Raw genomic sequence first — 72,089 nt, 5'->3', positions numbered from 1 at the left:
TATTTTTCTTAATTGCATTAACACTCACAGTCAAGACACTTACGATTGCATTTTCATTCGGTGTCCCGCAATGAATGTAGCAAAATTCAATGTGCACATTGAAAATGCATTCCGAGCCGATCACGTGTCCCCGCCCTCGCGCCACGTCAATCACTGCGTGAACAAGGCGGGGCTTACAGAAGGTCAGAGACTCAAGTCTCAAGAAGAGGATTCAATCAAGTGAGACAACATGGACAAGACAGTTGGTCCGTGTATGTTTTGATCATTTCTGTTTATGGCTTCAATATTTCATTCGGACTTGTGGGCGGAGCTGAAACGCTGCTTTCATCTGATTGGTCGAATCGGATCGGTTTTCATCTGACAGCCTTCAGCTCGGTCTTGTCATTCTTTCAGGCAAAAGAGTCAGTGCGAATGAAGCACTGAAATGTCTGAAACTACGCTCACTGTTAATTAGCATAATATTTGAATCAGATGTAGCTGGGCACATAATTCGTGCTGCTGAGACCTGCAAATTATTTCTAGGTTGTAGTATTGTATGAATATTGTCCCACTGATAAATACAGTGCAAATAGTTCTGTCCCTTTGGATAACAGTGAAGTGGAAATTAAAATCAATAATAGACTGAACAGTTCCATGTCTGTAACATTTACCACTCTCATCTTTTAAGTCATAAGGCACTAGGTATGTGTGTGTGTGTGTGTGTGTGTGTGTGTGTGTGTGTGTCATTAATAAATAATTGTAAAAATGAATATAGTTACATTTCTAAATAAAAATAGTAAAATTAGCTCTATGCTGCTCAGTGCTCCTGTAGCCTACCCCAGAGCGCCCTCTCGCGGCTGTAGACGGTAATGTTTTCTCTTGGTCTTGAATAAATGTGACATATAGTCCAGTGAGACTTATATTATATAAGTCAAAAATACGTCATGACGATATGTTGTTTTCCTCGTCATGACGTATTTTTGGACTGATGCAACTTATACCGAAAAATACAGTTAACATTATTATTATTATTTATTATGAGAGTAATTGACACAGACTAGAACTTTAATGTTTCACCCAATTCAGCTCATATCTTTAGACTCGTCCGACTCGTGTTGCTTGTATAACTGGCCAGACTTACCTTCCCAAAAAATCCTATTTAATTTTATTTCATAAATGTAACTATATTTATTTCCACTTTACTGTTATCCAAAGGGACAGAACTATTTGCACTGTTTTTATCAGTGGGACAATATTCATACAATACTACAACCTAGAAATAATTTGCAGGTCTCAGCAGCACGAATTATGTGCTCAGCTACATCTGATTCAAATATTATGCTAATTAACAGTGAGTGTAGTTTCAGACATTTCAGCTGAAGGCTGTCAGATGAAAACCGATCCGATTCGACCAATCAGATGAAAGCAGCGTTTCAGCTCCGCCCACAAGTGCGAATGAAATATTGAAGCCATAAATAGAAATGATCAAAACATACATGGACCAACTGTCTTGTCCATGTTGTCTCACTTGATTGAATCCTCTTCTTGAGACTTGAGTCTCTGACCTTCTGTAAGCCCCGCCTTGTTCACGCAGTGATTGACGTGGCGCGAGGGCGGGGACACGTGATCGGCTCGGAATGCATTTTCAATGTGCACATTGAATTTTGCTACATTCATTGCGGGACACCGAATGAAAATGCAATCGTAAGTGTCTTGACTGTGAGTGTTAATGCAATTAAGAAAAATAGAATTTAAATGATCATTTTGCCACAGTTTTTGCTTTAACATGTTAGACATATCTAATCATTTCTGTAATACATTTTCATTTTAATTTTGCAACTTATAAAGCGTTAAAATTAATATTCATTTTACATATTAAAACTGGTGTAGTAAATGGCAAATGAAAATTATGTAATTTAATTTTCATTTTCATTTTGCACCAAACGTTGCAGAAATGTATTGGAAAATGTAAATGTAAATACAGAAATGCATTGCCATTTTACATATTGCATTGTCATTTTGCATATTACATCCCAAATTGAATAATGCTACCTATATGCTTCCATACAGCGGACGTAGGCCGTGTTAGTGAGTTAGTAATGATTTAATGCTTGTGTGGTTTATAAAGACTTTTTACATACAATTTATAATTCAAAATGTTGTTTTTTCCTGTCAGAAAAGCACATGGATACACTTGTGAGAGAAAAACTCTTCGAGTGCAGTCTTATTGAGTCTTCTAACGGTAAGTTCATGTTTATTATACATTTTACATAATTGTTTGTCTGTTATAATCAACTAATGTTAACCCTTACTTAACTTAAACGCACATACATTTTTATTTCGTGCATAAAGCTGCACTTTATGTAACTTTATGTTCAGATTACATAATTTATGAGCGTAAACTTCATATACCCATTTTCCAGATCGTGTTTTTGACTTGTCCTTATCACTTTGGTACATCTATAAGTGTTTATATATGGACTGTTTTAAAGCTGCGGGGTAACCCCGTACCTGTGTGACTTGTCATAGAAATGTCTGTGTGCGTGCATTCAGTGTGATCTCCCTCACTGTGCCAGTGACTGTGTGTGTTTGATAAAGCCAGGATATTAACATAAAACTGTGATTTATAATGACTGGAACATCCCATTGATTAGACAGTTTGAAAGCACACCTTTCAGCCAATCACAAGAGCAAATTCTGCTTCTGTAGACCAACTCAGGTGAATTTAACAAATAATCACGATGGACTCAATTTCATGATGAACTTCACACAGTTAATTGAACTGAATCACTGTTATTAACAGTTAACAAATTAAAACACTTTGTATTTTCTTTTACTTTATTTTATAAGTTGGAACAAACATGGAATTCTTTAACTGAGCAGAGTCCACAAACCCCATCCAATTGTCATGGCGATTTAAAAATGCCAGCAGATCTCTCAGGAATTGATCATAATCAATGGACAGGTAAGGATATTCTGGACTATTTTCAAAAAGAATTGCAAATTATATATTTAATTGCATTTTTCCACATGTGGACTTATACATCGTGACATAGTCCAAACGCAATTGAAACGCATTTGAATTTCAGATGCTTTACACAAAAAGCTGTCAATTTGTGTCAAGTGTGGGACTATACTATGGGGCGTGTTTGTATTGGGAGATATTTTGTAGTTTTTGCCCCAAATCTCTCAATGTTTCCACTCTGATGCACGTCAGCAAAACAACATTGCAGTTCTACTCTGATTTACCTATTTGCATCTTAACCTATATTTTATTCATCAGGTGAAAAGCATTTTGTACAGTTGTCTTTGAGTGACATCACCTCCCAATACAAACACGCTCCATAGTATGGTCCCACCTTTGACAAAAATTGACAGCTTTCAATGTGAGAAATTGGAAATTCAGATACTAAAGTAATAGCAATTCCATTTGAGTTTTGGCAGGGAACATGTGCGACACAGTGAAAAAACAGACATGGTCATTCATAAAACCTCATGTACTTGTTCTTATGCTGCATCTATGCTAATATTTGTCTGTTTCTCTCTTGTTCCGAGGTCACCGTAGCCACCAGATCCAGTCTGTATCCAGATCAGAGGGTCACTGCAGTCGCCCGGATCCAGTACGTATCCAGACCAGATGGTGGATCAGCACCTAGAAAGGACCTCTACTGCCCTGAAAGACAGCGGAGACCAGGACAACTAGAGCCCAGATACAGATCCCCTGTAAAGACCTTGTCTCAGAGGAGCACCAGGACAAGACCACAGGAAACAGATGATTCTTCTGCACAATCTGACTTTGCTGCAGCCTGGAATTGAACTACTGGTTTTCGTCTGGTCAGAGGAGAACTGGCCCCCCCAACTGAGCCTGGTTTCTCCCAAGGTTTTTTTCTCCATTCTGTCACCGATGGAGTTTCGGTTCCTTGGTTTTCCTTAGTTGGAGACAATTAATATCAAGCGATATCATTGACTTGATTGCACAGAGAGACGATACATCACTGAATCAATGATGAACTGACTTTAATTGAAAACTGTGCTGAGTGTTGACTGTTGTCCCTTTGCATTATTACACACTATTTTCCTATTTAATACTGTAAAGCTGCTATGATGCAGTATTTGTTTAATATGACAGGCTTATTAGTCATAACACATGGAAAATACAGCTGCAAATGGACTTTGCTTTTTCATTTGAAATTTGGCAGTCACTGTGCATTCATGAAAACTGAAACAGTAATTTTTGTTCAGTGTTTTTGTTCAAGAATTGCAATTGTGTTTGAATTATGTCACAATGTGTCACATGTGGAAAACGCAATTGAACATATAATTTGCAATTCCTTTTGAAAAGTATCCTTCCGTTGACAGGCTCTAAAGCAGAGTACACTGCTCTCAGGTGTAAATCTTTGCTAAGTGTTTGACAATAGTACACCCAAAAATGAAAATTGTCATTAATTATTCACCCTGGTCTGAAAGCTCTGGCCTGAAAGCTCTCGAAATTGACTTGTGTTCTGAAGATAAACGAAGGTCTTACGGGTTTGTAACGACATGATATAAATTTATAATATACATTTTAGGACATCTTTAAATGATTTTACATTTAAATGTAAAAAATGTTAATTGTCAATGTAATTTCACTGTGTATTTAAATAGCTAAACATGTAAAAATGTAATAGTTAAACAGCTAGACACCGGTTATTCAGAAATAATTTTCTTATTTTTGCAACAGTTTTTTTTTTTTTTTTGGATTTGCTGGAAACAAAAAAAAAAGGGGAAAATTGCATGTTGTTTGTCATTGGTACAAATTTGTGAATGTCAGATTCCATTAAAATTATTTTTAACAGTCTAAATAACCTGTATTCTTCATTATTTATTAATCCATGATTGCTTTGTTAAGCAAAAGTGAAATTATGAGAATAACCCAGCAAGAATAACCCAGAACCAAAAAAATGCAAACACACAAAGGGTAAAAAAATGCAATCTTGGGTTTTCTCAATAACCCAGCATGCTGTTCTGTCTAATATTTACCCAGCGCTGGGTTGCCAATTGGGTTATTTTTAACTCAGCCATTTTTAGAGTGTATTAGCGAACGATGAAGCCTACGTTTTGTTAAGAAAGTTAACATTAACGTTACATATTTCCTAAATCATAACATAATTCTTTTCACATGTACTTTTACATGTGAAAAAAATTATGTTATGATTCAGTTAGCTTAACGTTAGTTATCTAAGATGCAGTTTTTAAAGATTAAAAGTTTTAAAATGAGTGTCTGGCAATCAGCATCACAAGTGTTGGCTAAGCAATAGGCTAGCTAGTTACGTTACTTGTTCCTAATAAATATGTAACGTCAATGTTAACTTACTTAACAAAACGTAGGCTTCATCGTTCGCCAATATATACATGGTAACTGATTTAACTATGATCAGCGCAGCATTTTATACGTGCAGAGACATTTAATGTATATTAGAAATCTCATTCTAATTCATTCCCACTCTTCTTCGGTGGTAACTTAACCCAACTCCGTGCTTCCTGTAATGAGAGCTGTCAATCAAGGTACAAGGATGTCCCTGTGTGAAAGTGACCAATCATAAGAGGGTCAGTGCCCTCCTTGGTTTCCGCCCCCAAATTGTCAAAAGTCATGTAGACTCGAGCGAGCAGAAATCAGCTGAGCGAGCAGAAATCCACCGCGCGAGCAAAACAGCACTCCGCGAGCAGAAGCCCGCTGCGCGCGAGCAGGATTCCACTGCACAAGCAGAGTTAACCTATGCGAGTATGCCAGGCGCTCGCTCGCAGCTACATGTACACCTCTCGGTTGTTGAATTTGTGCGCGAGTACTTTTATCATGCCAGCTGAAGGTTCATTTTTGCGTGTGTGAAATAACATAATGTGCTCGTGAGCATGTCTTACACGCTCATAACTTTTGACTAAAATGTAACGCCATACTGACAGTCAATGAGACAAAGCGCACGCACAGGCCACATTGTGACATCCGTGTAAACATAGATGACGTCAATGTTTGTTTGTTTTTTTATTTAAAAGAAGATAGCCTTCATTTGTATGTAGGCCAAGGCAATTTATATATTTAAAATACTTCCTTAAATATAATTAATAGTATTTTATTGCGTTTGTATTAGTTGTTTTAAGAGTAAAAAAATTATTGGTCGGTCTTAACGCAAATTTACAATCGGCAAGTCGCTCAGACTAAAAGCAAAAAAAAAAAAAAAAAAAAAAAAAAAAATTGAGTCGGTGCTAAATTGATAGGGTCGGTCAGGTTACGGCAAATGGAATATTTTTAAGGATGGCCTTACCAACTGGCTGAGGCCAGTCTAAAAAGGTGCTCAGCACAGTTGACGGGCCACTGCTGCGCATCGTCACGAAAGCTTATCTTTTTCACGTTTTTACGCCTTACCGCTTGTCGATTTAAACATTAAAGCATCCAAACACAAGACGCGGAAAAGCTGAACAGAGTAGCCGGTTACTCGCGCGGGCTGTGTTCAGTGCGGACAAGAGAGAGAGCCGCGTTATCACAGACAGCGACACTGAACCGAGCTCTCTTCTGCGAAGTTCTCCTCAAAGTCGCTCCTACACCTGAATTAACAAATACCAATCGCAGTTTGAACAAACAAAAAGATGTGAAAGAGCCCAATTCACTACTCGCGGTGTTCTGGTGGTGTTCAGTGCTCATGCAGAGAAAGGCGTCTCAAAACGCTTGAACATCGAATTTGCTTATTTTTGCTGTTGTGCCGACAAATACATACAAACCATCCACCTTGGAAATTATGCTCGAAAAAACTGTCAGTTATTCCTTAAGTGAAAGTAAACAGTTTAAAATGGGATGTGTATTATATTGGATGCATTCATATCTCTTAAAAAGACCCCACCTAATTTAGCTACTGGCTGCTGTAATGTTAATCCAAGAAAATGAAAATGAAAATCACTCACTGCTCTTGACTTGAATTACTTTGTAGTTTTAACAGTCAAACCAAAAATTATTCATACACCAGATATAATTTTTGATATATATAGCAAAACTGTAATAATGTGAGAAATGTTGAAGGTGTCTGAGTAAATGTAGGTTTGATTGTATATTTCATTTTTACATTGAAGACTATCCAGTGCTATTTTACATTTAATTATTTCGTTTCTGTACCTTGACACCTAAAAACTTGAAAAATTGGTGTGAAACAGGCGTAAGGTTGTTTGCACCTTGTGCAATGTGGAATTAGTTTACATCTTTTTCAAGCACTTTGCGATGCATTTTGGAAACAGGAGATGAGCTCCTTTTCTAATGCACCACCTAGCTTGATAAACACCTTCTCAAAGACTTACTGTTTGTCAATTTTATTTGGGTAACACACATATTCTGAATGCCGTCGGCAGAATTCGAATGAGCCATTTTAATCTAGATTCATCTAGATTAATTTCAAGATCACAGTGAGATTAATCTAGATTAAAAAAATGAATCTATGCCCACCACTTATATATATATATATATGCACGGAGAGCACACGGGAAGCACCAATCAGCAGAAAGCGGATCCGCACACTTCACCAGGCACCCTTCACTTATCAATAAACCCACCCTCCGGGGCATTTAATTCACGCACCTCTTGTCGAGTGATTCTTCACCCCGTGACAATATATACACACATATACACACAGAGACATAAATAGTGCATACAGAGTACTGTAGGTGATCATGCACTTCTGTAACAAAACTGCCTAACCTCCCTACAACACAAGTCTTTCTGGACCAGTGGCCATATTCTTGCAGAAGCCACAGAAATACCTGAAGGACAGTATAAGTGGTAAAACTGTCATTCAACAATATTGAAAACAAATAATAGTCAACTTTGTGGTAACTGTAAAGTCGATGAATGCTGATTATTGTTATGACAGTTAAGGAAAATACTTCTACTACCGACAACTTCACTCGATTCATCTTGGTTTGCAGGAGGCTCGTATAAAAACAGGCTGATTCCTGCCTGAAAATTTAGCTCCTCATCCTCGTTCTCGTCGCCGGGCTCCTCAATAAAAAATCCTTCATGGGAGGGTAACGGTGGAGAGCCCGGTGGAGAGAAATCCTCCACAACTGAATGTAAACACGCATTCAAATCTGCCTCCATTTTGTTTGCAACGCCCGACCTCCAACGATCCAATCAATAGACCATTTACGCAAAAACCGGAAACACGTCAATGAAGTATAAACACAGTTCCGGTGTGATTTTTGTTGGCAGAGAAATCGAAATGTCGGCTAGAGTGTTTTCGACGAGCCTGAGTTGTCTTCCGAAGTTCACCAGCGCCAAGTTCTTCCACGAAGAGTTTATCCACAATTACCAAGGTACAGCTTTAGCTAGCTTTAGCCATAGCACCGGTTATAACTCTGTTAACTTTAACTGTACATCTTAGGTGTTGCGAATTTGTAATATAAGGTATAACATATCGCAGTGAATATGTTGTGTGTATGTTTAAGTGAGAAGGCACGAGATTAACATAACAACCAGTAATTTGGTGAAGCTGTAAGGTTACTAGGTAAATGTGAAATGTTACTGTAATTGTCTTGTAAAGTTGTGTATTTCTATGTGAGATAACAAGTAATGTTTTCTTGTTCTATGCGGTTATAGTATCAAATATACTCCAGGGACAGGTAGTAGTGAGAGGTAAATGCTTCAGGTCAATGAGAAAGAGCGAGGAGCCTCACAAACTGGAGGTTTGACTATAGACAGACAGAATGCCGGTTGGCAAAAGTTGCCCGTTCTTGCGTGTTCACTCTTCTTGCTGCGGTTGCGGCATTTTCTTCACTTACTATTATTTTACTGAAAGTAGGGTGACCAGACGTCCTCTTTTTCCCGGACATGTCCTCTTTTTTGATACATATATAATAAAATAACATTGAACATACATGAAATGTAATCATATTTGCATTATGTACGCAGCTCTCCCATTGCACACCCATTACTCTCAATGAAATATCTCACAAACTCACTTCACTCCTCTTTTTTACCAACTCAAATCTGGTCACCCTACTGAAAGTTATAGTTTCATGTTATTATGAACATTGATGTAGCAACACAAGTATGACTTAATTGTAACCTATTTAATTTATTGTGTCTAGATATCACTGAATGTAGAGAGTGCCAACCTGAAAGCTTTCTCCTGCAGTTGTGCGGCTGGTAAAGGATTCTGCAATCACATAGTTGCCATCCTGTACCAGACCGCACATTATTCACAGCTGGGTCTGCAGGCTGTTCCACCCCCACTGGCCTGCACAAGTGGCTTGCAAAGATGGCACAGACCAAGAACAGAGGTGGGTTTGTGATAAACATGTCATTATGATTTAAGAACCGATGCGTATCTATAACAACTGTACCCCCATTAGTGACTACAGACTGTAATTGCTTTTTGTCTTTTACTTTTAAGGGAATCCATCCAGAACCAGTTAGTGAGCTGGTGGTGCAAAAGCCCAAAACAGTTGGCAAGGACGGTCTGAGGTCCACACTGTACAAGGCATATACAGGTGATTAATTTAACTTTTTGTTGCTTTGTAAGAGCAAGTTAAGTTTTTTTTAATGTTATGACTAACCAAATTATGGTTACCTCAGATATAATGAATACAATTTAAATGTAGTTATGCACTCATGTCTAACTTTTCTTTTGTGTGACCAATAATCTTGTGTTTCTCTTGTCTAGGACCACTGCCAGATCCATATATGATGGCATCTGGAAGCAAATTAAGCCAGGTGCAGCCCCAACCTCTCATGACTGTTGTATTGGATGGGCTTTCTGAGATGGAGTTGACGCCATCTAAATTTGGGTCTGTCCCTCGTGGATCCCCCATGTCCTATCACTGTCCACCAAAGAAGTCCAGTGACCTCCTCCTACACCACATGGCTCCAGAATTTCCATCCCTTCCTGTGATGCAGCACACTTTTCCCAGATTGCATTTTGTCCCAACCTTGCATCAGTTAATGCATCTCCAGTCTCTTGAAGTGTCACCGCAGCTGTCCTGTGAGATAGCAAAAGAAACTCAGCAGCAATCCAAATGTCCTGCGTGGACACAGCTACGGCGACCAAGGCTGACTGCTAGTCATTTTTGGGATGCTTGTTGTAGTAGGGCGTGTCGTGCAGAGCTGGAGTCTGCAGCTATTCAGATGATCAGAGGCTCCACAAAGCAAACAGCTGCAATGAAGCGTGGGCTACTAATGGAGCCTGAAGTGCTGGCAAACTATGCTGAACTGTTGCTATTTAATGTGTTACCAGCAGGATTCGTCATTCACCCTGACACACCACATCTCGGGGCCAGTCCAGACGGTCGAGTGTATGACCCTTCAGAGTCGCCTCCTTTTGGCCTGGTTGAAGTGAAGAGCAGCACAAAAACTGATCCATCTCAGGTTGCTTACCTCAAGGTGCAGGAAGGCCACCCCAGTCTGAGGCGTTCACATAAGTACTACTGGCAGGTTCAGGGCCAACTGGCAATCACAGGACTGACATGGTGTGACTTTGTTACCGATACCCTATCAACTTTAACCGTGGAAAGAATTTGGCGTGATGACTCATTCATTGCGGAAATGAAAGAGCAATTAGATATATATTATTATGGCACATACATGAATGCATACCTTGAATTACACTAATCTTGTCTTACCAATCAGTTTGTCTTAATGTTGATGATCTGTAATGTTATTTGTTTATTGTAAATATTTGATGTTATGAGTTTTTATTAATCAGTTGATGTTACGCATACCAAAAAATTAAATGATGCACAATTTTGACCAAAATTGTTTTATTTGTTCATCTATTTTTTGTGTGAAATCAAAGTCACATTTCAACAGAAAAATATTAAGAATATAACAATTATATTTAATTAGATTTTTAAGAATATGTGGGAACATTAAATTATTTACATACTATTAACGCTTTATTTACATACCAAACATTAATTCACTCTTCAAAACAAAAAGGTCCTTGATAATTTGCCAAAACACAGCAGTTAAGCCAGATCTGATTCACACTGCCAATCAGTGTGAGCGGCACGGGAGAGTCCCAGATGTGAAAGGACTTTTTCCTACCGATCACTCTTTCCACTATAATTCTGAGGCGGGCAATGGCTTGGGTTTGTTCCGTTTCCTCCTTGCTGAATTGAGCTGAACGCTTAAAAGGTGGAATGATGAGCTTAGATCCAACGTCAGCAAGGAGGTCTTGAATGAGAAACCCTTTGTCCGCAATGACATCGTCTCCTGGCTCCAGCAAGGGAAGGACTCCACTGATCCTGGTGATCTCCTTATCTGAGATGCACCCAGTGTACAGGGGTGAGATGAATGTCACCAAACCATTGGGAGCAACTCCAATTAGCCCTTTCAATGTCGTCCTGTTTTTGTAATTTGAAAATGTTTCTGATTGTAAGGTCAGGGATGAGGCTGTTTCCAGGGCAATTTCTGTGCAGTCCAGTAACACTCTGACATTGGGACAGTACCGCTGGAATTTAAGGGGCATAGTGGACTTAACCTTTTCCCTGCTTATTCAAGATTCAAGATTCAAGATTTTTATTCGTCACATACAAAATGATATATAGCATATATAACCAGCAGTGAAATGTGAGTCAGGTCCGCTCCATGGACAGTGCAATTATTAAAGAAAACAACACAGATGAAAATATAGATAAATAAAGCTATGTAAGAATGAAATAAAAGTAAACAATAAAAATATAAGAATAAAATATAAAAAAATGTATATTGTAGAATTAAATATAGAATGCAAAATAATGTGCATGAGTGTAAACTGTAGTCTTAAATATTAAGATGTACAGGGATGTACAATGTGCATATATGCATTTTACTGTAGTCTTAAATATTAAGATACCCAGGAATGTACAAGAAGCAAATGTCCAAAACAGGGCGACACTGTCAGTGTGTCTATGTGAGGTAGTGAATATAGTAAAAAGATAAAGTGAACATTAAGTGGAGGCATGAGGATGTTAAGAAGCTGGTTTAGAGTTTAAGAGCCTGATGGCCTGGGGGAAGAAACTCCTCCTGAGTCTCTCAGTTTTTGCCATCAGGCTACGGAAGCGCTTACCAGATGGCAGCAAAGTGAAAATATGATTACTGGGGTGGGTGTAGTCTTTGATGATTTTTGCAGATCTACTTCTGCAGCGTTTGAGGTAGATGTCCTGCAGAGAGGGGAGAGCAGACCCTGAAATGCGCTCAGCTAAGCGCACAACTCTCTGCAGGGCTTTGCAGTCTTGACTGGAGCTGTTCCCATACCACACTGAGATACACTGAGTCAATACGCTTTCTATAGCCCCAGAATAGAAAGTTTTCAGGATGTGTTTCAATTGTTATCCAGATGGGAAGTGAGCTCAGCATCATAAAAAGATAATTGGCCCAGGTGATGGTAACCCTGCTAACCCTGGCAATGCTCACATTAAACATGTCAGCAATGAGCTGCTCCTTCATGCCAACAGCAACCCGCATGGAGTACATCAAGAACTCATCTATTAATGGCATGATGCGTGGTGGGCTGGGATCTTTGCAGCCTTCCTCACCTGCCCTCTGTGCAGGAGACCTCCTCCCCTTCTGGCCATTTGTTTCATTTTAAATCCCTTCACCCATTCTTCCTTCTACTCAGTCTGCTCAAAAAGATTACATGAAAATGTCAATGCAAGTGAACTAACACTCATGTCTAGTATCATTGGAAATGTCTCAGTGCAACTGGTACAATGGTCTCAATCTTACAAAAGTAGATTAGAAGATAATACAGATCTGAAGAGTCAAGAGATATCTTGATTGCTGTGATGGGAGTGTCCTTTCCTAGGGTCCTCCATGTAAATTACCCGCTATTCCCATTAAGTTGTAAAACCACCCAGGCTTGGGACCTGAGGTAATGCAAATTCCAATTGTTAGTTTCTGTCTTCATCTCGGGGGGTGTTTGTCTTGGTCTGAGGTATTTAAACGATTGCAGCAAGAGGATCAGGGCGATTTCTGTAGCCAGAAAGCCCGTAGTGTGTCTCTTCACTTCATACTATGTATTTTCTAAGGTCAGGTATGCATATTTTACTTTTAGATTCATCTTTGAGAATTTGATGATTTGTATTGATATGATTTGATGTGTTTCAATTGGATATGTAATTGGCTGAATACATATTTACCTGACTGATAATAAATTGTTACATTTGATTTTATCCTGTTTTACTCTCTCTTCTCTAGTAGATTACGTTGAATCCTTGTTAGCAACATGAGCACCCGAATGAACGAGTTAATATAAAAGTAAAGAGTTAACTAGAATAATCAAATGTCAGAAGAATACTAATTAAAAAGGCATACAACCCAATTTGCATTCAACCTAAATTCGAGATCATAAAAAAATGGAGTCAGATTAAACGATAAAATGGAGTCAGATTTGAGTTTAATTTAAACTGAATAACTTTACGCGCTGAAAGACTGAACATGCAGGAAACCGTCATCCAGCACCGGATACCTTCCTTGGGCCGAGTGCCTGGACCTTACACCAGTCTTAACATATTTATGCTACATTTCAACACAACACAGTATTTTTAAGAATAAAAAGTATTTTAAGTTTTTAATTACAAATTACACTTCATTTATTTTTTGTTAAGGAAAATACAAATGACAAAATACTCAAAAGTAATTAAATACATGTAATTATTAGGGGAGAACAGGCCACAACCTAAAACAAGGCCATTTGTAACACACTTGTTTTAAATACTTCCACACATGCTAGTATGATGAAACAGTGTATTTACTAGCTGCCACATCAATACATTTTTCATTATTGTTTAAAAAAAAATGTTATTTTATATGAACACTTAATAATTGTATTTTATTGAGAAAATATTTTAAGATTTCTTGTATTATTTTTTTTTAATTAGATCGGATTACATTTTAAACTGTTATATGGTCGTGTTATAAAATTTTTGGGGAAAAAAATAAACACTCTAAACCCAAAGTAGATTTACAAAAATGGAGAAAGTCAAAAAGCGTTAGGTTGTGCCCGCTCTCCCCTATTGCCCATCACTGGCCCCTTACAGCTAGACAGCATGAGACTATGTTACAGATGTAGGCTAACGTTAGTTGAATTTCGTGAACAGCATATAATATAAACATCAGTTTGTTCAGGTATAAATGCATTTATCCAATAACGGTACACATAGTTGACTAGCGTTAACTAAACACATTATGAACAATCTTACCTGCAGTGGGTGTGTCACGTAGTCGTGATCCATCCTTGCTGCCTTAGCCACCATGTCGCTATCTTCACAGCATAGACTGACGTTTTAAGGTTCTGTCATATACTGACTCCCTTGTCAAAGGAGCATAAGTTGTTCCAAGGGAATAGGTTTGGGACGACACCACTCTTCAGGCGACGAACGACGCAGCCACCACTGTAATCATCCGGAGCGAAGTGCCGGCTGCAAACATAGGTGCTACCTGTTTTAACATTAAAACTATGCCCTTCCTCTCTTCGGATCGCCTGTATCCATTTGGGTTTCAGGTTTGGATCCACAGGAAAAGAATGAAAAGAAAGTTAGGGCTGTTTTTGGTTGGAAGACGAACAGCCTGGAACACAACAGAAACTGCGACTCTTTGACTCTGCCATTTTTCGTATCTGCCGCAGACCGATATGATAACAGGAAGTTCTAATACACTTCATTGACATATTTCCGTTCGAAAAATGCAGAAGTGTGAAAAAGGTCTATTACATAAATTTGCTATCTGGGTGAACTAACCCTTTAAAATAAAAATGATTTTAAGCGTAACTACAGTGTGTGGGGCTGTGCCACGCAGTCAGTGAGCTGCTTCCAACTAGTGCTACAGCAAAACACATTGTGAAACTCATGTGAAAAATGTTTTTTTTATGAATATTAAGACACAGGTGAGGGACAAAGCTATGTTCATAAGATAAATAATTGGCTAGCAGGCAAATATTACATTGCGTCCATGCATTTGAATTCGTGTAGTTCGAGCACATACATTTAAAGCCATATTATTTGTGTTATATTTTGCTTGTTTGTCAGACATTGAATAATATTGTGTCCAAAAATTAATAAATCGTAGGAACACATTAACAAGTTGTAGGAATAAATCATATATATGTCCTGCTTGTGTCCTACAGCCCTGTCAAAGCGTAGAGCCCGATATGAAAAAGTTATCTGGGGAAATTATAATTAAACATATCAACATTTCTATTGTTTACCATATTGAAGGACTTGATTTCTATTTTAATGTATTTTTTAAAGTTTCAATCAAATTAAAAGTGTAATTTGTACATTAGTTTTCAAAAAAGATCCAGTCACGTAACCTTCACTCACAGTAGATTGCACGTGTTTTGCACATGAGTCTCACGCAACCCAAAATTTAATTGTTTAATCGACCATCAATAGCTTTCATTTATTGAATCGACTGTTGATTAATCGTTGACATCCCTAAAAGATATTATTGAATCTCAATGCAATTAACAATATTAAAGGTCCCATGACATGGATCATTTCCTTATCTTTAAATGCTTTTTAATGGTCTCTTAGGTGTACTTATATTGTTAGTATGATTTTTACATTTAATATTTAGAAATAAAAAGCATTTTTAGATCCTGATATTAGCCCTCTGGCTTGAATGCTCTGTTTGAAGGGGCGTGTCTGCTGTGAGACTCAGAGTAAACCACAACTTTTGTGATTGGCTGACATCTTTGCATTTGAAATGCATATTACATGTGGAACCCCTCTCAAATATAATGTTATATATATATATATATATATATATATATATATATATATATATATATATATATATATATATATATATATATATATATTTTTTTTTTTTTACTATTACAGCTGTCGAGATTAACGAATCGTGGAAGTGTGGATTATAAAAAAAATGTTCGATCTTTCCCATCACATGAAAGGCTGCAGTGATGAGCATTGAGTAGACAGAGTCTGTTTATCGCGTGGATGCAGTGATCTCGTCATTATTGCAACACGGTATCTCACAAAATGCTTTCACCACAGCTAACAGCAAACACATGAATAGGCCTAAAGTAAGAGCTCCGTTGCAGCATAACAGCGTCATTCATTGTAACGGCAGTTTGGGCAAGTGTGCAGATATACTCGCGATGTGTAACAGCTCCGGAAAAAAAGTGAGCTTTCTTTGATCGCTCTTTGTAGTTAAATCACAATTTAAATAACAGATTTGTTTCATGCTACTAAGAGAAACAACGCGAAGTTGATCGTTTAGTCACTGGCTTGATTCACTGATGCATAAACAGCATTAAACGATTTAGAAAGAAAGTCTGTGTGAACTTGAATGATTAGCTACCCATCAGAATGCACTGATCACAGATCAGGCATTAATGAACACTGTTACTCACTGTTTGTGGCGGTGCTGTCGAATCCATATCATAAAAGTCTGTTTGAAACACCTGTGCTGAATTATATGTAAATATTTGGGCGGGCAAAGCAGAGAAAGGGGAGGTAACAATTCTCGTTGCAACGTCACAACGAGGAGATTCAAGATCATAGACAGTAAAAGAAATGGACACAGCGACCCCATTGGAACTCAATTGAGACAAGTGAAGCCCATTTTTAGTGCTTTTTAGCACTTCCGTTTCTGACGCGCAGACTCAAACGAAGCTTGACGACTTCAGCAACCTGTCTGCCAGATGTAAATCTTCTAAGTGGCTGTGCGTGCAAACTGCCATCGTTAATCTTGCAGAGACGGCGAGCTTGAGCGGGGAGTTCTTTGGCGTGAGTGAGCAGGAGTAAGTATTCTGATTAATTATTTTGTATAGTATTTTAAAATGTAACGCCAGTATGCCATATTAAGTTAATTGCCTGCGAGCTTCTCCTCCTGTCTGTACGGTAATGCGACAGAGAGTCGAGTGGTTATGACGCAATCGTTAGCCTATTTTTACAAAAACTGTTTATACGGGGCCATAATGTAACATAGAAGGTAATGGAGCCCTTTATACATTGTCGTGTATCTTTAGAAATAAATAATGGACAAACGGAGTCTTTAAACGCCTCAGATGTAAAGTTATTTGCTTTTAAAGTGATGCCAAAAAGAATGGGAGTCAATGGGAATGCTAACGCAAGTGAAGTTCTGCTACAAGATGGCGGCACCCGGCCGACTTCAACTTCCGGTTGACTGCCTTGCCGCATGGTTTTCCCCCACGCCGACTCCGCCCCCAACTATGACTAAATGCCGACTGTATGTATACCGAGAGTGAGGAGTTGTCGTCATAGCACAGAGCCCCTCCCTCGTTATCACAGTCTCCGCTTGGCAGGGCACCGGCGGCGAAACATGATTGTTTACATGTGTTGTTAACTCGGTAGTAGAGGAGGTTTTTGCAATTCCGTACTGTTTTACCATGCCTGGAAGTTACTGCTGCGTTAAAAACTGCTCCAGTACCTCACACCATACATATGGAAAATATAGGAACAATGGAATACAGTTTTTTTTTAAGGTTACACCAAGCGCAAAACAGCGGTATTTTGAGAAGCTCTCAGGCATCCAAAATATCAAACCATACGAGCTCCCTGCAGCGGAGTGGCACAGAGACCTGGACCATACTTCCACGCACATATATGGACATTGTGAATTATCTTGTTTTTGGTGTAAGTTACTACACAATTCAGGAGTTTAAAAGCCACAAGTCTTTGGAAAGTTACGAGGCTTTCTGCTGTGGCTGGGTCCATCTAAGCACCCAGGTGATGAAAACAGCGCTGTACTGGCCAAATTAAGTTTATTCACATGCGTTTTAGCTTGTTGTAATTACACATTGCATATAGCAGACACTTCTTGACCAAAATGAAAAAGTAACTTAAATAACTGCGACTGTTTCGTAAACACTAGATTGTAACGAGATGTTTTGATGTAGACTAAAGCTATGTGTGTTTAGTTATTATTTGATTTTAGCCCAATGACACATACTGTACCAGGTTTTTGTGTTGGGGGCTGTAAAGTGGACAAACCACTTTATCGATATTTTGGATGCCTGACAGCTTCTCCAAACACCGCTGTTTTGCGCTTGGTGTGAGCTTGTTCCTGTAAGGTCCACTTTCTTTCGCCTTATCTTTCTGCATTGCTTTACTTTCTTCATTTCTTTATCGCATTCGTAGATCCATCTCTGTTCCGCCGACATAATAAATGCGCAAAAATTAAAGAGCTCTGAAATGTTTAGTCATGCCTCTGTGAAGTTCTGAAGGCGTTGCCCCTGGCAACCAATAGCTTGTCCTGCCATCGTGGCCGACGAGAAGGGTATTCCTGCACAGGAGGCTGCAGTTTCAGGACCGCAATTCTGTGACCGCAGCTTTAGGACCCTAGTATTTTTGTGACAGCGCCACCTACTGTACTGAATCAACACTAATTAAAGATGGACGACGTGGACAGCAACCAGACGGTGAGTATTGATATTTAATTAAGTTTTATTTTCTAACTTTTAAACAGTGCAAAGTGTACATAGTGAGAACTGCTACCTATTAATTAATAATTAATTCCCACCAAATTAAGAATTGGTGAGCTAGTTTTATTAATTACTACGACGTTAATTCGTGGCCATGATTTCATAAATCCTTGTTGTGTTTTAATGACGAAGTATTATAAGTGAATCTAGCCTGCACATTAATTAAACTTACCAGATGACCAGAGCATGGTTGATGTAAGGTTTGTAAGATTTACCTGCAGCTTAATGTATTAGTGTGAATACTGGCTTAATAGTCGTTGTTTTACCATATTTATGTATAAAATATCTTTCATAATTAAACTGCACTTACTGCCTAGTGTATGTGTATGTATATATATATTCCAGTTGAATATGTTAAACAAATGTTTCTTATTTATCTCTCTCTGTCTCTCGCTCTCTCTTCCTCTAGAGTTGAAGACTACAGCCATTCTATCCATGCAGCAACTGATGGAAAAGGGGTTCACTTTGGTGCTGTTGTGATGTTGTCACAAAAATGACATATATACCGTACAGACCAAAAGTTTGGACACACTTTCTCATTCAAAGAGTTTTCTTTATTTTCATGACTATGAAAATTGTAGATTCACACTGAAGGCATCAAAACTATGAATTAACACATGTGGAATTATATGTGGAATTATATACATAACAAAAAAGTGTGAAACAACTGAAAATATGTCATATTGTAGGTTCTTCAAAGTAGCCACCTTTTGCTTTGATTACTGCTTTGCACACTCTTGGCATTCTCTTGATGAGCTTCAAGAGGTAGTCACCTGAAATGGTCTTCCAACAGTATTGAAGGAGTTCCCCAAGAGATGCTTAGCACTTGTTGGCCCTTTTGCCTTCTGTATGCGGTCCAGCTCACCTCTAAACCATCTCGATTGGGTTCAGGTCCGGTGACTGTGGAGGCCAGGTCATCTGGCGCAGCACCCCATCAATCTCCTTCTTGCTCAAATAGCCCTTGATGCCTTCAGTGTGACTCTACAATTTTCATAGTCATGAAGATAAAGAAAACTCTTTGAATGAGAAGGTGTGTCCAAACTTTTGGTCTGTACTGTATATATATATATATATAAACATTCTTGAATCATTCTTGTGTCTGGTCTATTGGCAGTAATTTAGTGACTCCATACGCTGATTCCAACTTTAACTTACCTGATAATGAGCTAATTCACCTTAAGGAGGTTAATCAATATACTGTATAATTCAAGAGACTAAGACTTTTAAGGTTCTTCATTTTTTTATAATTGTTTTAAAATTGATATCAATTTTACAAAACTGATATTTCACTTGTATTTTGTTCAAATTCATGTTTAAATTTAAAATTGTGACTCAAAGCACACTTAGTAATTAACCTCAGCTGCATCTTGAATCAAAAAGCACATTTAAAAACATGCTACTGAGATTATTATATTGACGCTATATACAAAGTAACGTGACTGCAAACTAAACCAACAGGATACTAGAACTGCGGTCCTGAAACTGCAACCATCGCTATATCGTCCAGTATGGTAGGTGGCGCTGTCACGAAAAACTAGGGTCCTAGAACTGCGGCCCAGATCCGCGGTCCTGAATCTGTTGACTCCGGTTGTGCAGGAACATACTATTGTGGCCGACCGGCTCAGACCCCTCCCAAATCAACCCAAATCGGCACGTGACTCCTTACTCTCATATTGCATATGCGGAAAACAAAGACTGGTTCAGAATCCAGTCATAAAAATGAAAATCCTAGCCTAACGCGAATGGAATATCCCACATTTTGGATGAATAAATCAAAAGTAGGTCAGTACACTTGAATCAAAACGCGACATGTAACAGTTACTAGTGTCTGACTGTAAATATTAAGCCGCAAAAAGACAATATATGAATCCTGCACGTTCTGCGTGTCTGTGGAAATCAGTCACACCCACTTCCGTCAGTCTGGCTGAGCGAAAGTGAAACTACGTTTTTTTAGGAGCCATTTTTTTGTTTATCCAAAAGGACGGTCTTGAATTGTCAATATACAATAAATAGCGTTTATCATAGCTCATCCTTAGGCACAGCAGTATTCTATATTTTAGTGCATATTGGTAAACTGCGGTGGGCCTCCATCATACAAAATACAGCACGGTAGCAGCTCTTTAGTCGACAGTTGTTTTGCCAGTCACACGAGTACGGAAGCATAGACGGTAAAAACTAATCTTTGTTCATTTTAGCTTTGGGTAAGTTAAAATCTTGTTTATTAGCATACGTGATTAAATGTTTGTGTATTGTGGGTTTGTCTTGTCTATTCATTCTTGCACTTTTTTTAGTCTACTTCATCAACATGTATTTTAATTCAAACACATTTAATTAATTCATGCAAATAAACATTTATTTTAATGGCATAGTATTTTTACTAATAGTTGTTCGTAATTTTTCTTTACACCTTCCGTCTGCTTTTTTTCACTCAGAAATTTAAAGTAAAAACTACGAACTATTGAATCTTTTTTTTTTTTTTTTTTTTTTTTGCGCTTGTGCTGTAAGGTTGTGTTTGTATTTGACGATGTTCTTTTCGTCTTTATCTTATAGGCTACTTTTAGCTGCTAACCTTTACCTCAAAATATTCACTAGGGAAATGTTTCACGCCACCACAACAAAATTATTTAAATACAAATTTAACTTTAAAATTAAATAAATATTTTACTTATTGTTACAATTTAAAATAATCATGGCAACACAGTATTTATATTTATGTCAGAGACTTTACTTCACAATACACAATTGGTCTTCCTTCCCTGCTGCAGTAATAAATAAGGGTGAGGCTGTTTTTCAGATTTAAAGAGACACTGACATCACAACTCCCGCTCACTGATCTATATTATAGATCAGTGCTCCCGCTCCATTTTTGGTCATACCAAGTCGATTGAACTAATAGAATGAACACAAAACAACTAACTAGCCTAAATATTGTTTATTATTTGGAAAATACGAACTAAAAGACAAAGCATGAATCTGAATACAGCTGACAATACTGTAACTTTAATAGTGATTAATTGTGTGATTTTAAAAGAAGGACTTCAGTTTTTCAATATTTAGGACTTTTGTCATCCTGTGTCCCTACATTTAAGATGTTGAGAAGTGCAGCCAGCGAAAAAAAAAAATGCATTCATACCAAATGCATCTGATGATCCAATTCAGCAAATTTTTAACATTTACATAGCACTATAAAAATCGCATTTATATATATATATATATATATATATATATATGAAATACATAAATCATTCAAAATAAAACATTATTATTTTTTTTACTCAGTTGGTTAAGTTTTGGGAGTCAGTGTTTTGGTGAAGCCTGAATCCTGTGCAGCTCCACTATGGATGACACGGAGACATCCAGCGATGAAGATATTCAAACAGAAATCAGGTACTCTTATTAAAGACTTGAAATGGTACATATTGATACACCAGTTAAATATCACAGTGAAGTCAGGTAGCTACTTTGCATTGTAATTGTATTAGTATAGTAGTATAATTGTTTAGTCATATACAAAACTGATTCCTAAAAATTTGGGACACTGTACAAATTGTGAATAAAACCAGAATGAAATGTGGAAGTTTCACATTTCAAGATTTTATTCAGAAAAACTGAGAAAATTTATAATTTTAAGGGGAAAATAAGTTGATTTTAAATTTAATTGCATCAACACAAAAAGTTGAGACAAGGCCATGTTTACCACTGTATGGGATCCCCTCTTCTTTTATAACAGTCTTGTCTAATATAGGCTTCTTTTCTCCTTTCTGATATTGCTCCACTATTTTTCGCCGAAGCATTGGGGGAATTGGTGATCCTCTGCCCATCTTGACTTCTGAGAGAAACTGCCACTCTGAGAGGCTCTTTTTATACCCAATCGTGTTGCCAATTGACCTGATAAGTTGTAAATTGGTCCTCCAGCTGTTCCTTATATCTACATTTAACTTTTCCAGCCTCTAATTGCAATCTCTCCCAACTTTTGGAATGTGTAGCTCTCATGAAATCCAAAATTAGCCAATATTTGGCATGACATTTCAAAATGATTTACTTTCAACATTTGATATGTTAACTATATTCTATTGTGAATAAAATATAGGTGTATGAGATTTGTAAATCATTCCATTCCTTTTTTACTCACAATTTGTACAGTGTCCCAACTTTTTTGCAATCAGGTTTGTAGTATAATATATCTCCTACTAGTAATTACATAGATTTTGCTTGAGTGTTTCCTGAACAAAAACTGGTAAAATGTTATAATGTTATGTCTTAACAGTATGGTATATACAGAATAATTAACCAAATAACAGGTATTTTATTATTCCATATTTATATAATGGAGAAGAAACTGGTGCCCTTTATAATACCCTGACTCTTTCTCTTCTAAGTTCATCAGATTCAGACATATCTGAGGTCTTCTCTGTGATGAGTTATTGGTCTCTGCCACGGTCTTTCCATCTTAAAACTAATCGCCGCAGGTACAGAGTTTTGCAAAGATATACTATTAGCAGAACTTGAGCTTTGTACAATATGTTTTGTGCATAAAATTGAAAATTCTTGCCATTTATATTAGTAAATGATTTTGTTTTGTTTTATAAAAATGTTTAAATGTTGTCTTTCGCAGAGCTTGAAAAGGAAAAAAAGAAGTTCCAATATTTTTTTGCTGTAATGCTTCTTGCTGCTGCACAATGGTCGCACATTGTTGTTCCAATGTTTCTACATTTTTTAATGTACATGTTATAATGTGTTTTTTTTATATTTACATTTATTCATTTAGCAGACAATTTTATTATTTGATGTTGTGGACCATGACATATTCATAAATTTACCTTTGAGATACAAGTTTTAACAAAAAAACGAAATAAATTATAAAATGATAAACCTCACAACTGAACCTTTAAACCCTTTTTTAAGAAAAGGAATGAATCGGAAGTATGAATTATTATATCATTAAAAATGAATTTATGTGGGTGAATTTTCGCATAGTCTGAACAAAAACTGCAGACTGGATTATTGAAAATGGTTTTGGTACGTCAGAAATATAATGGTTTCCATGGCAATATCTGTAAACAAAGCGGCTCAGCTCATAAATTACACTTAATCAGGTAATATTAAAATGTGATCAAAACTTTTTTGAAGACCACCAGTTCCCTTCAGAGGTTAATTCATATAAAAACATGAATTAGTAAGAATGAGAACAAATTTAGCCTATATTGACGAGGAAAGTCTACTGATGAGTTACCAGCATAAGCCTACATTTAATTTTAGTCATTTTAACTTAGGGCTGTCAATCCATTAAAATATATAATTTATTGCATGATTATCATGACTAAACTCCTGAATAATCACAATTTAATCACATATTTTATCTGTTCTAAATGTACCTTAAATTAATACTTTCCCCCACAGTTCCACAGACAAGGCTTAAGCTAGTTCCAGACTAAAATGCACGTTTGAGCTGTCTCAACTGAAAATATATTGCTCTGACATATCTAAAAGTATGTCAGTGTCATTGTTCTGTGTGAAGATCCTTAGATTTTTTTCTAAGGCATTTTTTGTAAAAGTTGCTTAAATATCTTAATTTAATTAAGGGTAGTCCTGGTTTGAGATAAGACCTGTTTGTGAAATCAGGCCTTCGAATTTTTAATCTAATCAAAATGGGCATGGACAAATATGGATGCTTTATGTTATATATTTTTATTAATAGTGAAACCGTAGTTAACAGAGCATGTGGAGTAGACATGTTTCATAGTTCATAGATGTTTTTCAAAGAACTTGTTCATGTATTTTAGACAAAAAACAAACAAACAAACAAAAAATGGAAATATCATGTTCTTTTTACTTCTCTTTCTTTGCACTGAGCAATTTACTTGCAGTACACAACCTGTTTGTATTTCCACAAGACAAGGCAGCTCACTTCTTCTAAACATGCAAAATGTAGATTTATTATTTATTGTTGCATTTGTTTGCCCCTCTGGGCCACAATCTGTATTTTGTTGAAGCTAAATTCTAAAAACCATTTTCATTGTTATATTTGACTGGTTGTTATCACACAATAGGATGAATATGAAATAGTGACTGAAACATGACCCATTAAGACTAACAAACTATCCCTTCTGAGATGTTAATTTGCACAAAAATCAGTGTCGTCATCTGATAAAACCAAAGAGTATAGATATAAGATAAAGAAAATAGCTGTGCTGTTATTTTGTATATGCTTGCATGTAAAATTAGAGAAGCAACATATCTGTGTTTTAACTGAAAGCGTAAAGGGGGTCACACACCGGAAGAGAAGCGCAGCGCCGCGTCACGCCACGTCTTTAAAATTCGAACACATTATTCTCTATGAGTGTACACACACCAGCGGCGCCATTCGGCGTCTGTCCGCGGCGCCCAGCTACGACTCAGAACGCTGTTTAAATTTCTGCAGCGCCACAGAGCGCCATCTGCATAGTTTTATATATAAAAAAACAGATGTTATAAACTGAAACTGAAACTAAAATACAGTACATTTGTTTCATTGAAATATAACATTACAAAGTGTTTGGTTACGTTTTCACTCAGGCTGGCTAACTAACATTAGCGAAACAATATTGTAACAGAGTTGCCTAGACAACAGATACAACAAAACAATAACAGACTTATGACACAGATTCTTTTCATTAATTAACATTCAAAACTCAGCTTTTATCAATTAAAACCATATATTTAAAATAATAATAATAATAGATGAAGTTAAAACTCACCCATCTTGCTGCAAAATTGAGCTCGCGCATATAGAATGTGCGCGTCCGATGTGCGATACCTCGAGTTGTCCTACATATGGCGCAACGCGGCACTTCTCGTCCAGTGTGCGACCGCCTTAACTCTTTTCACCCGTTCGCTGATCAGAACAGACGCAGAGAGAGAAGAGAAAAAGAGAAAAAAAAAAAAAAAAGAGAAAGAAAGGAAAAGAGAGACCTCACGCTCGTGCGTCAATTAGCTTCAGATGCATTATATTTTCAATTGCTACAAGCAGGATACACAAGAAACATGTTCAACTCGGAGATGGAGATGGTTGTCATGGTAATAAACACCGTAAACAGCAACTGTTCGCGTGTCTGCGCTTAATGCGCATCTTGTATATAAAAAGCATTTTAGGGGGCCCAAGTCAGTCACCTACCTTGCCTATTTGCTAAGACTGGCCCTGGGGGGAAAGGCAATAAATTGACTGAAAAGCAATGTAAAGGGGGCGGGGAGCAGCAGCTCATTTGCATTTAAAAGGACAGGCATGAAAACAGTGTGTTTCTGCTTCCACTAAAAATAGACATTTTCAACAACAACAACAAAAAAAAAAACTTCACAGACACATTCTGGGGACACCTTTTAGTACATCTTCTAAAAATATTTATGTCGCTGGTTATTGTATATTATGTAATTATTTTAATTTAATGTAATTTACTAGGTGCACTAAATGTTCTCTCTCTCTCTCTCTCTCTCTTACAGTTCACAGCATCAGAAAAAATTTGAGCCCAGCTGTGCCTCTTTAAAAAGCGACTGGTCTATAGATCCACCACCACTTTTCAGTGATGGAAACAAATCAGATTCACCAGAGCCTAGCTCTGTGTCTATGAAGAGTAACTGGTCTATGGATCCACCACCACTTTTCAGTGATGGAAACAAATCAGATTCACCAGAGCCCAGCTCTGTGTCTATGAAGAGTAACTGGTCTATGGATCCACCACCACTTTTCAGTGATAAAAATAGATCTTTACACAGGTGCAGTATTTCTATAGTGCAAACATTTAGGAAAAGCTGGAATCTTTTACTGATGCCCAAGAAGGCAAACATAAATTATTAACAGCTGGGGGTGTACACTTTAAGAAAACTTTTTCTTATTTTGTTTAAATGGGCAACATGCACCACAAAATGCATACTATTTATTCTCTTGTATGAGGCATGGCATGAGAAAGTTTCTCACCCTATATTTCATTAACAATCATATCATTCATTTAAAGGGGTGGTTTAAAAAAAAAAACAGGAAGAAGCTCATTGTAGTCCTTCCCAACCATTTTTTGTAGTCCTTAAAGGGATACTCAACCCTAAAATTGTTGTCATTAATCACTTACCCCCATGTTGTTCCAAACCCTTAAAAGCTTTGTTCGTCTTCGGAACACAATTTAAGATATAAAATAACAACAATTCCTTTGTCAACAGTCTCCTTTGTGTCTCTCCATATCACCGAATGATGCGTATACTTCTGTGTCAGCCGCACATCAAGGATGTGCTGTTTTCTTTCAAATTAATATATAAATACACATAGAAACAGCGTGCTTTTGTGGCGCGGAGGACAAAGAAGAGCATATGCAGCATACCGTGATATGGAGAGACACAAAGGAGACTGTTGATAAAGGAATTGTTAAATAAAGTATTCTTGTCGCTTCATAACATTGAACCACTGATGGTAGATGGACTATTCTGACGATGCTTTTCATACTTTTCTGGACCTTGACAGTGTTATTTCTTTGGCAGTCAATGGGACAGTCAAAAGCCTACCGGTTTTCATCCAAAATGTCTTAAATTGTGTTCCGAAGACGAACAAAGCTTTTATGAGTTTGGAACAACATAGAGGTAAGTGATTAATGACAAATTTTATATTTTTGGGTGGAGTATCCCTTTAAACATTGATTTCTTTAAAATAAAAGATCTCACTTTGCATTGACGTTCAAGCATCGCAACATTGCAGACATTGTTTTTGCTCTAACAGCGACATTACACACTAAATAAAGTAAAAAAAAAAAAAATAGCACACCTTTAAGGTATGTTTTGAGTATTTTTGCGACATAACTTGTTTTTAATTATTTGTGATCTTTCAGTAAACCTGACCTAAAACTAACACGGCCATCCATGATGCAGGACATTCTGGCTGCAATGCAAATCACGTACTTCCCTAATATATAGTAGTCAACAAACAGTATGTTTAAAGAGTTGCATGTCACAATATTCATAAAACTGGAAAAAAGTACCCAGATGACTTGCAGTATATATCAGCTGTGGCCAACGTCAGTCCTGGAGAGTTCAGCTCCAATCCTAATCAAACACACCTGATCAAGCTAACATATTTTCAAAATGTTAGTTTTGAAATGATAGGTGGTAGGTATGATAAACTTTACACCTGCTTACAAGTTACCACATGTAAAACATTCAAACATTTTGTGTTCTTTTAGGCCATATAGGTCATGTTTACACTATTGCCAACATTTTTTAATGAGTAAGGCCCATTGTAAGGCCCGACTCTGAATATCATATCTAATCTGTCTTCTAGAAGAGCGTGACATCACGGGTGGGGTGACGTAAGCTACCAGGAAGCTATAAAGCCACGAGTCGCACAGCTAGCATCAGCTTCGAGTACCAGCAAGCGCCAGCAGGGGTGCCGGGGGTATGGCCTCAAGACGCATCGTCTCGTTCCCTCGAGGAACTAGGGTTACATACGTAACCTGGAGACGTTCCTCTTCAGGAACTCGAGCTGCGTCGAAGCGATACAGGGAGCGATGTACCCACGCTGCCAGACTACCAAATCCTTGCCTAGTGTGTATCTGAAGAGCACAGCTTTGGACGAGAGAACTGAAGCGCCTGGAGTGACTGGCATATCTCAGCCATAGAACTTTGCAAAAGTGAAAGGTGTGGACTACCCCACAGCACTGCAGATGTCCCGCATGGACACACTTGCTAGAAAGGCCTTGGAGGCCGGCATACCCTGTGTAGAGTGAGCCTTGGCTCCCAACAGCGGGGGACGACCAGAGGACTCATAGGTGGCGTTGATAGTCTCAACTATTCAACGACTAATAGTTTGCTTAGAAGCAGGAAAGCTTCTGAGAGGGCCTGTAAATCTCCTACTCTCCTTAGAGAGGTAATGGCCAACAGAAAGGCGGTTAAAGGGTCAGATGTCTGTCTGGGATATCTTGAATCGGCTTGAATGGAGATTTGCAAAGAGCCTCTAACAACACAACCAAGTCCCACAGGGGAATACGGGACTGTACTGGAGGTCTCAGCCTCAGCACTACACAGAGGAAATGTGTAACTAAGGGGTGTCTTCCCAAAGACTGACCATTGAGAAGGGCATGGTAAGGCCACGTAAACCTTCAGTGTGGAGTCGGTCAACCCTGCAGAGAGCCTGGCTTGTAGAAACTCCAGAACTGTACCAACTTGGCAGTTAGCTGGCTCAAGCTGGTGGTCTCTGCACCATGAGGTGAAGAGTTTCCACCTCATGGCGTACAGTTTCCTCGTTGAGGGAGCTCTGACTTGGAGAATGGTCTCAACAACCTCGGGTGAGAGACCGAATGCTATGAGTTGTGCCCCCTCAGAGGCCACACCCACAGTTTCCATAACTCCGGGCGAGGGGTAATTATCGTTCCCTAAGCCTGAGAGAGTAGGTCTGTCCTGATTGGTATCTCCCATGGAGAGCCATTGAGGAGCGAGACCAGATCTGTGAACCATACTCGGCCTGGCCAGAATGGGGCTACTAGCAACAGACGGACCCCGTCCCGGCGTACTCTCGCCAGAACTCCCGGGAGCAGAGCAATAGGGGGAAAGGCGTACAGACGAAGCCTCGGCCAGGTCTGTACCATAGCATCCAGTCCCAGAGCATCTGGATGAACTAGAGAGAACCAAATGGGACATTGTGATGTCTCGAGTCGCAAAGAGATCTGCTTTGCCAAAAATTCTCCATATCTTTTTCACCACCTCGGGTTGAAGTTTCCATTCCCCGGGTCTCGGCCCCTTCCTCGATAGTATCAATTCCAATACATGCCATTTATACCACCCTTTATTAGTGACATGACATTCAGCTAAGTATGGTGAACCATACTCAGAATTCATGCTCCGCTTTTAACCCATCCAGAGTGCACACACACAGCAGTGAACACACACACACCGTGAATGCACACCCGGAGCAGTGGGCAGCCATTTATGCTGCGCCGCCCGGGGAGCAGTTGGGGGTTCGGTGCCTTGCTCAAGGGCACCTAAGTCATGGCCTTGTTGCTATAATTCATTTCTAACTTCTCATAGTCAGATAAATACTGAATTTAATTCGTCAGAATTAATGCAGTTAACCAATCAGACGAGGAAAGACGGTCTGAATTGGTAAGATTCACATCAAACTGAAAATGATGTAATACACACGCTGCCTCGGCAGCACGTGAGCAGCTTAGTCACACAAACAGATATAAGTAGCTGCAGCTGCGAGTTCAAAGAGGGGGAAGGAACCGTTGCGCGTGCTTCTGAACCTCGAGAATGAACTCTAGATCTAGGGAACATCGGTGGAGATAGGCAGAGCCGTCTTCGACCCATCCCCAGATATGCGAGAAGCCCAGTCAGCCCCCTTATTTTTCCTGAGAGCTGACTGCGCGAGCTGCGCTCCTCATTAATGCTGCTCGTTATAAAGTTAGGCATAATATGCTTGTGAAACTGATGCTTGTGCAACTGTTGTCTGTGCAACTGATGTTTATGCAACTTATGTTTGTGCAACTGCGAGCTCATCGACGCCTCCGTTTCAGTCTCCTCAGAGAAAGAAAGGCGGTAAGTCACGGCCGTCACCGGGGACAGAAGGACCGCAACACTCTGGCTTCCGAACCCGGAGATCGGGCAGATCTGGCGGGTGAGGTAGGAGATAGGGTTGCACCCGTCTCCATACCCTCCAGCAGATTTATCTGCAAACCCAGCGAATGCCGCTCTGCCTTGGCGAAAGTGGGACCGACACCGTGAGGACCGCTGGCGAAGAGTCCCTCTCGAGAAGAGTCCTCTGGGATCGAAGCGTCCACACTGGCTTGTACCAGTGCAGGCAGAGTGCCTCAATCCCAGGCAGACTGTGCACAGACCGTGTATCCCCACTCGTGATGTAGCGAGGACCACACAATCTGAAACACGATCTGGATTCGCCTTTCAGATGTCTCGTCTTAGCTTTGCTCTTTGACTATTGCTTACTCTTTGAGGAGCTAATAGTGACAAACAACAATAAATAGGACTGACAAGGCAGAATGACATGCACACACAAAGCGCTTGCTGAAATACGCGAAGCTGATGCCGGCCGTGACGTCACGCTCTTCTATAAGACTGATTAGATGTGATATTCAGAGTCGCTCATGCTAAACGCGTTCCCCGTAGTGCTTTGACGCAGCTCGAGTTCCTGAAGAGGAACACATGGTTAACAATAATAAAAACTATTCTTGCTGTTCCAAAGAGTTGGTGCATGAAAATAACAGTTAGAGCTGGTGGTAGAGAATAGACCATGTGCTGTTCGGAGTCCCCTGAGTATTTCTCTTGATCTGCTGTTCACAGAAGAAGAAGATTTAATGAAGGGAAGATTTTACAAAATCCAGTACCCAGACATTTGTCTGAGAAGAGTGTCTGTTCATTGGAACCCTTAAAATGCTGGAGGTATGTCAACTCTGGCAACTTGCACAGTTTGTATAGTTAGGCATTATTACTGCATTCTTCTCCCATCAATAGACACTTAACGTTGTAGTGAGTTTTTCTTGTTTAAATATGGTGTGCTGATTTAAATACCGTTTTTGCTATAAATGTTCTCTATAGTATGAATGTTCTACATGAAGGAAAGTTACTGTTTTAATTAATTATTGCAAATTAGCACTTCTTTCTGGCAATTCCTGCAGTTTGAGAAATTATGGTGGGTGTATGTGTGTGTGAGAAACAAGTAGAGATATTTTGCTGCTGTAAAATCTTTGGAATGACTGAAATGTGATAATGTGTTATTTTAATTCTACAGTCAATTTCAGCTCAATACATTTAGATTAAATCTGAAGAATAAGTTTGAGTGTCTGTATGAGGAGACAGCGACGCAGAGAAACCCAACACTACTGAATGAGATCTACACAGAGCTCTACATCACAGAGAGCGACAGTGGAGAGATCAGTAATGAACACGAGGTGAGACAGATTGAGACACAATCCAGGAGAGCAGTGACAGAGGACACACAGATCAAATGTAGGGACATCTTTAGACCTTTACCTGGACAAGACAAACCCATCAGAACTGTGCTGACAAAGGGTGTTGCTGGCATTGGAAAAACAGTCTCTGTGCAGAAGTTCATCCTGGACTGGGCTGAAGGGAAAGAGAATCAGGACGTCCAGCTCATATTTCCTCTTCCTTTCAGAGAGCTCAATCTGATGAAAGACAAAACACTCAGTCTTTCAGATCTTCTTCACGTCTTTTTCCCTAAAACAAAAGAAATGGAAATATCCAGTGACAAATATAAAGTGTTGTTCATCTTTGATGGTCTGGACGAGTGTCGTCTGTCTCTGGATTTTCAGAGTGATGTGAGGTTGTGTGATGTAAGTGAATCAGTCTCAGTGGATGTGCTGCTGACGAACCTCATTGTGGGGAATCTGCTTCCCTCTGCTCTCATCTGGATCACCTCCAGACCAGCAGCAGCTGATCTCGTCCCCTCTGAGTGTGTCCATCGAGTGACAGAGGTACGAGGCTTCAATGATCCACAGAAGGAGGAATACTTCAGGAAGAGAGTCAGTGATCAGAGTCTGGCCGAGAGGATCATCTCACACCTGAAGTCATCAAGGAGCCTCTTCATCATGTGCCACATCCCAGTGTTCTGCTGGATCTCAGCCGCTGTTCTGGAGAAGATGTTGAGTCAAAAAGGGAGTGGAGAGATTCCCAAGACTCTCACTCAGATGTACACACACTTCCTGCTCCTTCAGACCAACATCAAACATGAGAAGGACTATGAGAAGAAGGTGACAGATGAAGACATGATCCTCAAACTGGGGAAACTTGCATACAAACAGCTGGAAAAGGGCAACCTGATCTTCTACGAGGAAGACCTGAGAGAGTGTGGCATTGATGAGACCGAAGCATCAGTGTACTCGGGATTGTGCACTCAGATCTTCAGAGAGGAGTTTGGCTTGTATCAGGGGAAAGTCTTCTGCTTTGTTCATCTGAGCGTTCAGGAACATCTAGCGGCTCTATATGTGCACCTCTCCTGTACAAACCACAATATAAGTGTGTTTGACCAAATCACCAAACAAATTAATGAAGACATCATCATGAAATCTCATCTGGAACATGATCTGGGAAGACAGGATGCCTTGCTTATAAAACCTTTTCATCAACTTCATTTTGGCCTTTCCATGGATATATTTGAACTACATCAGAGAGCTGTGGATGAGGCTCTACAGAGTAAAAATGGACATCTGGATCTTTTCCTGCGGTTTCTTCTGGGTCTGTCATTGGAGTCTAATCAGATTCTCCTACAAGTACTAATGAATCAGACAATAAGCAGGTCTGAAAGCAATGAGAGAACAATTGAGTACATCAAGATGAAGTTTAGGACCATTAACTCTCCAGAGAGATCAATCAATCTGTTCCACTGTCTGAATGAACTGGGAGATCATTCACTAGTGGAGGAAATACAACAGTATCTGAAATCTGGAAAAATAAATGAAGCCAAACTCTCTTCATCTCAGTGGTCAGCTGTAGTTTTTGTCTTGTTGACATCAGAGAAAAATCTGGATGAGTTTAGGCTGAATGAATTTGTTGGAGCAGAAAATAGAGCTGATCATGTTCTTCAGAAGTTGTTGCCTGTGATTAAAGAATCCAGAAGAGCTGAGTAAGTATCACTAAGAACAATCACTAGACTCTTAAATATTAGTAAGTAAGATACTAAAAATACTTTTTATTTATTTTAATATCTAGTAAAACTCTTCAGAGTGGTGTAGCATTTCTTCCCGTTGTTTTTCCCCCACTTGAATCTTATTTGTATTTGCATAAATAAATATGTGAAGACATGGAGGGAAATACATAATATAGACTAATGAAAATTCACACATTTAATCGTTTCTGTTAAATCCATAGTTCCATGATGTTTTCATACTAAAACTTTAACCATATATATCTTAAGACTTAAGACTATATCTTAAGGGGTACTTTTTAAGATTACAGCCCCTCTGACTAAATACTCTAGACTTCTAGTACGCAAAATTGAATTGGACACTGCAACGGTTGTGATATTACAACTTAAAACTTAAATGTAACTCATAATAAATCCAAAATGTAAATGTGGTGCGGGACAGCACTTAATGCGCGGGTAGAGACCTGTGTGTGCGGGATGAGGGAGAATAATTAGGGTGTGCCCCCAAAGCCTGGTTCATTTGATTAGTGTGACTAGTCCATTTAGCAGTCCCTGGTTCGGTTGGAAGAGGTGTGCAAGAGCGCAGTCAAGTTATATATAGATCAGTAAGTGTGAATGTCATGATTACAAGCTCATTGCATTCTTTTCTGTTAAAAATAACAGTGGACAGTGGTTTGTGTTTGCTGATGCTTAGCCTAAGTAATTAAATCTGGAGAATCCCCTCCTGTGACCCATGATCTGTCTGTATGTGTATTCATAGCCAGTGAGCAACAGACTTTCATAATAATAACATAATAATTGTTCTCTACAGGTTGAGTAAGTGTGGTGTCACAGATAAAGGTTGTGATGCTCTGACTTCAGCTCTGAGATCAAACTCCTCATACCTGAAAGAACTGAATCTGTCTGGGAATAAACTAGGAGATTCTGGTGTGATGCATCTCTCTTTTGGACTGGAGAAACCTCTCTGTAAACTGGAGATACTCAGGTGAGAATCACACATGGTCTGGTACTCAGATAAATGGTCTCTTCCTTTTTAAGGTTTAAGGAGGTAATGTAGAAGAGAAAGATGGGGTGGGATCAGAAAGCACCAGGAGCTGCCCATGATACAACCACAGGTCGCTGTGTGCTTAATTGATACCCAAAAGGCTATAACAAATTATCTCTTAGTGAAACAGAAGCAGATTATTATATTTATCAATTAAAAATCTTCAATCTGAAGTCAATGCTGTAAACTGAACACTGGGATAGTATACTGCATCACCACAGCCCTGTGGTAAGCAGTTTTGAGAATGAATGGATGGATGGATGGACTTCTGTGTTCTGATCTGAGAGAGTGAAGTGTGTCATTGTTCTCTACAGGTTGTGTAACTGTGGTATCACAGATGAAGGTTGTGATTATCTGACTTCAGCTCTGAGATCAAACCCCTCACACCTGAGGGAACTGGATCTTTCCAGGAATCATTTAAAAGATTTTGGAGTTAAGTGTATCTGTTCTGAACTCAAGAATCCTGACTGTAAATTGGAGATACTGGGGTAAGATAATCTGATTGTCTAAGGCAGAGAATATGGGATCATAGTTAATCTGATTGAATTTTATATCATTTTGTTGTGAACTATCACAGCATTGATTATCACCACAGTGTTACATGTTTACAAAAAAATACATTGTACACGTATTACACATCTGGTTGCCACCACTGGTTTTCTGTAAATATCTAAAATTAAAGAATAATTTTTTTTTATATTAAATAATAACCAAATATTATAGTAAATGTTGCTGAAAGATCAATCCAACTTTATTTCTATAGCCCTTTACAGCAGCCACAAGGCGTCCAAAGTGCTTCACATCAGATACAAATAACACATCATTCAAAACACAATATTCTAATAAAAGTAAAGGAAAACAGAATTATAAAACATAAAACAATAAATACTTAAAATCATCAATGGACAACGGAAAATTTTTACAATGTTACACCGCTACTGCATATCAAATGACAATTTAAACAAATACGTTTTAAGTTTGGCTTTAAAAAATACAACGTCTGTTTCAGTACGCATGTCGGGGGAGCTTGTTCCAAAGCTTAGGGCCAGCAACAGCAAAGGCCCTATCACCCCACTGTTTATGTTTCGACTTAGGGACCTATAAAGTGCGTTGATCAGAAGACCGCAACCGCCGATTTAGTCCACCCAGAGTTAAAAGCTAAGACAGGTACTCAGGTGCTAGCCCATTCAGAGCTTTAAAAACAAATAATAAAATCTTAAAATCAATCCTAAAACGCACTGGAAGCCAGTGGAGAATAGCTAGAACCGGAGTAATGTGTGCTCTTTTAGATGTATTGGTTAAAAAGCGAGCAGGAGCATTTTGTACAAGTTGCAGACGGGAAAGAGATGTTTGACTCAGACCGACATAAAGAGCAACTAATAAAGGCATGTAAAGCTCTTTCCAAATTGTGCCTTGGAAGCCTGGAAGAAAGCCTGGAAGAAACTAATTTTTACCACATTGTTAATCTGTCTCTAAAATTTCATGCCGCAATCGAATTTCACGCCCAAATTCCAAATTTGAATTTACTGACTTGCATCTTGTATTGAAGACAATGCATTCAGTTTTATCTTCGTTCAAAGTAAGGAAATTGCAAAAAGCCACAGCTTAATTTGATTAATGCAATTTTGCAAGCTGTTTAATGCGACATTGCCATTTGATTTTAAAGGCAGGTAAATCATCTGCATAACAATGAAATTACAGATTATGCTTGTTTATTATAGCCCCTAGTGGCAACATATATAAAGAAAACAAGGTGGGGCACAGAATTGAACCTTGGGGCATTCCACAATAGAGGGGAGAAGCCGATGATGAGCAATCTCCCATTGTAACAGCGAAACTCCTAGTTGTTAAATATGACCTGAACCATTTAAGTGTGGAGCCTTGAATGCCTACACAGTGCTCAAGATGTGCAAGAAGAATTGAATGGTCCACTGTAGCAAATGCTGCCGTTAAATCCAGTAAATCTACAATTGGTAGGTTTCATGTGGTGTACAACCTGAGAGAACAACGACAAAGAGAGTATAAATTCCCCAAAGACAGCTGAGTAAAAAGGATCAGCAGGTACAAACTCACTAAGATCAACACTGAAGCTACTGTAGAGATGAAGTATATTTGTAATTTGCTGTCATTGCATTATATTAATTATAAAATGTGAGACATTTAACAAGCAAACATTGGCCAATAAAATAATATTTAATGAAAACATTTGAGTAAGTCATATAAGATCAACAACAGCAAATATAATAAAGTATTCTGAACAGAATACCAAATAAAAGTAAGACAACATATTATAAGCAGGTGTTGTGTTGTGCCCCATTAACCAAATGTTAAAAATCTGATCATTTAAATATCTTTGTTCATTTTGGTAGGAGAATATATATATATATATATATATATATATATATATATATATATATATATATATATATATATGTGGTGGGCCATTATCGGCATTAACGTGCTGCGTTAACGCGAGACTCTTATCGGGCGATAAAAAAATATCGCTGTTAATCTATTCTCAAAGTTGGGTTGAGAGCTGGGTCTATACTAATCAAGCTATGATGACTTTCACCTTGATATTTTATATAACTGACTCGCTGAGGACAGCCTAAAAAGATGCTCAGTACAGTTGACAGGCCACTGCTGCGCATCGTCACGAAAGCTTATCTTTTTCACGTGTTTTTAAGCCTTACCGCGTGTTGATTTAAACATTAAAGCATCCAAACACAAGACGCGGAAAAGCTGAACAGAGAAGCTGGTTACTCGCGTGCCGTGTTTGGTGTGCACGAGAGAGAGAGCCGCGCACCACGGACAGCGACACTGAACCGAGCTCTCTTCTGCGAAGTTCTCCTCGAAGTCCCTCCTGCACCCGAACGAACAAATACAAATCGCAGTTTGAACAAACAAAAAGATGTGAAAGAGCACAATTCAGAACTCGCGGTGTTCTGGTGTTCAGGGCTCACGCAGAGAAAGGCGTCTCGAGATGTTAAAAATAAGCGAGATGTTAAAAATAAGCGTTTTCAAGTGTTTTGATCAAAATCGCCTAATTTAGCTACTGGCTGCTGTAATGTTAATCCAAGAAAATGAAAATGAAAATCACCCACTGCTCTTGACTGAATTACTTGGTTTTAACAGTCAAACCAAAAAGTATTCAGACACCAGATATATATTTTTTTATATATATAGCAAAACGGTAATAATGTGAGAAATGTTGAAGGTGTCTGAATAAATGTAGGTTTTTCACTTTTACACTGAAGACTATCCAGTGCTATAGTCGTGGCCTAATGGTTAGAGGGTTGGACTCCCACAAAAATTGTGTAAATAGCACAAATAAATAAAAATAAACGAACATACAAATTAAACAATTTCAAACAGGGCCCACTGGTACAGCCTTCACCAGGTCCCCGCTGAACCCAGCTATGGCCCAGCTCACGCCTGTTTCACACTTACTCTTATATACGTATATATATAATTTATGTATGTCAATTTTATTCTTACAGTTGTTATTTTAACAAGGTACATACACAGCAAGCAAGGCCTGACGTAAAATTAAACTTTTTCCATTTCAACTTTTTTAATAAATGAATTATTAATATTCAGGTTTAATTTGAAACTATATTAACCAACTAGGTGTGTTGTATTTCCAGTGCCAACTAGCAGCAGCAGGACTGCACATCTGTATCTCTAACAACAGCATGTCATGTTCTCTACAGGTTGAGCTGCTGTGGAATCACACTTGAAGGTTGTGCTGCTCTGGCTTCAGCTCTGATAACAAACCCCTCACATCTGAGAGAACTGAATCTGACTCGGAATAGACTAGGAGATTCAGGATGTGAACTGCTCACTGCTCTATTGAATTCTCCACATTATAAACTGGAGACACTGCAGTAAGTATCAATGGTTTTGAATAAATACTCTCATTTCAAATTCATATATCTGTACATTTACAGTAGTAAGAAAAAAGCTTTGCATCGATGTTTGCTTTATTAGGAATGGACAATATTTGGCCGAGACACAACTATTTAAAAATCTGAGGGTGCAAAAAAATCTAAATACTAAGAAAATAGTCTTTTAAAGTTGATCAAATGAAGCTCTTAGCAATGCATTTTACTAATCAGAAGCAAGGTTATTTTCACAAAGAAAAAATGAAACTAAGACTAAAACTATCAGTTAAAAAACATTTTTGTTAACTGAAATAAAATGTAAAATTCAAAATGAAAAACTAAAAGTAAACGAAACTAGCAACAGTTATTGAAAAACTAACTCAAATAAAATAATAATTATCAAAAATAAGTATTCGTTTTCATTATTAATAAGCTCTCATCCCATGGCAGAAAATCTGATGTGGTTTAGTTTAAAACCAAGCAGGCTGTATAATACATTTACATGTAGATGGCACTTTATGCATGTGAGGTTAGCTGAGGCTGACAGCAACTTCAGTTAACTGATAAATACGACAGACATGAATGAAGGTAGGCGGAAGGAAATGGCAGAGCCCTGTTTGGGACTATTTCGAATTTAATTCCGAAGCAGGAAAAAACAAATGCATTGTCACGCTGAATAATACACTTTGTGGTGTTGAAATTAAGGGAAAAAATCCCACAAACCTTAAAGTACATTTGCAAACCAACCATTGTGAAGAATACAAATCCTTCATGGCAAAAAGTTTCGGAAAGGAAGACTACCATCGGTAATGATGAAGTCGACACATACACACAAAATCAAAAAGATTTAATCTTTAATATGTATGATTGTTCATATGCATGTTCATCATGTATTATGTAAATTTAAGGTACATTTGTTTGGTTCTTTTTTGCATCTCAAATCTTGTTATTTATATATTTCCATCAAGAGTTAACTCTAAACTGTGCAAACATTACATTTTGCTGAAATGAATGTCTTGCTTTGCTTTCTTTGGTCTAAACTGGAAGTGTTCTGTTAGCTGGTAAACTATAATTACTAAAACTACAACTGAAACTAAATAAAATAAAAACTAAATAGAAATGTGTTTGCAATATAAAAAATAAACTAAAACTAACAACAACCATTCATGAAACTAACTTAAACTTAAATTTAAAGCAAAACTGAAAACAATTTTAAAATAAAAATTAAGCAAAACTATAATACCCTTGATCAGAAGTTAAGTTTTTCTTATACAAAATACCTTCATGGAACATGATCTTTACTTTATTTCCTAATGATTTTTGGCATAAAAGAAAAATCAATAATTTGACTCATATAATGTTTTTTGGCTATTGCTAAAATATACCCCAGCGGCTTAAAATTGGTTTTGTGCTCCAGGGTCACATATAAGGGCTTCCTGCACAATCTTTCATTTACAGCCTTTCATTACTCTCACTTTTTTTTTAATACTGTATGTGATAAACAGGGAGATTTTGCTTGTTTGCAGTTGATCTGTATTTCTAAAAATAAAGCATGTTTGAGACTTTTATTATTTCAAATGATTGTCTGATTTTACACAACTGACTATGTATTATTATTATTTTTTTTAGTATTTACAGGTATCCAATGGTATTCTCATCTTTCCCTGGCCCCAAATTTCCACACCGATATCCACACCGACTCCGTCGCCACACACTTATAGAATAATATGCCACTCGGACAGCCACTCTCTCATCTCTCTCCACCTTAATGTAAGAAATTTGCCAATTTTTTAGAAACTGCCCTGAGCGAGGTTAGGTAACAGTGAACATATTGTTTTGTGTTTGTGTATTTTGGCATACATACTGAATACAAATTAATAGATTCATAATAATGATTACATAGATGTTGATTACTATATTGACTATACAGCTGGGGTACAGAACTCTGAGCCCTGCAGAGTTTAGCTTCAACACTAATAAAACACACCTGATCCAACTAATCAAGTGCTTCAGGCTTATTTGAAAACTACAGGGTTGGAACTCAACTTTGCAAGACTCCAGTCCTCTATGAATTGGGTTCTGCACCCCTGCTATACAGTGTGTGAAAAATAAGTAACTGTATGTGTGTATAAAATACTGTATATATGATGTGTTCTCAGTCCAGTGCAGCCCATCACAGCTGACGAAGATGCTGAAGCGGTGAGGAGAATGAAGCTTGGTGAAGCAGCTGGACCAGACATTGGCCAGCAGAGGTGTGTCACAGTGCTGGAATTCGATTTAATAGCTAGCACATTTCTTAAGGCAGGCTCTCTAGAAGATGCCGCCTGTCGACTGGCAGGTCAGCACGACCGTTCCAGTCTGAAAGAAGAATGGCAACCCAGCTACATGTGCCAAATATGGGACAATTCGATTGTTCTGTTAGATATTCGAATGAGTCCTGGATAAGCCAATAGGCCAGCGCCATGGACACTTCTTTATGTGGACAAAGTTATGCTGGCCGCCAAAGAGAAAGCCAACTTCAAGCAGACTGTCCAGGCATGGAGCAACCAGCTGCGGTGGATCTCCAGCATCACATGGTTCGACTACGCCTGTAATGATGACATTTCAGCAGTGGTTGGTGATGCTTTAATTATGGATGCAAGATTTATCTGGCTTAAAATACAGCCTAGATATCAGCATATTAAATAATTATGCAATATGACAAATTATCCCGAAGTTTGAGTGGGGTGTGGAACATTTTGTGGCAATTTTTCTAGTTTGATCTGGACCACACTATATGAAATGTCTCTTGCTCTCACACACATACACACAGTGACACAGCAGAATTTATAGAGCTGCTTTAAAGCAGATTTTAATTTGACATATTTAAGTTTGCATCTTTATTTTCCTATTTGTTAATTTGAAGTTGATTTGAAACTACTGTATTTGTATAAAGCTATAAATAAACTTGACGTGACTTGACAAACACAGTGCTATCTCTTTGTTAAGTCACTAACTTCTCAGAAACAGGCCAAGATGTCACTCTTAGTACTAATGTGATGTTGATGAAACTCTACGTAGAGATGGAGTTGGGAATATAATAGTGCAATAATCAATAAGGATGCTGTCTTATGTTGCTTAAGAAACACCATTTTCATGTCATATTATGATTGCCGTTAGTTTTTAACTGAACTGTAGACATTGTACAACTAAGTAGCCTTTTTTTTTTCCCTCTGAAGCTAATTTTTTGCCAGCTAGTCTGATTTAACAGTCTTTAAGTCAGTGGAGATGAAGATGTAGTTCATAAAATACAGATATTAACGTGCCTAATTAATTGTCCATAGTAAAGTGTGAATGATAGGTTGATTTAAACAACTGTTGAATTACACTGACAACATTATGTATTTAAAAACTGCCTCGTTAATGCAGGTGCTTCTCAATAAATTAGAATGTCAAGGAAAAGTTAATTTCAGTAATTCAACTCAAATTGTAAAACTTGTGTATTAAATAAATTCAGTGCACACAGAGTGAAGTAGTCTAAGTCTTTGGTTCTTTTAATTGTGATGATTTGGTTCACATTTAACAAAAATTTACAGTCTCAACAAATTAGAATATGATGACATGCCAATCAGCTAATCAACTCAAAACACCTGCAAAGGTTTCCAGAGCCTTCAAAAAGGTCTCTGATAATCATTGACACCCTTCACAAGGAGGGTAAGTCACAAAAATGAATTGCCAATAAGATTGCTGTTCACAGAGTGCTGTATCCAAGCATGTTAACAGAAAGTTGAGTGGAATGAAAAAGTGTGGAAGAAAAACATGAACAACCAACCGAGAGAACCGCAGCCTTATGAGGATTGTCAAGCAAAATCGATTCAAGAATTTGAATGAACTTCACAAGGAATGGACTGAGGCTGGGGTCAAGGCATCAAGAGCCACCACACAACTGGCTACAGTTGTCGTATTCCTCTTGTTAAGCCACTTCTGAACCACAGACAACATCAGAGTCAGAGGCGTCTTACCTGGGCGAAGGAGAAGAAGAACTGGACTGTTGCCATTGGTCCAAAATCCTCTTTTCAAATGAGAGCAAGTTTTGTATTTAATTTGGAAACCAAGGTCCTAGAGTCTGGAGGAAGGGTGGAGAAGCTCATAGCCCAAGTTGCTTGAAGTCCAGTGTTAAGTTTCCACAGTCTGTGATGATTTGAGGTACAATGTCATCTGCTGGTGTGGGTCCATTGTGTTTTTTGAAAACCAAAGTCACTGCACCCGTTTATCAAGAAATCTTGGAGCACTTCATGCTTCCTTCTGCTGACCAACTTTTTGTAGACGCTGATTTCATTTTCCAGCAGGATTTGGCACCTGTCCACACTGCCAAAAGCACCAAAAGTTGGTTAAATGACCATGGTGTTGGTGTACTTGACTGGTCAGCAAACTCACCAGACCTGAACCCCAGAGAGAATCTATGAGCTATTGTCAAGAGGAAGATGAGAAACAAGAGACCAAACAATGCAGATGAGCTGAAGACCACTGTCAAAGAAACCTGGGCTTCAGACCACCTCAGCAGAGCCACAAACTGATCTCCTCCATGCCACGCTGAATTGAGGCAGTAATTAAAGCAAAAGGAGCCACTACCAAGTATTGAGCACATGTACAGTAAATGAACATACTTTCCAGAAGGCCAAGTTTGTTTTGGTTTTTTTTGTTTTGGTTTTATGAAGTATTCTAATTTGTTGAGATACTGAATTGATGGGTTTTTGTAAACTGTGAGCCAAAATCATCACAATTAAAAGAACCAAAGACTTAAACCACTTCAGTCTGTGTGCATTGAATTTATTTAATTCACATGTTTCACAATTTGAGTTGAATTACTGAAATGAAGTTTTCCACGACATTCTTATTTATTGAGAAGCACTTATATGTATTTTGCACATGAACTTACTTGATTTGCTTGCCTGTTTTACACATATTACAAGACATGTACTTCTTGCTTATCCTTATAATTTGTAAACTAAAAAATGAACTGAAATTAAACTTTTACTATTACACTGAATTAATTAAATGTTAATGACTTGCTTTGTCATTTGAACCGCAGAACCTTGTGTGCATGGCCCTCGATAGCCAGAAAGTGGCGATATTTCATTACATTTCTTCTGCCTTACCAGCAGAGGGCAGAAAAATGCAAATTATTTCATCATTTTTATCTAGTACATTATCAATTGATGTGTGATTATAAAAACACACACACACATACAAAACTTTTATGATTGCCATTACAGTGTATGCATTTAAAGAATTAGCAAAGCTATTATTGAACATTTCTGTAAATAAAAATGTTAGTTTGATCTCCTTTCCTTGTCAATTTTAATTACATTTGGCATTTTATAATAATGATACGATGTAGTTCTAAGAGCTGAATATTTCACAAATTAATCTCCAATATGACTCTCCAGTTAATAAGAACCTGTCACAATAATTACATCCCTTCTCACTTAGGCAAAACATCTATTTATGTATAATATTGTAAGTATGGTGGGTTTTGTTGTCATAGTATTTTAAGGAAAAGACTACATTCAAGGAGCCTTATTGTTCCCTATCACAGAGAACCATTTAAAGCTGTTAAACATGCAGAAAGGAGATGGGCAGACACTAATAACAGAGGTTAATCACACATACAGAGAAAGATACAAGGAGTCTGATTATTCCAGATGTTACAAGCTCGACTATACTGAGATCTGCTCTGAGGAGGAAACAGCTGTGCAGAAGCACAAGGTCATAGATCCATAATCCTGCGCTGTGCCACGCTAGATTAAAAACTCTCCGTTTTGATTAAGAAAGCAGGGTTAGAGGATTACGGTCCAGCGAACAAAAATGAAAGCAGTTCTACACTCAATCCCAGAGTTCATCAAAAACACAAACCTCAGACTGTCATCTCGACCGCAGATTAATGCAAAAGCTTCTTTCAAGCTTCTGTGCAGCTCAAACTCATTCAGCAGAAGAGATGCTCTGTGGAAAAAAGCATAACACACGACAACTATACTCTTCTGTTGAAGCCGTTTCTGCCACATATGAAAAAAACAAGGTGTGGTGAATCAGAAATATGTGAGAAAAAGTCAAAATTATAAGAGAAGTCATTATTTTTTTGTCTGGTCAATTACAATTCAGTCACTTTTGACTTTCTAATTCACATTTTTATTTCATAATAATGACATAGTATGTCATAATCATGAATGTCATCCTTTTAGAATTTTAATCTCATAATTTGGATTTTTTTATATATATAATTAGGAATTTTTATGTCATAATTTAGTCATTTAATCTCAATGTCATAACAATTGACTTTTTACGTCACTTACTTTATCTCATAATTATGACTTGGTGTTTAATGATTATTATTTTTGTCATTTTGACTTTTTAACCCTTAACTATAATTAACCAAAGCCTAATATTTTTTTTCTGTGATGGAAATGATCTTCCATACCATTGCCTTGTTCATTAACTAGACCAAAAAAGGAAACCTAAAAAAAAACTTTAAAAGGTGACAAGTTATAAAAAAAAGTGTTTTGTAACCCCAAAAGGTTTCTTACAGCAAAGAAAGATGGTTAAACATGTTTGCATTATATCAAGTGTCTGTGTCTGCACTCAATGTGTCCTTGATTTCTTTTAATACATTTTTTTATTTTAGTCCCTGACAGAATAAATAATAATCAAAAGCAGAGGGAAAACAGGTGTGTAAATTTGTACCCAGTTTTGAGGAGGTTGATGTGTTTTTTTATTTGCCTTCAGGTTTTTCCCAAGGACAAAATCAAAAGCAGAAATCTCTCTCTCTTACACACACTCACACTCTCTCTCTCACACACACACACACACACACACACAAGACATCTGATCTGATCTTCATTTGCATGGAATCATTTCAATCAGGTTTCTTACGAATTCAGAGATTATTCTTTTGATGGGTCGAGCCCTGAAGCCAGCGCTCATAATCATATGGAAATTGTGAAACATGAGAAGTCAAAAACTGACAAAGACTAGCACATTCACTACGGAGTACAGTATATTCTCTATCAGAGGTTTCAAGAAGGACTTTACCAAACCTGTGAAGAGATGTCAAGTCCTCAAAGAAGCTCCAGAGTACCTCCATATGATCACCTGTTTTTCAATTACTCAGAAAAACTTCAAAAGGTTTACAAGAAAGCAAAAGTTCACCCAAAAGTGAAAGGTTTGACTTTTTTCACTCACCAAACAGTAATGGTTCACAGATGAGTGCTGAAGCAAGTTTGTTCCTCAAACAAAATTTTAAAACAAACCTTTAAAAAATTGAGGAAAAGACATCACAATGCCGGTTTCTCTCCACAGAAGCCAATCACTAAAGGTTCAATAATAAAATACTCAAATTGAGTCACAGCTCATGGTATTTTCAGATGCAGGAGACTGGACGTCCATCCCTGAAAAAAACTTTGCATGCCAAAAATCAGTAAAGCCCTTATCAAACTACAAGAGACAAATAATAAAGAGGAACTAACCAAGAAACCAAGGAAAACACATATTTTGCTCATAAAGAAATAATTTCAAAGTGATAAAATATTTATATGCATTTTCATAATTGTCATACAATACAAAAGCAGAAATGATGAAAACATGAAGACAAAGTCTTGCACCTGTAGACAACAAGTCTGTTACTCTGAGGTTTTGTCCTTTAAGAGCCGTGACACTTAGTTATGTTTTGCACATTCCCAGTATCCTCCATATTGCATCTTAAACCACATTTACTCTCTTCAGCTATGACTTTGTCACTGTATTTAAAATTTTAATGAGAACATAAAACTGACTTAACACCTCACGATTGGTTAGGACTCATGTAATGCTGGTCCTGCATGTTAAGCCAGCATTATAGACATAAAAAAGGGTTCGTAAATTACACACGGCTTTCAGACAAATGTTACCAACAGTCATTAAATAAAATAAATCATGTCATAAAAGAAAGGCCTAGACAGTCAAATTGAGCCTGTATGTAATTTCTCCTTCAAATGGAAATGAACAAATGGTTTCCAAACAGGTTTCCCAACGAATTATTTGATATTTCATGCATGTTAAAACAGTAATGTTCCTTAAAAGTTACAAATTATTTTTTTTATGTTATACGTTAAGATTTTACTGTAAAAAAAATGTTTTACTGAAAAATACGTAATTCTATCCCATTTAGAAATTTTCCAAATAAATGCATCCTTTTTTTTAACCACACTTGACTTCCTCATTATTGTAATAAATTTTAATGTGTAATTAATTTCAAACAAAAATGTGTAAAAGAAAAAGAAGAAAAAAAATAAAACAGAATAATGTCGTTTGCGCTCTCAACCCATGAATCGTGTATAATTGACTCATTTTAACACGAAAAAATGACACACATCCCCTATAATAAAACTCACAGACATGCCTTATCATAAATTAGATTAAGAAGGAATACGTCTGTAAAGAATAAAACGTTCAGGTCTTTTAAATCTAAACAAACTACGTGGAAGTGAACTACTCAACAATACAGTAACCGGCGTAATAGTTAAACGGCAAACTTACACTCCTGTCTTAATTCATATCTCACTGACAGATGCCTTATCGTCTGTCCATCTGGAAATGAAAAATGTAAAAAAAAATGTTGCTCAGTATCCAAAGTCGCCGTCAGTTCTCACACAGCTGACATCATACAAGTAATGTTTCATCAGCGTGTGTTTGGATTTAATAAAGTTGAGGAGCAAACGTACATAATAAAACTGACGTCCTCTGAAGTCCTGTGTCCATCAGTATTTATTGTGCCATTCACACTGTCCCACGCTCACCTCCTCGATGTCCAGATTCTTCCTGGACCTATAGATAAACTCGCCGATGGCCACGAACACAGACAGGACGAGTCCGGCAGCCAGCACGATGAAGATTCCTCCGATGTTCTCCACTCCCAGAGCGCTGGCCTCTTTACTGTCCTCCTCGGGACAGCCGTTTCCTCGCCACCACTTCTCCTTCATCATGTGCAGCTTCCCCTCCTCCTGTAACTGCAGGATGGCGATGGTCACCTTGTCACGATACGGGGAACCTGAGAGAAACCCAGAGTTCCCATCACTAAATACACTCTACACTAAAAAAAAGGTACTTCACGATGCCATAGAAGAACCTTTTTGTCTAAAGACAACCTTTAACATCTGAAGAAAGGTTCTTTGTGGTGAAAGAATGTTCTTAAGATTCTAAAAAGGTAAAAAATATGTTTTTTTAAAGAACCTTTGACTGAATGGTTCTCTGTGGAACCAAAAATGGTTCTTCTATGGCATCGCTTTGAAGAACCGTTTAAAGCACCTTTATTTTTAAGAGTGTAGAACTGAAACCGTAAAAACCTTAAACTTAAAAAAATGTTGTAACTTGAAATAAAATGCATTAACTGAAATAATATTAAATAACTTATTTAATTTCAGCAAGGTTACCAGGTGTTTCATTTTTCATTTTAGTTTAACTCAGGGGTATTCTAGTTAAATTAAACTGAAACTAAAACCATAAAAAAGTAACAAACATTAAAATAAAACAATATACAGTATACTTAAATATGTGTGTTTTTAATTTTAGCTAGTTACAACATTTCATATTTTAACTAAATATATCTTGATTATTTACTAAATATTTTCTAAATAACAGTTCTTGTATTTTACAAGTTTATGAAAAAAGACAAAAGGTGAAGTATTTAATCTTTCTGCAATCAGCATCATATTATGTTATATGTGCACATATAAATATATTTGTGACCCCAGAGAACAAACCAGCCTTAAGTGTAATTTAAAAAAAAAAATTAGATTAGTACATCATCTGAAAGCTGAATAAATCAGCTTTCCATTGATATTTGGTTTATTAAAATCAAATACTGAGAAAATCACCTTCAAAGTTGTCCAAATTAATTCTTATATTTCTTATATTACTCATCAAACATTAAGTTTTGATATATTTATGGTAGGAAATCTACAAAATATCTTCATGGAACATGATCTTTACTTAATGTCCTAATGATTTTTGGCATTAAATTAAAAATGATAATTTTGACTCATACTATGTTTTTTTTTTTTTTTGGTCTATTGCTACAAATATACCCCATCGACTTAAGACTGGATTTGTGCTCGAAGGACACATGATAAAATATCACTCGTCCAAATTATGGTTCCTCTAACTGAAAGAAAAAATATATATAAATGTAAAAACGAACTAATTAAAATACACTTTTTAAATAAACATATTTCTAAAGATTTCTTGGTAACACAAATCCTTTTCACTTTAACTACATTAGCATGAGCTAACAATGTCAAATGCTTCTAAAGCATTTAATAGTTTTGTTGATTGCATATTAACTGTAAGTGTACCAATAGGAGTGCCGACTCCGTAGCCCTTGGAGTCGATGAGTCCTCCGATCTGCGTGAGGTTGCAGTTTCTCTGGCTGATGTACTCGATGCTGGTGGACTCCATCAGAAGAGCGTAATCTGTGGTCATCACGCGCTGGATTCCCTCTCTGTTATTCTTCACCAGCGCCGTGTTCTTCCGGCTGCTCATGAACGCCCACATCTTCTCATAGGTGGAGATCTTTGATTTCTGTGAAAGATTTATGATTGTATTAATGTAGAGCTCATGGGATGGATTTTCAACAAATATATACCTTGAATAAAATGTTGCTTTGGCAGCATAAGTAAAATGCATAAATGAAAATCTTTATATAAGCCACTGAAAGGTGTGTGACAGAATTTACTGAAGTAAATAAATTAAAATAAAGAAATATATAAAAAATATTATAAAATAACAACATTAAATAGTAAAATTAAATAAAATTCTAAATGAAAAAATAAAACAAAATAAAATTTAATTATTAAATTATAAAATGTAAATAAAATTATAAAATTAAAATAAATGAATGCAATTAATTAAGTGGTTTTTTGCTTTTATAAAATTTCAGTAACACACATAATACAATATGAGAAGTATTAATCATTAGAAATCTTTCTTTGTTGAAAGCCTTCTTTGTTTTTATGAGTAGCCTATATCAACAATTTCAGGCAACATTGTTTGAATTGATAGCACAGATGCTTTTAAGGAGAACTGATAAACTGACTGTTTTCCTTTATCATCACACAATCTGTATTGCATAAAGCGTTGTATAAATAAAGGCTTGATTTGACTTGACTTTTACAGTTTTGAATGTTGATCATCTAATTAAGAAATAAGACAGGAGAGGCTGATTTTTATATTTAAGTATTTTTAAAATGTTATTTTATTAATCAGATACTTAAAGATTCATAGACAGATCTACTGATGACATATAAACTAAGCTGTTTCTGATATAGTTGATATACACCAATCAGCATCCCAGAACTATTCATTTCATAATCAGAACAAAGAGCCAAAACTATTGCTTTCTATAGGAGAATGTTAATAATCTTTACTTCCAAATTTAAATTTTATTTACGGCAATAGTGCAAATTTCAAGGGTTTTTGGAGGGTTTTTTTCTGTTATAGCTATGAATAAATGTACAGTTTGCCAATCTTTCTGCAGGATTTCCTGTGCTTATGTCTTATTTCTGCCATGAAATCCTCCTTTGCTTCGCGGGTTTAGATCAGTGCTGTGACAGATGTCCTCATAACACTCTCTTTCTCTATAAGCTGCTTTAATTCGCTCTGTGCATGTATTTCCCGCTGGCTGAGGTCCGTGTCCCGTCATTCTGTGCTTGTAAAATCAAAGGTCTCGTATCTGAGGGAGTAACTGCTGTTCTCCTGTCAAACCTCAAACCACCTGTCTAAATTCAACGCCAAATGAACATATCACAAAACACACACTTGTTGCATGAAATGTTAAACGGACTGAAGTTTTTGCTTGTAAAGACAAATAATAATGCAATATCAAAGTGAGATTCCAAACCTTAAAGAAAGTCATAGTGGAGCCGTCCCTCACAGCACCGTACTCAATCTTGGTCTGTTTGGCCAGATCATCGGCCGAGTCTATGGGTGAATCCATTCGCTCCACGGTGAGGAAGGCGGCCAGGTTAGCCGTGTAGGACGAGATGATGATGAGGGTGAAGAACCACCAGATACCTCCAACAATCCTGGTGGACAAAGCCTTGGGCATCAGCTCCGATCCTGACCACAAGAAATGTTCAACCAGTTAACAAACGAATGGTTAAAAATGCTGAAAAATCCAGGAGATTTTTTTTTTTTTTACAATTATTGTGTTTTACTTATGTGTTCACAAATCCAAAAAAAATATTTAAATAAACAAGTAAAAAAAAAAAAAAAATGCAAAGTGCAAATCAAGATAAAAGTAAAATACAGAATGAAGTCAACAATAAAATAATTCATAAAATAAAAACATTATTCAAAATAAACTATATAATATAATATAAAAAATGCTTGAAGATAATAATGTTGCTTTAAAATAAAGTAAAAAATATATAAAATAAAAATGTTGATTAAAAATAATATAATATAACAATATTAAAATGAAATAAAAAATAAAATGTATGAAGAGAATAAACATGGTCTTCTAAAAAAATAAGTAAACAAACAAAACCAGAAGATGCAAGTGGTTTGTATTATTTTCTTTATACAATATATAATGTCTACTGCAGACTTTTTTCCTTCTGTCTCTTCCACTTCTAATAATCCTGACACGAATGAATGATTTGCACAATAATCTGGAAAGATCTTTTGTAGCACAAGGTCAACTGTATGTGTCTTTTACCAAGTTTACTCATCAAGTGAATATAATGAAAGTGAAATCACATATTGACACTATTCTCAGAGTTTAACTGAGACATTTTTGTCGATTTCAACACATTTGGACATTACTCTAATGTCGGAAACCTCATACCTTTAATCGGAGTTAAATCTCATACCTTGCTGCATAAGCGCTCCAACACCAAACCAAACGCTGTTGATTAAGGTGAAGTTGTTCTCAACAACATCTGAATCAGGATTGCAGGGATGAGGGTTGTACCATTCATACGGGGTGAACCTGCAGAACGACACAAACACAACAGCATACACTCACTGTAAATACACACAAACACAACAGCATACACTCACTGTAAATACACACAAACACAACAGCTTACACTCACTGTAAATACACACAAACACACAGCATACACTCACTGTAAATACACACAAACACAACAGCATACACACACTGTAAATACACACAAACACAACAGCATACACTCACTGTAAATACACACAAACACAACAGCATACACTCACTGTAAATACACACAAACACAACAGCATACACTCACTGTAAATACACACAAACAGAGTAACTGGAAACATTCTGTGGCTGATAAAGTCAATTCAATGCATTGTTCCCACAATCTAAATTGATACATGTTTGCAAGTTTAAAATTCTAAATTCTAAGATTCAAATTCTAAAATTCGTATTGATTTAATTAAACCTTTTAAATTGCAAGTATTATTCGATGAGTTCTAACTGACATCATGTTGAATATTACATCAACTTTAGTTAACATTGTGCGTAATTTAAACTTTATTGATTTTTTTATTTTAATAATTGAATAAAATTGTCTTGATAACTTGAAAATTGGGCAGTTGTTTTCTGGTTCCCAGCATGCTTTGCATAAGACTGCATAAGGAGAACAGATGTACAAATTAAGTGTTACACCAAAAGAATGGTATCCTAAAATGTTAACATTTAACTTAACGACTTTCATTCAGTCAAAAGCATTACTTAACATCACTTAATCAACCTAAACACATTAATTTATGCAAATCTGCTAGAAATAACTATTTATATAGCTATTTATGTTGAAATGAGTTGGAACAGTAATCAAAGTTCCTCTAACTCAATGTAATTTTATTTGTTGAACATGATTTCATTAGAGGTTGTCAACATAAAAACTTTTCTTTTTTTGAGTGTCAGCCAAAACTTCACTTAAAGAGCTATTTTAACAGCAAATGTTCAAAGAGAAGTAAGAGTTAAATAAATATACATTTGCTAAATGAAAACACATTTGCATTTTTATTCAAATGAGCTGGCCAAGACTGTGTTATGAGCTATTACTGCAGGGCAGTAAAACAAGAGCTAATTAACAGCAATGACATAATAAAAGCATGAAACGGATCCAACTGGAAGAACTGAATCCAATCTAAAGGTTAAAATAAGTTGATATGGATTTTACCTGGCAATGACGAACAGCACACAGCTGACCCCGAGGCAGGCCAGCAGCACGTACATCCAGATGTCCGGAGAGAGCGGGTTCAGGAAGGAGAAGACGCCTGGATTGGTGCCATTGGGTTTGTGGTAGAGGATCGAGATTCCCAGAGTCATGAAGGGCTTGGAAAAATCAATGACTTTCTCTCGCACGTAAGTAATGGTGAGTGGAGCCACGGCCAAATCTGCCACCTGTGATGAAGCCAGTGAGAATTTATAGCTACACGGGAACTCGCTTGAATCTTTAAGAAACTAGCATTTTAGATTAGCCAGAAAACTTATAATTAAATCTATAAAGTTGGACTTACATGATCGATCAGCTCTCGCACCATGCCGTTCCACTCTCCTTTGTCATTCTGAGCTCCGTATTTCCCATCGGACACCAGTTTGACTTCATAGGAGAAGCCCAGGATGTTGGACAGCTCCTTCAGGAGATCCAAACAGTAGCCTTCAAACCGGTCGTTCCCATACAGAGGCTTATCGGACTTCTTGTACATCACATAGGGGTTTTCCTGCAGGGGTAAGGGTACGATTAGCTGCAGGTGGAGGATCTTGATGTTCTGCATTGGTTGATTCCTACCAGGATTGTGGTGACGATGAGCGTGCGGTTGGCCATGGAGTCCGTCACGTTGGTGTTTTTGTCTTTGTTGCTGTCTGTCAGGTTGAGTCCGGTGTTTGAGTTCCACACACCGATCTAAACAGATGCAGAACCACATGAACAAACAACTGAATCATTTCTAGAGGACAGATCAAGAGAATAATACACCCCACAATCAAATATCTGTCATTTACTCATCCTGATCTTATCGTGAGTCAAACGGGTGACACTAGCATGAGGAAAAGATGACACTCTATTTACCTAAATATTTACCAGAAAGAAATATATACATATGTTTGTGGTTTAAAATATAATATTGTAAGAAAAAAAAAACAGTTAGAAATTAAATAAACTGAACAAAAAACACAAAGTAAATAAAACATTAAATGAAAATGAAAAATAGTAAAAGAAAAACTAAATAAAAATATTAATAAATACGATAATAGTATATTAATTATGCTTAAATAACACTGGTTTAAAATGAATTTAATGCTTAAGTGCATAATCTCTGTCATGTTAATTTAAATTATAAATGAAAAATGATTTGTTAATAATATAATTAGTTATGAAAGATAGAACGATAGTTGATAGAATGATAGCTAGAATGATAGAACAATAGAACGATAGCTAGAACGATAGATAGATAGAACGATAAATAGAACGATAGATAGATAGAACGATAGAACGATAGATAGATAGAACGATAAATAGAACGATAGATAGATAGATAGAACGATAGAACGATAGATAGATAGAACGATAGATAGATAGATAGATAGATAGATAGAACGATAGAACGATAGAACGATAGATAGATAGATAGATAGATAGATAGATAGATAGATAGATAGATAGATAGATAGATAGATAGATAGATAGATAGATAGATAGATGGATAGAACGATAGAACGATAGATGAATGGATGGATGGATAGATAGATAGATAGATAGATAGATAGATAGATAGATAGATAGATAGATAGATAGATAGATAGATAGATAGATAGATGATGGATGGATGGATGGATGGATGGATGGATGGATGGATGGATGGATAGATGGATAGATGGATAGATAGATAGAACGATAGAACGATAGATGGATGGATGGATGGATGGATAGATAGATAGATAGATAGATAGATAGATAGATAGATAGATAGATAGATAGATAGATAGATAGATAGATAGATAGATAGATAGATAGATAGCTAGATGGATAGATAGATGGATAGATAGATAGATAGATAGATAGATAGATAGATAGATAGATAGATAGATAGATAGATAGATAGATAGATAGATAGATAGATAGATAGATAGATAGATAGATAGATAGATAGATAGGTTAGCTTTAGGTCTTATAGGGCAAACAAAACAACACAAAAGGATAAAAGGGAAACAGGAATAAATCATACACTGTATTACTAATGGAGCAAAGGAATAGTGCTTTACTGAAGAGAAAATGCATCTAAGTTTCAAACAGTGCTGAGAACTGACTGTGTACTGACTGACTGTATTTTATATTAATGTGCAAAGGCAAGTGCTCTATCAGTGCCTTCTTTTACATGACCAATTAATATAAAGCCACTGAAAGCCATCACAAGCTGCCTCTCTTTGGGTTTCTGTGCATTATTTCTACGCTACGTCACCTCTGTCTGATAGCTGCTGTCACGGAGAGCGTTGTAAAATATGCATTAGGAGAGAGTCCTCAAATTGAGCACTTGGCGTGCGATTAGTGCTCATAAACAGATGTTTTATAAAATGAGCTCTCTGCATTGTTGCTTCTATGAGTGATGAGATATTTCATAAATGGATGCAGAGCTCTTATCTGCTTTATTATGCATTTGGTTTGGAGCCACCAGCTGAGAGTTTGACAGCATTAGAGAAGGAAATAAATTAGGTTTATTTAATGCAATTACAAATAAGTGGTAAAACTAAGTATAATACATTACTAAGCCATGAATATTCCAACATGAGGATATAAGACATCAATATTATCTAGAAAAACCAGCACAAGAGGTGTCTGCAGGTTGAGGGTCACAGATGGAAAAAGTATCATGGTAATACTATGTTTTTAACATATCATTCAATACCATGGTTTATTTTGCAAGGGTAAAGGGTCTTAAACGTCACATTTCTGACATTCAATACAAACCTTCTTCCACACTTTGTTAAAGCGACCACTTTGCATAAACGGCTTGAGAAAAGAAAAGAAAAGCCCAGATTTGACATGTGTGACAGATATTGGTTTAGACAGAAGCAGATCATGCAAACGGGATCATTTTCTAGCTTTACCTTTTCGATCCCGTCCTCTTTCAGACTGATGATGTCGAGATCGAAGTCTTTCCTCAGGCCGTCCGTCTTGTTGATGATGATCTGTCCGGTCAGTCCGTTCCACTGAGCCTAAAAGAAGAGAAGAGATCTGATTTTATTCCAGAACAGGCGTCTAGATTAAACATGAGGGTGCCGTAATGAAGACAGAGATGATAAAACTCTGATTGCTCATTTGCTTTAGAGGCCAGATGCAGCATTATCATCATCATTAGCTCAGAATGTGTTTTTGGCTCATGTTCTTTTCCTTGATGTATTAGCTTACACACATTGTTATGTGTTTTGGGATGCTTTCTGCCTTTGTTTTAATAGTATCATAAAGTGCAGACAGCAAAGTAAAAGTGAGAGAGAGGGACTGAGATATGTGACATAACCCAGATCAGACTCAAACCTGGGAGCCTATGAAGCAACAACACTTACATACCCACAGTATTAAGTTAATAGATAAAAATAAGTCATTATATTATGTTATATTATATTTATTAAAAAAAAGATCTATGCTTTAATAATATTTTTAAAAAAAAATTTCAATTCTGTTATTATTCTATTTGTATTAAATTATTTACAAATAAATAAATGAAAAACATTAATGAATTAAGAATAAGATTAATGCATTTTATAAGTTTTATTTATTTATTAATTTACTATAGAAAAAAACGTTAAAATATTTTATATCAAGCACCTTTTATTTATATTAAATAAATAAATAAATACATTTATTAAATATGATTATTATTAATTTAATAATAATAATAATAATAATAATAAAATGCATTTTTTTTATTTCTTACAAATGCTTTTTAATTTAAGGATTTTGAGCAAAGCTTCCCAAAGGCATTGCTACATACCCTATTAACCCAAATATTTACAAATATATTCATAAATCTGGCACATGTTGCAATTAGTTTGTCTGTACAAACAGAAAGACTGTTTCTCTCTGTACTAAATTATTATAGCTTTTAAGTTGAGAATAAATGCACACTGTATATTTGCATAATAATAAAAACACCCTCAACAACATCGCAACAAATTAATTAAATATAAAGGGGTTTAATATAACATATTATTACACAGCCCCATTCACCCAGTGACACATATCTAGGAGAAATAAATAAATACATTAATTAATTAATTAATAAATAGTCATTTGATCAACAGAAGTGCCCAGAGCAATAGATCACCCAGGCTCTGAAGGAGTTGTTAGTAAATGGACTCTATAATCAGGCTTGAGTATGTGAGATCAGTCTAAATGGTCTCTGTCCAGCACATGATTCAGTGGATCTTTCACACAGAACATGTGAATTTATGAGGATGCAGGACTCATATAGTCAACAGACATTCTCTAAAGCCTCGTGTGCAAATCCAGTGGATTACTTCTTTAATTTGCTGTTCTTTAAGAATTAAAACAGGGTGGATAGCATTCATAATCTTCTCAAACAGTGTTGGAGCTCAGACTCGCTTCATACACTCGTCACATGACCTTTGTCCAGATTTGTTCTTATTCTCTTAGTAATTATTCTCTGGTATAAATCTCACTCGATCCTTCCTTTCTCTCACTTCCTGATCACTTGTACAGTGAGCTCCGATTACCGAAGACATGCGAGATTAAACACACCAGACTCAGTAGTGCTTCATATAGTCTGTATTAACTGTCCCATCAATGCTCACAAGTTCAAGAATTTGACCTCATCATCAACTAGAGTCAACTTCAGAGATGTGTTCAGTGAAAGTGTCAGAAAACATTCCTTTTGACAAATCTGTAGTGCACTAGAATCAATATTTAATTAGTCATTTTTGTGTTCTAAAATACAAAATATTACTTAAATTAAAACATTATAAAACTATTATAATTATAACTATTATATTTTTATTTTAAAAATGCAATAATTTTAGTTAGTATTTTTATTTTAGAATATTTTTATTTATTTATTTATTTTAGAATATATATATATTATGGCTCCAAAATATTTTATTACGAAATTATAACAAATAACAATTATTAAAGTTGACGTTGTTTTTAGTTTTTTAGGTTTTTTTTTTTTTGCATTTCTCTCTATTTTACATTGTGTTTAATTAATAAAGTAAAAACACCAAAAGGAAGCAGAATTATGAAAAATATAAAGTGACTTTTTTTTTTTTAATATTAAAAACCTCAATATTAAAAATAAATACTGGTCAGTCAAACAGGCAGCCCCGCCCCCAAATTCACACCATTTAATAAGTCAGTGTTTTAATGTCACCCATTTGGAGACCCTTCAGCACCAGTAGTAGAGCAGAAATGACATGCTTTGCCTTTAAATGAAGACATGTCCACTGTAATGAGTTCAGCCGCACTGCATCATTAATTCAGCCAGAGCCATCACACTCTCGTCCAACACACATTCATCCTCAGACTGCAATGCCAACATGCTGACTCAACAATACTTCCTCTGAAACAGGAAGCTCTGACAAGAACACTTGGAAGAAGTCACTGAGAGAGAGAGAGATTGTCTGTTCATAAATCATCTGCAGCTGTTTAGAAGAGCCTCGAAACACTTCCCAGAAAAGTGAATAATGATGCATTTGGACTCAATAGACTAAACTCTTTCAGCGTTCAGGAGCATCTGACACAGTGAAAATATCACAAACGATGATTCGTTCATCATTTACTCATTTCAAACTTATGTGTAAATGATGATTTGTGGGTGAACTGTTCTTTTGGTTTGCTCGAGTGTATGAACAGGTGCATTTACCTCTTTGAACATGCTGATGAATCGCGAGCCGAAGCGCCAGGGTTTGTGTCGGTGACACTGCAGTGAGCTGACGGTGATCTGAGACGCTCGCTGGGACGCGGCAGCGACCAAATACACAGCGTCATACATCAGAGCTGCTTCAGTCTGGGGCACAGACATAGAGATGAGCCATCACACATCTAGATGAATCTGTTCACATAATGAAATGACTCACTTGATTCTGAATCGAATTATGGGTTTAAAGTATTCAGTAATGTTGCTTTGGTTTGAGAACAAAACCTGATAATGATGCTGTTGTCTTCTGTAGAGCTGCATTATATCTGAATCGAATACGTATGAAAATTGTTGAACTTTTAACAGTTATTGAACTGAACTGAATCAACACTGAAGTGACTTGAGGTGAATAATGAAACTGTAGAGATGCCTCAACTCGTTTCACAATTGAACTTTAAAATAATGGCACTTATTGATCTGAATTAAATCGACATTAAACTAGAGCTGCTTATAGTTGAACGGAGTTAATTTAATAACTGATTTTATATCTTGAAATTAACATTGAACTGAATAATGACACTATTGTCTTCTGTAGAGCTGCTTTACAACGTTAATTTAAATTGTATCATAATTCATGAATACTATTATTTTCCTGTTTATAACTGTGAAGCTACTTTTGATTAACACACTATAGAAATAAATGTGACTGTAAAACAACAGATACTCAAATCTGATTTTTCTTTAATCAAGTGCTATTGTAAAACTATTCTGTGGAGATGTTTTACTGTGGAAATATGTTGTTGTTGTTGTTTTTCAACATGTATTGTGGTAAAACCATACTATTCATAGAAAGAAAAGAATCGTTATTTTCATATCAGTATGAAAAATACTGTTCTTTATTGGCATTTGATGGCTTAAAGAAGAACCTGTAAAATCCACGGAACCTTTCCAAGGTTCTTTATAGTGGAAAGAAGTTCTTTTGGAACTTTGGAACTTATGGAAAATGGTTCTTTTAAGAACTGTTCACTAAAAGGTTCTTCTAAACCCCTCTGTTGCAGACTATTTGTAAGAGAGTATACATAAAGGAGAAGAGGATGCACAGACTGTCATCATTCCGTCCAGCAGGCCGGTCTCAGGTTTGGGTGGAGCCTGCAGTCGCTCCATGGACCATTTCTCCACCACTGACGCCACATGAGGGTTGTCGATGTTGAGCAGACGGAAACCTGTCATGTTCACGCCACTGTATCGGTACGGCTCCAGGTCCAGCGCAAACAGATCCTGAAGTGTGTCAAAGTTACATCAATATGTGAAGTTCAACAATAGATTCCTTTTCTTAAAATGCTGCTTGGTTTCTAGCTATTTGCGTTGTAAGGCACTGAGCTTTTTAGCACATTTACAACATCCTGAAGTCAATGGGTTTTTAGCTAAATGCCTGAAATATAGTCTGTGGTTAACACAAGCTCAAAATATTTTCGAGTTTTATTCTATGACATAAAATACATTAGCAAAAAACCTCTTCAATAAAGACTGATAGAACTGTTGAAGGTTGATTGTTTGTGTGATCGTGGTGTAGTTTGATTAGAGACTATGTTTAGATGTTTACTTCTGGCAATTGCAATTATGCTTCAAAATTCATAACAGCTGTGTAGATTATCATGATGGACAAAACACATAAGAATCATAAACTTTTGATGGCCCCAGAGCTTATTTTCTGCAATCATCCAAAAGGCAATGGAAAAATCCTATTGGAAACCAGAGAGATGTGAATTTCCAGATTGGCCTATAAAAAAAAAATGAGTCCTTGCAACACTTGCAGCACTTTATTGACTAAAAACAAAATGCAAATCAGCAGAACAAAACCTGGTTGAAATGTCCAATCACAACCAATGACAGAACCAAAGAAAAACCACACACAAAACTCACCAGCGTGGTAAAGAAGAAATGGTAGTATTCAGTCATCATGCCCATAGACAACAGCTACAACAGAAAGACAGAGAGAGAATATGTTTTCCCTGGAACAATTACATTCATATTCAAAATTCAAATTGCATATCTGCATCCTATTTGCTACCTCAAACTGAGTTTAAAAACTGATTTGGAGTTTAAAAGGCGATCTTAATTCTGGTGTGTTACCTGTTTGAGGACGTCTGCTGCGGTCTGGTATGAGCAGTCAAAGATGACACAAAACTCTTTCCCCTTCTTCATCTCTTTGAGAAGCGGCCGAGCGTCTTTACTTCCCGTCGGTAACTGTCGGATTTTGATCTTGATGCTGTAGCGAGACGGAGCCTTGATCAACTCCTGAAGACGAATTAACCCTTAAAATATTACATAGACAAAATCAGCATAGATTAGAGAAATACACTTCCGTCTGGGGTCAGTCATTTTTTTTTGTTTTTTGTAAGAAATTAATTATTTTATTCAGCAAATGTGACAGTTAACACAAGTATAATCTTAGAAAGGTTTCAAATAATCATGAAATAAAATATAAATATATCACAGTTTTTACCAAAAAAATATGAAGCAGCACAACTGTCAACATTGATAATCAGAAATGTTTCTTGAGCGGCAAATCAGCTTATAAGAATGATTTCTGAAGATCATGTGACACTGAAGACTGGAGGAATGATGCTAAAATACAGCTTTGATCACAGAAATAAATTCACATAGAAAACACTTATGTTAAATTATAATAATATTTCAGAATTTTACTGTTTTTACCGCACTTTTGAACAAATAAATGCAGCCTTGGTGAGCAGAAGAAAATTATTTTCAAAATATTATGACAATGTGGTGTGTTAAATGAGTTAATCAAGTTCTGCTTTGACTCATATTTATCAAATAACGTTTTAAGATGATATTCAGCTTTAATTAATTTTTTTTCATCATCTGAAATTAAACAGGGAAATGTCTTCTTTTTTTGTTTTCAATATTTTTCAGCCCTGACAAATTGCACACAGTTAATTATATCCTAATCTTTTTTTAATAATGTAGAAATGTCACTTCAGCAAACAAATTATCCCAGATATGATCGCAAAGTCAATATTACCCGCACCAGTTTCCACAAAAATGTCATATTCAGAGCAGAAATTATGGACATTTTTTTAATAAAGAATCAAGATCCTAACAACCATCAGACACTCACGGGCTGGGTGATTAATATGGCATATACACACTAATATGATGAGGATGATAAATGCATCTAATTCATGCATACTTCATGCATTCTTCTTAATTAAATGAGTCTATATTAATTATATCAATGCTGTATGAGGCCATTATATATGTGTGTGTTTTCTATCTAGGCTGCCATCCACATTAATCTGATTCACTTATGCTAATAATAGTCTCATTTGTGTCTTTATATAAAATATTTTTTTAGGAGAAGCATAGGAGTCAAAGTTGATAGCTGATAGATCTAGCCATAAAAGAGAAACTGTCCCACCTGTTGCGTCCTCGTACACCACCGTCACTGCTTTCCACTTGTAGAACTGCACGATGTCGAGTACGGCGCGGCTGATGGAGGCGTAGTCTGGGTACAGGTTGATGTAGAAACTGTCCTTGTTGTCCACAGACGGGTGTTTCCAGCGGGTCTGGATGTGAGGGACCTCCAGAGCGTTACAGATGGACTGGACCGCACTCACTGAAGAACTGTGGGACGGCCCGAACACGGCGGCCACACCGAGAGCCAGCTGATCACAGGCTGCCATTGAGAAAAGAACATCTCAAGATTTGTTTTAAATGTTATAATACATTCTCTTAATTTCATTTATTGTTCATTGACTACTATAAATATGCGATTCATGGGTTTATCTCTCCAAAAAGTTAAAATACTGAGCCTCTTGTGCACCATCAAATGATTTACAAAGGTCTGCTCAGGTCTGTCAATCACTCCAGCTCAACCAATAGCAAGAGTTTAGGGCGTGGCTGCTGTAGTAGGCGGAGCCAGAGGTTCAGCCTTGCAGCCTTCAAATTTTCAAATTCAAATTTTTTTTTTTAATTCAAATCTTGCCTAGTTTAGTCTTTAAAATGTAAAAAAAAAAAAAAAATTGAGATTGCCATATGTTGCCATTATGTATTAATCATCACTTTTTTTATTTATTAATTTTATTTTTTTCAGTGTATTCCATTGCAATTCATGGAAGCTTATTTCCACCACAGGATTTAAAAAAAGGTAAGTTTTTAGATCAAAATTCAGACTTTTTTCTCGCAATTCTGTGGAAAGAAAAGTCACAACTGTGAGATATATATTATGAATTGTAAAATAAAAACCTGAAAGGAAAAAGCCTGAACTGTGAGAAAAGTCAGAATTGTGAGATAAAGAAAAAGTCATAATTTTCAGAAAGAAAAAGTCATAATGACTTTTTTCTTTATTATTCAGTGGCATAAACAAAATAACAAAAATGTGATATGTACATTTAGAATTCACAGAAAAAAAACCCCTCAAAATTATGAGTTTAAAAAGTATTAGTAAAAGAAATAGTATTTTCTTATAAAACACACTTTTTTTATCATTCCTGCAACTTATATATTGTAAAGCATGGTGCCAAGTCCTGTGTTCAATGCGGAGGGAATGCATGAACAGACCTGTGCATACAGTGGATAGAAGTGTCTGTCAAATGTGTAAACGTGAGAATCAAACCTCGTCTGGAAGCCTCGAAGCTGTCGAACAGGTTGATTCTCTGGATGTCGTAGGTGAGGGTGGTGTTGGGCATTAAAGTCCTGTTTCTGTTAATGTTGGTTACAGCAAATTTGAAGGCAAGTTCCTCCACGCGAATCGGTTCATTCTCAAGTGTCTCGAAAATCCCACCTGCATAGACAGAAAAAGAAAGTTAAAACAAATCCACAAAGGTAATCTGGTCAAACAGTTAGTCCCAAGAGTCTGGAGCTGACGAGCTGCTCACAGAGAGCAGGATTTGTTTACTATAGAAGCTTTCCATCACCACAGAACACAAATTCAGAAAAAATGTTAGTCTCAAAAATGTAATTTTGCAATTATAAATCTTAATCTTCAATTATATACTCACAAAATCTGTGATTGCAAGCTCCCAGAATTGCAAGCTCATCTCAAGCAAATCTAAACTCAGATTTGTGTGAAAAAAATCGGAATAGCGAGATATAAACTCACAATTGAGTTAATATCAATACTGATTTATAAACTTTTAATTCAGACTGTTTTCCTCACAAAAAAAAAAAACATTTATGTCACAATTGCAAATCATTAATTGCGAGATGTAAATTCAGCATTCTGAGGAAAAGAAAATCTGAATTAAAAGATAAATCAGTATTGCGAGATAAACTCAATTGTGATTTTTTTTTTATATACAATTCTGAGTCTTCACTTTTTAGTAAGCCTTTTTCGCTAAAAAAAAACAAAAAAACTTTGGGGATCTCAACAATGTCTCAAATAGCTCTATACTTTCAATGTATGTGAACTACAGCTCAAGAGACTTTCTCTGAATTTTCAGTTATGCTTCATCCAAGAAAAGATGTTTCTCCTAAAATGTGCTTTGAAATTACAACAGAAGCAAATAAGAAAATGCAAAAAAAAAAAAAAACCTCTATTAACACGTCTGACCCTTATGTGTAAGATGAAGGTTAACATGTTGTGATTTCATCATTTATTAGCCTAAGACACAAGTCATCTTGAGTGAATGTTACTGTTGTCTGCTCAAGCTGCGGCAGCACAAAACAGTTCATGGATTTCAGTCGTAACGTCTCTAAGCCTTAAATGACCTTAAATCCACAACAACTACAGCCAAAATATGACCAAACAAATAAATAATACAAAATCTGCAGCAGACACGCATATCTGTACATGAACACAAGACATTCACACTACCGTTGGTCAAAATGTGCAGAAAACACATTTAGTGGGATGACAAATGCAAAACATACAAGCACTGTTGATTGCATGCTCATAAAGACATTAATCATTTATCATACAACATTTACACTGATATAAAAGCAAACTGATCATCATTCTTCACTCTGAGCTCATAAGAAAACAAACACTGCTTAACACTGCCATTGCTCAAACTGAGTAATACTAATTAAAGGCCTTATAATGACAGTCCTCGATCTTACAAACACAAAACAGATATAATGTACATCTGCTCACATTACATATACTGAGATAACCTGGTAACAAAGACACAGACAATAAATGTGCTTATATCTCACACACACACACACACACACACACACACACACAAGTTTGTGCATTTTTACTTTCTCAAAAAAACTCATTCTGTATGATTTATAAGTGTTTTGAAAAATGGAGACATGGGTTATGTCCTCATAAGTCACCCTCTCCTTGTAATACCTGTGTCATACCCATGTCATTATACAGAGTTGTGTCCTGATATGACACAAAAACAAGAGCACACACACACACACACACACAGACACACAGACACACACACACACACACACACACACACACACACACACACATATAGTGGTTGTTTGTGTTTAGTCTCAGTTTTTGTGTTTGATGTATATATTCAGTACTATGATGAGTTAAATCTATTGTTTAACATTTATGATGTTTGATCAAAGCAGTTTTTGTTTTGTTCCCTACAAATAACATCAAATCAGCATGTGTTCTTTCAGTCGCCTGTTTTATAAATGGAAAAATCAGCGATTGGCTGCATGCAAGCACCTGGAATAAACATTTTCAGCTGGATTTTTTTGGAGAGATTGTGACTGATTGTAAGAGAGGACAGGGCTTCTCCTCTGAGCTCTGATGGTGAATGACCTTTGAAGCACCTTTCACGCTCACACTTGTGTGGACACTGCATGCACTTAAATCCAGCCCAATAAACTCCAGGGTTAATTACAGTTGCACCCGGAAACCGCTCTGATCCGTGGGAATATTTCATTCTCACATGACGAATGAAAATACAGACTTTCTCATCGGTAAGCTCAAAGTAATGACATTTCACTGTGGCTATTCGAGCAGAACCACTTATGTGAAAAGGGCATGAAAATCAAATATGTACTAAAGCTTCAGATGTTTAAATCGTTCCCGTGCAACTGCTCAGATTCTGACTAGCGTCTCTGTTCAGCTGCCATGTTTGCTTTAATGATGCTTTCTGTCTTATGATACGCTGCATAAACTATTTGCATTATATTATATTTGTTTACACAGCTATAGATTTTATGTAAAAGCATGCATATTATAATCTTTCGCAGCATATAAATAACAGATATAGTTGAACATGACATTGTATATCAAACAATATACTTCTAACATTATTAGCACTGTACTTCTGTTCCCTACCAAGACAACATTTTAAGACATCATAGCCTGTTCCAAAATGTACACTATGCTGCCTTGTAAGATATCTTATTTTGGCAGCATCACATGAGAAATCAGAGACTCAATCCTACAATGCATTACAATGGGCTCGGTGAAGAAATCCTTCTAACAAATCACCTGATACTAAAGAGTATCTGTAAATTATGGAAGTCTGTTTCCATGACTGAATTAAAAAAAATTAAATAAATAAAATTATATATATATATATATATATATATATATATATATATATATATATATATATATATATATATATATATATATATATATACATATATATATATATTAAAAGGGGATTATTGTGAATTTTTTATCTCACAATTAAAAAAAAATTTGCAAGTTCTGAATTACATCTGGCAATTATGATTTTTTTTTCTCTGAACTACGCATTTATACCTCGCAATAATTTTTGACACAAAATAGAAAATTACAAATGATAACTATGATCCCCCCCCCCCACACAATTGTGAGATAAAATGTTGAGACAAAAAGTTGCCTTTTTTATTTTTTTATCTTGAGGCAAAAGCAAGTTTGCGTAGTAAAACATATATTAAATAATATATCATAATTTCATAATTCATTTTAATTATAATTGTAAATATTTCAAAATTAATAATTTATTCATAATATTACACACAAACACACAGACACACATAGTAAAAATACTTTTACTATTTTATTCTTATTATAGTTGCATTGTAATATGCTATTTGTCAAACTCTATGGAAATAAGAGAAGGTTTGTCTGTCTGATATATAGATTTGCTCTTTCCCTATTTAGGGTGTTCCAGAAAAGTAATTTATGATGTTCTGCTTCAGTAAAGATGCTGTCTTAGAAGTCTGCTGCCTATATGGGCAATATACAACAAGGACGCTCACTAGGTTTTTGAACAAAGTCATATTGCATGGCAGAGTTATAGCTCAAGCTGAATATATGACACTTCAAATATCTGATACAGCGTGAGAAATACATAACCACCTCTATGAGCCCTTAATAGAGGAAAAAATAAAGGACAGCAACCACAAACTCTCTCGTACATTCACCAACCAGATTATATTAGAAAATAAAAGCAGGGCAGCTTTTTTCTTCCTTTTTCAATTTCCCTTTCAGGCAGCACATAAGTCAACCATGTCGGGGTCCTGAACTGCTTGTGCCCAGGTTTCTGGTTAAGGCACTTGGTTTTCACAAATGTGTGTAAAGTGACTGATGTCCTCAGAAACACATGCATTGTCAAGGTTCACAGGATTGCAGGATCAATGCTTCTCACCGCCCAACAAACTCCCGTGCCCAGGATAGGGCTGAAAAAATGCAGCATACTGTACATGCCGTGAAATATGAATATAGTAATCTGTAGTATACCATCATGCTTTATAGTGCTGGATCCCTGAACAGCCTGAAGTTGACATGCATTTATCTTCTCAATTAAAAAAAAACAAAAACAAACAGGCTTATTTATTCTGCAGAAGCTCTACAAATTCAAAGTCACCTTGTGCACATCATAATCCACCTCTGCAAACACATAATGCATGCAATTAAATTAAATTAAATTAAATTAAATTAAATTAAATTAAATTAAATTAAATTAAATTAAATTAAATTAAATTAAATTAAATTAAATTAAATTTAATTTAATTTAATATTTAAAAAATATATATTTTAATTAACTGTTTTATTCATGTTAAATATTTCCAGTAAAACAAGTCTTTCCTTTCTCAAACTCTCCTGTTCATGTGCAGATCGTGTTTATTAATAAATACTAGATGGAGGTCATCTCAAGGATCTTATTCAAAACTCTAATGTGACATTTGCGTATAGGACACAAATCACCTCAAAAGCAGCAGAGCATCATGGGAGCGAATTACAACTCTGATGAAAGTAATGCTGAGCAGCCAAGCAGAAAACACCGAACACGCCAGATTCCTCCAACATCCTCACCTTCATGTGACTTCCAGCAGAGATGTAGCAGCACAAACGAGGATTGCTTTTCATTAGAGAAGCGTTCCACTATTCTGACCTGCTTCGGTGGAAACTGATGTTCAGATTACAGCGGTTTCTGCTGAGTTTGGCTGTTCTCAAGTTCAGAGAGCAGATGCATCTGAACCTTAATATAGAGTTTTTAGGATTCAAAACACTAAAGTAACATTTTTACCCTTCAGAAATACTGTATAATACACAAATGGCTGAGCCTTTGTGTAGTGAGATATTATTGTAACATCTGACCTGTTATCTAATCATCCAATCATACAGCAACATGCAAATTAGAATTTAAGAACAAACTGGGCTCAGTTTCAGAGAAAGAAACACTTGATGCATGCATGAAGTTCACAACCCATCTGCAGCTCATCGACAGACGTGACTCCAGCTCTGACATCATCGCAGGGGCTTTTGGGTAATGAGATGCTAATCAAATGGCATCATAATCAAAAAGGCATCAATCAAAAGCGATATTTTGACAAATTGCACAATTCGTCGTGAAGCGAAAAAATCTGAATGAATTGATTTCGGGCTCTGGGTTTGTAATGTTTGCGTGTCACACGGAAGACCTTGGTTTGTCTTTGAGACTCGGAGCTGTATTTCAATGACTGACGACAACTCTATTAAAACAAACAAAAAATAAACAATATTCTACTAAAAGCTCTGTTTTACAAATAAGAAATCTTGTATAAAAATAAGTCAAATGTTTATTAGTCCTCCAAACCCTTTAGCACCACCTACAGTTCAGAATCTCACGTATACCAGTCAAAAGTTTGGAATAATTCAGATTTATTTTCATGTTTTTGAAACTCTCTTCTGTTCACCAAGGTCCTGTTTACTGTATTTGATTATCAAGTGAAAGTGATGGAGAGCTGTTGCTGTGAGAGTTGTGGATGTCAGTGTTGTGTCGGAGAGATGGAGCTAAAGGATCCGAGGACAAAGATGCAGTTGTGTCCTCCATTCATTCAACATCCCACTATCCCACATCACTGGATCCCCGCCAGTGTGTGTGTGTGTGTGTGTGTGTGTGTGTGTTTGATCTGTGTGACACTGAGATGCCTCTGTCTCAGTTCTGGGTACCTAACCACTCTTAACTAGCCAATAAAATGCTTTGTTTTTACTCTTATACTCTTCTTCTTATTAAAAATACACAGTAAACAGAGATATTAAGAGTCTCATGCAGTTAAATTATTGTTTTGAATGAGATAACAGCATCTGGTTCAACATGAACATCACAGTGATGCTTTAAATAAAGTACTTTATAGGTTAATCTCACAAAATATTTTGTGAAGTAAATATGTAATTAAATTAGCATAAAGCAATTTAAGCCTATATATATAATTATATATAAACCAGTTTGACCCCCCAAATAGTTATTAAAATAATGCAAATAATTTATATATAATAATATCAACTATATACACAAATATATTATATATTTATAAATGTATAAAATATTATGTATATATAATATGTGCATGGATAAATGGATATAATATTTATTATTATCCAACAATTGAAAAATTAAATATATATATATATATATATATATATATATATATATATATATATATATATATATATATATATATATATATATATATATATATATATATTTAATTTTCAATTGTTGGATAATAATAAATATTATATTATTTATATATATATATATAAAATAAAATATTTTAATATATAACTATTTTAAATAATTAACTAAATGAATAATTATTTACATACAAAATGAATGCTGTTTAACAGCAATAACTGGATTACTAAAAGAGATTAAATGTTAATTATTATTGAAAATTATGAGAATTTGATTTTGAGTGTATGACATATTTTAGGAGATTCTAAAACTAGTCTGTTTAAATGAAAACATTTTGAGTCATAAAATCCAGTGTAAAACATAGACAGCATCATAATCAGACTGTCAATATGACTCAATCAAACTAAGCCTCATGCATCCTCACAGTGTTGTGAAGGGTTTTTCTGGAGGCGGGTGTCAGTCCTCACTCTGAGGGTCTCTGAGCAGAAAGCAGATTAGCCCCAGCTCGTTTAACATGCTTAACAGGGACGATGTTCCAGGATCACCCAGCAAAAGAAGAGAGGACTAAAGAAACACCAGCCATATGGAGCAGATTAAAGTTTGCAGAGAAACAAAGATTAGATTCGACCTCGAACCAGGAGAAATTATACAGGCGGATTTAACACATAAAGAACATTATGAAAGGACCCCAAAGAAAATGATTAACCCTCTCTGACACTTATCACTGCATAAATCTCAATAGATATTTACCTGGTTAAATAACATGACTTCACTATTAACGAACCAAAATACACTGTGAATAATCTCACACAATCTTTACAACTGTTATGCATCACCAAACTCACAACAGGACTACATTAAATCAGAAACCACTTGATCACTAGTCAATAAACACAAGCGACAAATAATCTCTGCATTTTAGCATAACTGTCCATCCTTTCGCTCCCTTTCTCTCACAAAAGACATCAGGATTGAAAAATCAGGATTAGATGGAATGAACATCAGTGTCACCTCACGCAAAACCATTTTCAAAGACATACAAACACAAACTAATGACTCAGTTTGAGAACTTATGAATGATATTGTGTTATGCATTGGTGGCCAAGTTCAAATTGTAATCATGAGACTCAACTTATTTGAATTCTACTGCATTCAATTCCATGTAAATAGTTTGCTATCCAACAAGAGTTCACCACTCACCAGTGTCAATCACATGCAACTTGGCATAAAAGATTGTTAAAATCATTTTCTAGAAAGAAAAACCATATGCAATCCAAAAGTTAACCAAAAGGCACCAAAGGGTTTCAGCTTCAGGCTTTAAAGTTTTGTCAATAAAAATGAACTTCAAAAGTTCCAAATATCTGAATGTCATTGCGTTTAATAAGAAAATATCAAATTGCAAAAAATTTACCAAAATCTTCTTCATCAGTGTTCCTCAATTATTTTAAACCAGCTTCTGTTTTGATGATTGTTAGTGGATGTACTGTATCAAGACTTCAAAAATTCAAAGGAGTCATTAAATCCATTATTTTAATTGAAAAACATCTAAATGTTACATTTTTTTCTCATAGACCGCTAGTAAATTGGACAAATAATTACAAGAAACAACAACACATTGCATTCAATGTGAAATTAATGGAAACGTTTAAGTAGAAAGACTGAATTAGTATTTCCTGCAAAACTTGATTACTCCAGTAATCTTTGTTTTATTTACAACAATGAAAAATCATTTAACAGTGCACTTCTTTTGTAAAATATTCAGTTTGTGCTATTTCATTAAAATAAACCCCACTTTAATGTTTTAATCCAACATGAATGACATTCAGACACTGATTTAAATGACTAAAGTGTCAAAATACATTTATACGCAGACAAACAAAAAAGATCACAATAACACATTTATTGCATAGAAGTGAGTATTTCATATTAACACAAACATAGATTTAACAAATTGCATTTGTTTGTTATCTAATGCAATGACATTGAGAAGTTTTTAAGGGTCCAAATACGTTTTGGAGTCACTGAATAAGGCAACGTTCATATGCATTATGCAGTTTTAGGTTTCCTACTCACCGATCCTCAAGACCTGCTGCGCGCTCAGACTGACCTCTGCCATCAGACACAGCAGGATGAAGCTCACACCTGTCCCCTTCAGCATGCTGCACCTGCAGGAGGAACATTCAACATCCATCTCCTGCTTCTGCTTGTATCCACACAGGGATAATTTCCATCCGAGCAGCATCTTTTCCACTCACTCGTGCTGGTGGGAGTCACCCATCCTCACATCCGTAGGTACTAACTGGGCATCACTTTCCAGAATAAGTCACCGTGAATGAGCATCCCTCCCGAGGCGCGTTCAGGAGGACACACCGGCGCGGATCAGGGACCGAGCGCGCGCGCGGAGAACGACTCTCTGTCCGTGCGCACGGGCTCAATCGAGGGCACCGGCGACTCTCTGATCCGCGAGCATGGATCCGTTGTGAAGATTAACTTCAAATCTGGCAGCAGTCGACCTCGGCGACGTCTTTGCTCTTTGGTACAGCGAGGAAATGATTAAATCTTGCGCCGGAGCTCTGATGGAAACGCACATCTGCCAGCGGATTAAACACCCGTTTATCTCTCACCCGCTGTCTGTCATTTCACCAAACGGGAAGAAACCTTATTCGAACAGCAGCTTGTTTGACCTACTTTTAATCTAAATCATTCGTTAAATCAGTCTTAATTCTACTGTACGTCTCAGTACTTCTATAGCCTACTTTTCCTCAAATCAAAAGTGTCCTGTTTTAACTGTCGATGAGATCCAAAACTCTGGATCTGCTTCAAGAGGAGATTATTACCCATGATCCTTTAGGTCATTGTGACAATGGGTTTATATGGCATTAGAGGGATTACAGACACAGGATCTGAATCACAGATCATTCAGAGAGAGAAGAGTTCAGCCCCATCAAAGCCAGATCATGTGACTCTACAACAGGGGTGTCAACTCAATTCCTGGAGGACCTGAGCCCAGAGTTTTGTTTCAACCCTGCTCCAACACACATCTAGTTTTCATATGAGCCTAAAGGACTTGATTAGAGTTAAATTCATGTTGAATCTAAACTCTGCAGGGCTCCGGACCTCCAGGAATTTAATTTGACAACTTGTTTTACACTATGGTGTCTAACATGCTGGACTATGAATTGTAATAAATGTTTGTTGTCCTTGTGAGTTTAAAAATATTTGCAATGCATCTTACAATTTATAAAATGTCAAAAACAATTACAATAATTGAAATCCCCATATGCTAGACTTGTAAGGCCATCTACTGGTTAATCATCATGATGACTAGAGGGAGGCTGGGGCAAGTTGTCACATTATTTTTTTAAAGAAAATGGCTTG

At 36.5% G+C, this 72,089-nt stretch overlaps 2 protein-coding genes across 5 annotated transcripts; one reads left to right on the top strand and one right to left on the bottom strand.

Annotated features, from left to right (window-relative positions):
• The first annotated feature begins 20,365 nt into the window (after positions 1 to 20,365).
• On the top strand, positions 20,366 to 41,305 carry LOC113058688 (NACHT, LRR and PYD domains-containing protein 3-like). Of its 2 annotated transcripts, none has more exons than XM_026226833.1 (11): positions 20,366 to 20,644; positions 21,723 to 21,830; positions 22,823 to 22,912; positions 25,920 to 26,192; positions 30,750 to 30,848; positions 31,198 to 33,051; positions 33,884 to 34,057; positions 34,432 to 34,605; positions 37,831 to 38,004; positions 39,631 to 39,771; positions 40,161 to 41,305. In XM_026226833.1, exons 2-10 carry the CDS (start codon positions 21,781 to 21,783, stop codon positions 39,725 to 39,727), a joined length of 2,985 nt encoding a protein of 994 aa, XP_026082618.1. In that variant the 5' UTR covers positions 20,366 to 20,644; positions 21,723 to 21,780; the 3' UTR covers positions 39,728 to 39,771; positions 40,161 to 41,305. The 2 variants fall into 2 exon arrangements, with proteins under 2 accessions (XP_026082618.1, XP_026082619.1); XM_026226834.1 differs by having other exon boundaries at positions 34,432 to 34,460; positions 37,860 to 38,004; positions 40,161 to 41,304.
• A 4,486-nt stretch (positions 41,306 to 45,791) lies between these two features.
• Positions 45,792 to 71,644, bottom strand: grik1b (glutamate receptor, ionotropic, kainate 1b). Of its 3 annotated transcripts, XM_026226838.1 has the most exons (17): positions 70,967 to 71,644; positions 70,785 to 70,876; positions 62,510 to 62,677; positions 61,313 to 61,570; positions 60,004 to 60,185; positions 59,794 to 59,847; positions 58,975 to 59,148; positions 57,877 to 58,020; positions 55,109 to 55,216; positions 54,969 to 55,010; positions 52,794 to 52,907; positions 52,522 to 52,725; positions 52,182 to 52,405; positions 50,883 to 51,001; positions 49,910 to 50,127; positions 48,366 to 48,591; positions 45,792 to 47,062 (listed from the first exon to the last, which is right to left on the bottom strand). In XM_026226838.1, exons 1-17 carry the CDS (start codon positions 70,987 to 70,989, stop codon positions 46,773 to 46,775), a joined length of 2,640 nt encoding a protein of 879 aa, XP_026082623.1. In that variant the 5' UTR covers positions 70,990 to 71,644; the 3' UTR covers positions 45,792 to 46,772. The 3 variants fall into 3 exon arrangements, with proteins under 3 accessions (XP_026082623.1, XP_026082621.1, XP_026082622.1); XM_026226836.1 differs by having other exon boundaries at positions 70,785 to 71,644; XM_026226837.1 differs by lacking the exon at positions 54,969 to 55,010 and having other exon boundaries at positions 70,785 to 71,644.
• Between the last annotated feature and the right edge of the window lie 445 nt (positions 71,645 to 72,089).

This window comes from Carassius auratus, chromosome 40 (genome assembly GCF_003368295.1).
Source record: "Carassius auratus strain Wakin chromosome 40, ASM336829v1, whole genome shotgun sequence".
Taxonomy (NCBI): domain Eukaryota; kingdom Metazoa; phylum Chordata; class Actinopteri; order Cypriniformes; family Cyprinidae; genus Carassius; species Carassius auratus.
Note: the sequence above shows the minus strand (reverse complement) of the source record. Positions and strands in the feature narration are given on the sequence as shown.

Excerpts from the sequence above, each read along its gene's own strand:
- LOC113058688 (XM_026226833.1), top strand. The coding sequence starts at position 21,781 with ATGGATGACACGGAGACATCCAGCGATGAAGATATTCAAACAGAAATC. Across the intron at positions 26,193-30,749 it reads AAAAATAGATCTTTACACAG|AAGAAGAAGATTTAATGAAG; the intron begins GTGCAGTATTTC and ends TGCTGTTCACAG. Across the intron at positions 38,005-39,630 it reads TATAAACTGGAGACACTGCA|TATTTACAGGTATCCAATGG; the intron begins GTAAGTATCAAT and ends TATTTTTTTTAG.
- grik1b (XM_026226836.1), bottom strand. The coding sequence starts at position 70,953 with ATGCTGCTCGGATGGAAATTATCCCTGTGTGGATACAAGCAGAAGCAG. Across the intron at positions 52,726-52,793 it reads TCATCGTCACCACAATCCTG|GAAAACCCCTATGTGATGTA; the intron begins GTAGGAATCAAC and ends TTACCCCTGCAG. Across the intron at positions 51,002-52,181 it reads GTGCTGTTCGTCATTGCCAG|GTTCACCCCGTATGAATGGT; the intron begins GTAAAATCCATA and ends GTCGTTCTGCAG.